Source organism: Aphelocoma coerulescens, chromosome 10 (assembly GCF_041296385.1).
Source record: "Aphelocoma coerulescens isolate FSJ_1873_10779 chromosome 10, UR_Acoe_1.0, whole genome shotgun sequence".
NCBI lineage: Eukaryota > Metazoa > Chordata > Aves > Passeriformes > Corvidae > Aphelocoma > Aphelocoma coerulescens.
The window spans coordinates 4,974,100-5,045,677 of NC_091024.1; the positions used below are offsets into that span (position 1 = coordinate 4,974,100).

The 71,578-nt window shown below is 43.2% G+C and overlaps 2 protein-coding genes and 1 long non-coding RNA gene across 3 annotated transcripts; all 3 read left to right on the forward strand.

Moving 5' to 3' along the window:
* Positions 1–19,620: 19,620 nt before the first annotated feature.
* On the forward strand, positions 19,621–22,400 carry BCL2A1 (BCL2 related protein A1). Its single transcript, XM_069025836.1, has 2 exons — positions 19,621–20,072; positions 21,547–22,400. Exons 1-2 carry the CDS (start codon positions 19,653–19,655, stop codon positions 21,649–21,651), a joined length of 525 nt encoding a protein of 174 aa, XP_068881937.1. The 5' UTR covers positions 19,621–19,652; the 3' UTR covers positions 21,652–22,400.
* A 2,669-nt stretch (positions 22,401–25,069) lies between these two features.
* MTHFS (methenyltetrahydrofolate synthetase) lies at positions 25,070–48,867 on the forward strand. Its single transcript, XM_069025253.1, has 3 exons — positions 25,070–25,244; positions 28,729–28,993; positions 47,610–48,867. Exons 1-3 carry the CDS (start codon positions 25,104–25,106, stop codon positions 47,831–47,833), a joined length of 630 nt encoding a protein of 209 aa, XP_068881354.1. The 5' UTR covers positions 25,070–25,103; the 3' UTR covers positions 47,834–48,867.
* LOC138116233 (uncharacterized) lies at positions 32,354–47,602 on the forward strand. Its single transcript, XR_011154084.1, has 3 exons — positions 32,354–33,785; positions 36,530–36,639; positions 37,813–47,602. It is a non-coding gene; the product is annotated as an uncharacterized lncRNA (long non-coding RNA).
* Positions 48,868–71,578: the final 22,711 nt, after the last annotated feature.

A 71,578-nucleotide genomic window follows, 5' to 3' on the forward strand; every position in this document is an offset into this window, starting at 1 on the left:
GTTATACACAGGAAATGCCCAGTGGACTTCCTGAGCAAAAGTACACACAGAACAAGATTGAGGATTTGGATAATTGACAGGTCTACAGTTGAAAAGCAATAAATCACACCTCTCTCCCAGCTTGCTTCTCCCTGCTTCCTCCTTACTTTTCTACTTCTCCTCTTCTAAACAAAAGGGGACATCTTACAGGCTTGCAAAATCTTCCCTCCTGTGTGAAATTGCTAATTATCAGAGTTGCCACAATAAAGAACAAGTTCTGCAGAAAGAGCAGCATACCACAGTAGAGTGCTGCAGTTTTTTGTTTTTTTCCTTTTTGCTTAGCAAAACTCTGGTATTTCTGAGAGTCACACCTCCTAGCACATAGTGTCCTGCATGTGAAGATACAGTGGGTTTCTGTGCAGTTCAGCCATGAAAACACTGGGGTTTGTAAGTAATGTAAGGTCTTCGTAAATAGTGCCTTGTAAAATCTGCTTTATACTGTGCTTTGTTCTTTTATGTAGCATTCTCTAGAATGTGCTTGGGAATATTTATTTTCCCTAATTTCTTTTCCTTAACTGAGGCAAAATATTTACACACCCCACACGAAGCTCGGTAGCTCTCACAAAGAATAGTGCTTAGTATACTGCTGCTGTTAATTCGCTGGCATACCTAATTATACAGTTGAAAATGTCAACATTAAGTTATGTCTGCATGGCAGGCATTGATGTGGCTGTTATGTAACACAGGTGTGCTCAACCCACCTTAAAGCAAAGCTCAGGCACTGCTACCAGCAGCTGTCACTGAGCCATGTGGACTGCAAAACAAAGCAGAATAATATTTATTGAGTCACTAGCCCATGCCAAACTCTGGCTTTAACAACCTGGATGCTACTGGTAATCAAGCCAGCTCATAAAGACCTTGTCCAGTGTGTAGCTACACAGCAGTGATCACACCCCCGGGTCACAGCTCTCCAGAGGAGCACTGGTGGGCCTGGCCACAGAAGGATTTGGTTCCTCACCACCCTCTGCCTGCATCTTTCCTCTCCGGGAGGTGTTTTCACCTATCTGGTAGGGATTGGAGAAGAGGGTGGTGACCTAGTTTATAATTCAGCTGGCCCAGCTCACAGCTTAACGCAGTGATGGAGATGCATTGGTGCTAAAATGCTGGATTATGAACTGTGGTACAGGCACACAACCCTTTGTGCTATTTTATGCTACAATAGTGTCTGCAGAAAATACCATGAGAAGCACTGATCATATACAAAACTACTGCTAACTGTGCTGGAGCTGGGCTGCCAGAGCCCATACTACCAGAAGAGAGGAATTAGGAGAAACACAAACCATAAACCAGAAAGCTTTCTACTAACAAAATAACCCAAGGTAGTTCAAAATCAATATTAAGTCTTGAGTAAATCAGAGAAAGCAGAGCAATAAGTAAACCAGGGGAAATAACAGATATTAAAGACTTATGTATTAGTCCATATCTAACAAAAAGTTACTTCTCTGGGATGTTCTTCTGAGTGCTGCAACAGATCTTCTGTATGATCTTGATAAAGTGCATATTTTCTCTCTGCCATGATGTTAGATAATACTTCTCTACTTTATAATCCCTCATATTGTGAGTTGCTGAGTGTCAAAGAGTGCTCATTATGTGGGATTATATCAGGTCCTAAAGAAGGGAGAGGACCTGCAAAAGGCAGATAAAAATGAGATGAATTCCGTTATCCTTGAAGACATCAGGAGCTGAGGACATGGCAGATGCTCAGGCGCTCCCAGGCTCAGTCTCTTGCTAAGGAAGCATTTCTCTACCAGCATCCAGGGAGCAGGTCTAGCATAGGTGCCAGTATTTACACTCACAATGCTCAGTGGACAACTTGATTACTTGCCAAAAAATGTTGTTTGATTTCTCATTGACAACACTTGTAGAAAATATTTCAGTAGAGTCAGGAGCGATTCTTCCACGGAAGAATGAGCTCCTGGTAAGGTCTTGAGAAATGTCTGAGTAAATGCCTGGAAGAAGACAAGGGTGAGTATTAGCAGGTGACAGGGCATGTTGCTCCTTACAGTGTTACATATATTAAATTGAGTAAGACACAATAGGAAACACTGTAGAGTGACATTTGGAAAGACACCAGTACTTGAAATTCATCTGATGGATAAATCAAGTGATATTTTTTATGACTGGGTTTTACACCCTTCAAAATGATTTCCACCTGTTAGCAGTGTAATAACTATGGGCAGACCAGAACAAACAGCGTTGACCATTTCTGTGCACAGACCAGAATCTTCTACCTGCAGCTCTGTTCCCATCCCCTGTCTGTTACCTTTATTGCCTTATGTATAGCAGAGAATTAACACTTCAGCTTTGCAGCATTCTTTGTCATGCCCAGGTAATTAAAAGAATGCCACTGCACCTGGTGGAACTATAAAATGTCCTTCTAAAAATCTCAGCAGCATTTAATATATTATTCATTGCTGTGTTGTTGTGTTTTGCCTGTGGTAAAACAACCTCATGGAAGTGAGACACTACCACTGAAGGCTAACAAACATTCTCCCTTCAACATGGTATGTTAGCTCTGTGCCTTTTTTGTCTTTCCATTTTGAATCCTTGTTTTTAACAATCTTTCTGTTTTCAAGCAAGAAAAAAAGCAACCCAACATTTCTATTGCTGGAAGCAGGGAACCAGAACAGGCAGTGTTGAAGTGTTCATTCCTTTTCCTTGTGTGGAAAAGACTGTCTGAAATCTTTATTTCCCAAGGAAATACAGTCCACATTTTCATCCTGTAATGCCTGAATAATTGCCCTGCATATAACAGTATCTGTCCTGTTAGTGACTGAGGAACTAGAAATAAAAATAAAACAAGTTTAACATATACAAAATAACATTGATAGCTTTATTAGAGAAGGTGTAGGAAGCCAAACCACGCAAGCACAGACACAGTTATTGTAGGAAAATTAGAAAGTTGTCGACACAAGCTGTTCAGAAATAATTTCAGGTCTCCCAAAGCCATGTGATTGGCTTGCAGACTTTCAGTCTTCAAAATGCAGGTTCAGTGTGTTCTTTTTTGACTTCACTTTTTGATGCGCTGGGAAATCACATGAAACCAGCTTTATTTTACAAATGTGGAGGCTGAAAACTTTTTGTTTAATAGAGATTCTTGAGTGCTACCATGACTTCAGAATCTAGAGACTTCAGAAAATCATCAGCAAGGCCACATGGCCAGCAGTAGCATGCAACATTAGTCTATTTTTCTAGCAAAAAACCTGATGTTCCACACATGCAGCTCCCTGTGGGCATGCTATGTTTTTCCATTCAGCAACCTCATCTCAGAGAAAAAGGGCACTGTCTAGGATTTGCAGACATCTTGTTGCACAAAGGGAAGCAAAAGCAAGTTGGGACATCATGAAATTGCCATTAGGTTCTGTGTATGTTCTCAGAGTGCCCATAAGTGCATATGCAGTACGTGTGACTCATCCCCAGATCCTGGATGTGAGTATAGGAGACCTGGGTGGAGAGTGTGCCAACAGTGCAATAAGCAACATGACTAACATCTATCATATGTATTTTGTTTTCTCATCTTTTTTTTTCAAGGGAAGGCCTGCATGTCTTGGCAGGTACTGTCAGTGCTCTCTTTGCATCCAAGAACACAAGCTCTAGGAATTGCACCTCGCACAGGAAGCAGAAGGTGGTGATGTTTGTGATGGCCATGAGCCCCTGAGGGAGCTCATTATTGACTTTGGGATGTGGTCTGTCCCCTGCCCAGACAAGCTGCATTGTCATTTTGCAGAGTCCCATTTACCCGAGGGACGCGGCTGCCAGCGAGGTGTTTAATCTGAAGGTCTGGATGATGGGGTGTGAGGATCTTGCTGTAAAAATTTACAATGGCAAAAAGAAAATTAGTCCTCTCTCCTTTTTTTTCCCCCTTCTTTTTCTCATTGTAAATTCAGAATGGTATTCAGTCCAAGGGTATGGAGCTGTGTGAAGGTGAAGAGGTGAAATCAATATGCCAAAGCCAAACCAAAGCAGTGGCACAGTCAGCCATAGGCTGAAAGTGCAGAATCGGGGGACAGTCCACCCCATTGTCACTTTCATCCAACACCAACCCATTGATACAATTTTTAAAAAGCCTCAGCAAAAGCAATCTACACTTTCTCAAGTAGTTTGACATATATAAACACTGAGACAGTGTGCTGAAGGGAAAAGCAAAACCCTCATTCTAGATGGAAAGGAAAAAAATCACACATTTAGTTTCAGTAAGTACATTCAGTGTCAGCACCAGTGCTTCCAATTCTGGCCATTAGGTCTTAATAATATTTCCTGTTTTTCTGAAAACAAGAATTATGTGTAGCTCATGACAAATGAATACCCTGAATTTCTAGCCTTAATGATTGCAAAGCAGGGCTTGAAGACCTGAAATGGGCGTGCCTCATAAACCTTAGAAAACCCAAAGGCAAATTGAAAATATGCATTTTATTGTTTTTGATCAACCTTGTGATTTTAAGTCATGCATGACTTTTCTTGGAGGCCTGACTCACAGCTTTTAAATGTTCATGTGGGGCTGCAGTGCCCCACAAAGAATGAAATGCAGCTACAAGAGCTGTACCCAAGTGACAGGTATGGGGCATCCAAGCAAACAGGAAGCATTTGTATTTCTTAGCAATTTTTGTTCCATGTTGGCAAACGTGAGGAGCCTGACAGTCTAGCGCTTTATGGGAAGAGAGAAAGCTGAGGAAGAGCAAGGTAAGGAGAAGAAGGATTCCTGCCTAACTCAAAAAATAGGTGAAAGTTCATATTGAGAAAAAAAATAAACTAAATCTAACTGCTACCGCTGTTCTAATGAAGGGTTGGGAAGGCAGAGAGGGAAGGCATGTGTTTATATCACAGAGCTGGTAATAAGGGATTCTTCTTCTCGCCCTGGTTCTGCCACTGACTCATCCAGCAGGGTTAGGCCTATGTCAGTTCTCACTTCAGAGCAGATTAGACTTAACTATAGACCCAGCTGCTGTCACATTTACTTGTGTTGAGTAACACTTTCTTCCCTGGTGACAACAGTTGTGATGGGAGAAACCCCATCGTTCACAGGAGGTGAATGATGGAGCCCCATTGTAGTTACAGAAAAGAAGCATCTGCAGCACAGAGCTGCTCTAAGGCTTGATTAGCTCTATGTCTAAAGCATCTCTTAATTAGTTGAGCCATATGTAGATACCAGGATCTGCTCCTCTCCAGGCTTCTCTTTAGAACAAACAATCAGGAGCTAAGGAAGATCTGTGAGCTGAGGTTTGCCCACCCACTCAGCTGAGTAGCTGGCAAGGTGATGAAGGATCACCTCGCCTCTCTTCCATGCTTCACTGAATCAGCAACAGAAAGGCTAAAGATCACAATATATTTATGGAGATGCTTCTAAAAATCATTGTACTTAAGCCTAAAATGCTCTGCTCCAGGACTGAGCTGTTTGGAGCCCAGTACAAGTCTCCTTTGTAGAGCTTCTGCCAGCCTTGAGTGCACACAGCACACGAACACCCAGACTTGTTACCAGTCACTGACAGCACAAGAGCACAGCTCAGGAAACTCTTCCAGGGAGGTTTTTCTCATGTTAAACAAATGTTTGGCTGAAAAATAAAGTTTTAACAAGCAGCCAGTTGCACAGATCCCCAGGCATCATTTGTTCAGGGATTGTTTGGTGAATAGTGATGAGTATTATCAACATTTATATATATATATATATATATAATTCAGAGGTGCCAATGAACATGATATATCTGCTTTTGTCAATGCTGGCACCCTGCCATGCCTCATTCCCCCTTTGTAGAGTGGCTGCAGATTTGTTAATAAGCACTGGATTAGAAATTAAGTGTCATAGAAACTACATTGTTTGTAATTGTATTATTATGGCTATATTGCTTAAATATCAAAGTGAACTTTTCTCTGGATTGCTCCTCAGATTTCAATAAACCACATGTGTAGTGAATTTAGGCCAATGCCTCATCTGTGCTCTTACGTAGGCCTGTACATTTTTACTTTTGATTTGAAGTGTTTCACATCTCCCTTTGCTCTTTTCTCAAAGAAAGCATTGCCTTGCTACAGCTTCCAGCTCTTACATTATCTGCTTCACCTTTATTGTTATTAGTCCAGTACACAAAAATCAGGCTGAACAGCTAAAAACTGTGCAGTATTAAATGCACACTTCAGGACTTACAGCTGCTGTAAACCCCTCACCTCTACGCTTACTGGCTCAAGAACTTCATGTTCCCCTTTTATTACACACCCATAACTTACAGCAATATAAAAACACATCATTGTTTTTCCTGATAATTTTGCCACCTTGCTATTTTATGAGCCAGTCGGTTGGTCTGCGAGTACATGCACCAGGTACTGTATCTTGATGAAGGAACTGGATTATTGCCAAATAAAACAGTCAGACTATTATTATGGCTAATATGCTAGAAGTGTTTGCAATGGGTTTTTAAATAATCCTCTACATTTATATTGCACTATTCATCCTGAAGAGATCCAAGGTGCTGTGGAAGGCTGATAATGGGTCTTTTTGCTCATTGCTAAAACGTGACTGCTGCTAAGCTGGAGAAATAGTGACCATCCTGCACAAACAGCATTAGCAAGCGCAGCAGGTAATGAAGCAAACAATAATATTGCCATTTGGAATTGCAAGGTAATTGCTTGATTTGGAATTTGATGAGGACATAAGAGCTGATATGCTGCTGCTTGTAAAAATATGCTCCAAAGTATTTTGTGGCCGTTTCATCACTTGTGAGTGATGATGGCACTTCCACAAGCATTAGATTCCCTGTGACCATGCTCGGCACAATATTTCCAACTGAGCTCAGGGACAAGGCTGTGACTTGGAAGGTTCATTTCTAGCAGTCCATGAATTTCTCTAAAATATTTCCTAAGCAGTCCAGTGACTTGTGAAGCCCAGCTCCCTTTGGCTCAGGACCTGAGCACACACAGCTTTACTCACTACAGCCCAAACACATGATACATGTGGGAAGGTGGATGACAGGCAGCCTTCAGCCAGGGACGTGTAGGTGCTTTGCTGATGTCTGATTTGTAATGCAGATAATACCACTTTATTTAATAGACAGCAAATCATTCCCAAGGGTAGTAGGAGGATATGTAGCATTTTACTGGACTTAGAGAGATGTGGCATCATCAGTGCATTCCCACAGTCTGCTCTGACTTCTGTTTTGTGGCTGGCTCTGCCACGTATACTTGAAGGATTAGAAAATCAGGGCTGAAAATAGGGAAGGTGAGAAATTCTTCTATTATGTCACTTTTAAAAATTCACTGTGTTGCTATGTGTAGTTATGTGAGGACTTAATTATGACCTGAAATAGCAGATAATTCCTAACAGACCATCCATATCATGCTGCCTGTATAACCTATCATTACATGAGAGGAACTGTACCACAAGGGAGGACAACTGATCAGACCTTCCCTTGAAAAACTATTGCCAAAGGCAGATGGGAAACACCAAACCAGCATACACCAAACATGAAATCCCACATACAGGGAAGATATAGGAAAAATTCACCGTAAAAGTAGTGGTGTATGTCCAAATTGGATCTAACACCAAATTCTTTGCAAATTAAACATTTCCTGGGGCTTACAGTTGAGTGCCATTTTTGAAGCCAGGAGCTTAAATCAAACAGGTGTTGCCCAACTGGACTCTTGAGACTGAGGGTAAGAAAGGTCCATCCCCCACAGCAGGATAAAAGCTGAATCCAAAGCCTGTACCATGAATCCATTGCAGTGTGCACTGATGTCCCAGAATATGTTTATCCTAAAGCCCATCTTCTCCCCTCAGTCCCAGTACTGGGAACTGAGATACTCACACTGCAGTGCTGTTTTCTCTCTGGCTCCCGTGCATCAAGCACTGTAAGTCAAACAGTTTCAGATGGTGCTTGGTTTTTGTGCTTAACTGAAATCATTAGGTAAGTTATGTACCAGGGTGCACAGGGATTTAGCAGTAGGATTCCCATTAATATGGTCAGACATACATGGCTAAACTCTTGGCAGTAAAATTTCCCTGCACAGTATTGCCTTAATAATCTTTTTAACTTCAGTATATTGTTCTGTCTATGCAGAGATGCTACAGGCATACTGAAGGTAAACTTTCCCAGATTTTAATCACTCAAATGTCAATATTCCCTTTCTTCAGGCTCCTCATGCAAGAAGAAACCCTGTGATGACAAAAGGACAATGTGCCAAATTAAAAGCACTGTAATTATTGAAACCAATTGCTATCATTTACTTCTCTGGAGGATGATAGCTCAACTGGTCTCTAGAAATAAATTTCTACAAATTCCTTAGGAGTCAACACTGATGCAGTCACTTATTCATAGTAAAAAGGCTGTGGCTGACTCAGCATTCTTCTTCATCTATTTATGTCAGAAGGTATCAAAATAACCAAACTTTAATAAAGGGGGAGATGGAGGCTGGAGACATCAGTAGTGTTAATGTTCACATAGTGTTAATGATGACAGAAGGTTTTGTCACCATACCCTAACTCAAATAAGTACAGGGACATATAGAAACAGTCATAAAGACACCCCCAGTGAAGGTATTTAGCTTTGATGGTGAAATTCTTATCTACCATTTCGGTTGTTCAACCATTGAACCCTCTGTAAAACTTACCAGTGGCACAGAACAAACTTTGGCTGAACATCAAACAGGTGCCTCAGGGTAGAAAGGAGGTTTACAGCCCTACTGCACCAACACTCAGGTAGCTCCAGGGCCAGCGCAAGAGCCAAGGGGGAATGCTCTGGGAGAGGGAACCACAGCAGTTGTTGCGAGGCATGCTTGAATCAGAACGCTCTGGAGTGTTACATTTCTGCAAAACCATTAAAAGGAATGAAATTATAAAACTGTGAGGGTTCATCTAGCTAGCAGAGCCTGTCAGCTCATTCATGAGCTACACACAGAAGGCAATAACTGAAAATCTCTGCTTTGTGTTATCAAAGAGGGCAGACTGCATGCTCCAATTCCAGCAGGTGTACATTTATCAGAAGGAAGGAACCTATTCTGACCTTTTTCACATCCAGTTGCAACCACCCTGTTGCAAATACAAAGCAGAAGCAAAGCATTACCAAGTCAAGACTACAACACCTACCTGGGGAAACGACTACATGGGCTACAGAGCAACCAACCCAGAGCATTGCCCCTTTATAAGGCTGGCAGCTAAGAAATAAATATTGTACTTTTGCTTGTAAACTGCTTACATTTGGTCCGGATTCAGTGAAAGCAGCTTCCTGCAGCTTGGAAATAACATTTTTACCGAGTCAATTTGCACATCAGAACACAATTTTCAGTGTATTACTGGGGTTGTAAATGTTTGTCTCAGCATTCTTGTCTTGCTAGTATCACCAGGAATTAGGGAGTATGCTTGCTCAAACTGAACCCTATCCAGGACTGTGAACTTCTGGGCCACACTTTATTACCCAGCCCCTCTTCCTCAGAAGTGTTCAGAACCCTTTAGAATTGAGCTAGAAGCTGTCCAGGTTGGATCCTGCAGCTGCATTCTACCTCCCTCCGTGCAGGAAACCTTCACACGTGCCCGCGAGGCTGCAGGACAGGGCTGTAAATCCGCAGAAAGGAAGAAAGAGGACAGGATAGCACGGATGTTTTAGGATGAAAACAATGTCTCAAAGAGAAAAAATAGCTAGAGGTCCACAATGCACCTCCTGATTTCACATGAAGCCATGGCTAATGGAGAGAGCATTGTTTGGCAAGGAATTGCTGCAATGAACCCCCAGACATTTTCTTTGTTGGGTATCCAGCTGGACACCATAAGCAGAAAACCTGACTACATCATGCAAGTGTGTTCTGTTTTTACCTTCCAGGGGAGATTCGTTTCCATTAGATTACAAGTTAATTAACAATAAATGTAGTTTATTGTTATTACAATTGTTTCCAATTTGCCAAACATTACATACTAGCAAAACCATTTCTTTATTTTAAAATGAGATTTTTTTTACCCTTTTATGAAATCTATAATTCTAAACTATTTTGGAGAGCTAGGCAACAAATTAGTTTAGCACACTATAAAGAATCTGACCATGACTGAATAGAAATCCACTCACAAAGTGACTATCCAGAAAAAGTGATTAGCAAATAACAAAGGACAGAATACAAAAGAAATGCTGTTCTACACCAATTTCCAATTTATGCAAAATTAACTTCTATCTAAGTGGTTAAAAAGGAAGAATGTTTTCAGGAGCAAGTACCTTGGATCAAAGATCAATGCACAAGAAAAAAAATTGCCTCAGAGTGTGGTAAGTTTAATGGAATAATTTTACAGCTAGCAAGCCATATTGTGAAATAAAAGTGATTTGAAAAGATGAACTTGATAAAACTGCCTTTCAGGTTGCCTCACTAGCACTCAATCTTAGGTGACTTAACCAAAACACATGTCCAAAGAATTATGAGTTCTACATCTTTGGCATCTCTAAGGCAGATCTAGCTGCTATCTACAATGTCATGTGGGAGAAAAATGGGATTCAAGACATATACACACACATACACATAAATGCCAAAGCCAGCCTCTCACTCCATAACATGCTACATTAGGCTATGTATTAAACCAGCGCCTAGGCCAGGCTGAGATTAAGGTCCCAGCGTGTCAACTGCTGCATAAATAAACAGCTCCAGTGACTTCCGACAAAGGATGGAAAACAAATATTAGGGCTCTGACTCACACACACATGGCAAATGACTGGAGTGATGCACCTGTGAGTCAGCTCTTACCTGCTTCAGCTCCACTGAGCTTGTGGCTGCACAGTTAACATCATCAATAGCCTGAGCTTGGTCCAGCCCAGCTGAGGCACCACATACAGACCCCCCCTGTCCCAACAGACCTCCTTGGGAAGGCTGCTAAATACAGGCAAGGCACAGACCTGAATGTAACTCTCAAATTTCCTCTGTTTTAGAAGTGGGGAACTGGGTCATAGAGAGACCAGTGGTTTTCTCAAGGACATGTAGGCATAACTAGAAAGTTAAATTGCATTGCCAGAGTCAGCAAATCTTTTGGAGAAGCCCATCCAATAGACGAAGAAACCAAAACTCAGCAGGTTAAGAGGTCTGCCACACCATAGGAACAGCAAGTTTTACCCTGGATATAATGATTCCAGATTTCATGTCTTGCCACCTTTTGTAGCAAACACGGGCCCTTGCCGATACATCCCACAAAGAACTGAGTTGTGCTCAAGTGAGACAACAACTCTCAATCCCCTGTAGGCAGCCAGAAAAATTGACTCCCTCTGGAACTGCAGTGGCCATTTATAAGCTCAGGAATATAAAGGAGAGACAAGTAAAGTAAACTAATTACATTTCATGGGGGCTTTTTGGGTCTGGATTCTGAGTTACGGAATAGATTGGGAATGGCTGTTTATTGTCAAGCCTCCAAAAGGAGATTGAGGGCAAAGGAGAAACAAGGATGTTGCTATTATTTATGTTGCTTGAGCACTGGCCATTGGAAATGCGTTTCTCATTGAGTGATTAACAGTTATCCAGCACAAAGAGCAAATAAAAACCTTGTCTAATCCAGTCAGTCCCATTCTCTCTGCCCTTACTGCATTAAATCACGTGCAACTGGCTGATTTATTTACTGGTGCTTTTTAATATCATTACTCTGCTGTGATGCCATGTTTTCAAAATCAGGAATAATTAAGAAAACATAAGAGATTTTTAACTAAAGTTCTTTGCTCTTGAAAATCGATAACTTTAGGCTTCATTTAGCTCCCTGTAAATAGATTCACATCCCTGCACAGATGAAGTTACCAAAATCAATAGAGCTTTGCAGAGGCACAGGGGGTCAGTCTGTGCAGAGCTCCTCTGACTTCATGAGCAAAGCACTCGCTGCTGGGTCCAAGCTTCCATCTGCATTTGGGTTTAAAAAGGTTTCTCAGCTCCAGAATACACTGTGAAAGCCCTTGATTAAGTCATTATGATGCATAATTCCCTGGCATGCCAAGAATCTAGTCCCAAATTGATACAAAGGTAAGTCTGCTGAGGATGAGTGGGTATTCTAGGGTTTTATTGTGAAAACTCAGAATTACATGCACTGAGCTGCTGGTATGGAGTTTGCTTGCTCTTGCTACTGATGGCCATTAAAATGCCTCCCAGATTAAAAGCAATCAGCCTCACTGTTGCCTAATGAAAGATCATCATAGTCCCACTCCTGCTGTTACGTGAGGCCAGTGGGGTTTGTGTTGGCTCAGTGCCTCTCCCCACGCTCAGTGAGCTGGGGCAGGACACTCCTCCTAGCTTGGGCAGGTTAAACTCCCAGCACAGAACATCCCCCACTCCTGGCTGGGGCATTTCGGTGTTGCTTTATTGCCTGTAACAGCTGGCAAAAGTTGAGGTTATTTGGAAGGGTCTAAAAGAGTTCAGCTTTCTTAAAGACGGAGCATTTTAGGGCCTGAGCAGGCCCTGGGATCAGTATCACTGCTAAGATGCTTACAGGCTTAATTCCCTTGATGACCCCAGGCTCTGTACACAGCCATGGCAATGAAGATGGACAAATGCAATTCAAAGCACAGAGCACTGTAAAGATCCATCATTAAAAAATGAGCTCAAAAGCAAATCACTTTTTATTCTGCTTTGGTTAGAGAATGGCAGCAGGTTTGGATAACTAGTCACAGTAGCATCAGCTTCCTTCACACTTATTTAGCAGGACATCATTTCACTTAAAAAGATCAAGGGGACAGTGTTACATGCTCAGACAGCACAGCGATGGTATAAATACCTGGGGAGACAGATTAGTTTGCTATTTCTGCTCACAGCCTTCTCCTAGGAGCACAGAAATGCCATCTCAGCATGCTTTTTGGAGGATTAGAAAATCGTAATAAACACAAGGATAAAAATATGCCATGGGAGTTACAGCTAATTTCTTGCTATAATTTGCAGCAATTTACACATAATCGTTTGAAAATACTGCACAGTGCCAACAGCCAAGTGTCTGCTGCAATGGTGCAAATCAGGAAAATGAGAAATGCAGTTAGGGCTAAAGAACGCTCCAGAAGGGTCTTTGGGGATATTAAGTTCACAAATTCTTCCTTGCAGTTGAGTAATGCAGGCGATTTTATTCTACCACATGGAGCCCAGTTTCTTAGGCTATAGATGGATGCAGTGACCTTCACACCAACTGATTTTAGACTTCAGAAAAGTCCTACCAAACAGCAATGTAGTCTATGTCTTTCTCTTTCTTTTACATGAAGGGTTTTTTAAAAATTTTTATTTTAAAAAGCAGTCTGCAAGCAGTAGGCACTAGCACCACAACATTTTCATGCAAATACACATTTGAAAAGGTAACAAAACCGTAGTAAAATTACTGAATTAGGGTTCAGATACGTGTTGTAATACCAATATTTATTTTGAACATATGAAAATTACTGAAATCCCATTACACATTCATTTCCTAATCATAATTTCCATCCAAAGATCTGGATTGCTTACGAAAGAGGAAAATATCTATACACTGTACATTTGTATTTTTCTCTATTTTATAACTTGAAATATTTCAAAACAATTTGAAAGGGGAATAAAAACAAATGTGCCCCTAAACTGGAGCCCTGCATGTAAAACAAACCAAAGACGAGTTATGAACCTCCATGAAGAGGAATTTATAGTAGAAATACCAGTGTTGCTGCAACCCTCTTTTATAGGACCATCAACAGAGGGGATATGGAAAAAGGGGGGAGAAATGATTTATTAAGAGAATACATTATCTTCTAAAGGAAAGATATTTAATCTATGGATCACTAACACTTGACCCAGGGCAAAGGTTACCAGTAGTACCAGGAGCAGATGCAGCCTTGATTTAAATAATGGAGAAGTGCAGGAGCAGATGCAGGGCTGATTTAAAAGATGGAGAAGCATGGAAGCAAGCACACTCCTGGGAGGGCTGATGCAGAGGACTGCAAAGCTCCAAGGCACCCAGGTAACTTGTAACTGGTAAAGTGAGCTTGAATTTTAAAGTGATTTATTTTAAAAATATGAGGCACATAAGCTTCTCTTGGAAAATCAAACAGCAAAGAATTTAAAAGCATGCCTAGCTTTAAACTGTTAGTAGCTTTAATGAATAGCTGCTTTTTTTTTTTCTCCAGAGACACCTAAAGGAACTGGGCACCTGTATCTATCCTATCCATGCTCAGTGGAAACTCTTGACCTAAATCTTGTTCATATTTTGGAATTGGGATCCAGTGGGACTCTCTGTATGCTAAGCAAGGCTCAGATAATGTCACTGAAATGCTGTCTCACCACATTTTGAGTATCAGCAGTGTCTAAAATAGGTTTAGGTGTTGAATGCCTGTCTCTCCTGGCAGAATTATGTGGCTGAAAGACACAGATCTGAACTAAAGCTGCTGATCAATCACAAATGACTGTGCACATGTTCACCTGCCACAGGAGAATGAACCAAAACTCAAGACCACCTTTGACTCATGGGTGCAAGGGACACACAAAGTTTGGATCACCATTTTGAGGCATGAGCTCTTGGCTTCTTATTTCATGAATACTCACAAGCAGATTTTTTTTTTTCCCCTTCTGGGAGCAAGTATTTTCAGCCATGAAGCTGACTTCAGTGTTTCTGCTGGCATCTGCAAGAACTCGCTAAGCTTCTTCCACGACTTGTTCATGCTCCATTGTCTGGGAAGCTTAGGGACCTTTACATTTCTGTGGCTCACTGCTGGCAACTATGACTATGTGTTCAAATTCTCCTAATCCGAGATAAACATTTGGAAAGGCTTATGAGAATGTAGAGCATGTGTCTGCACACATGCACATGATGACCCATGACACATGCACAGTGGAGAAGTATGTTTGGCTGCTCCTTGACTCATGGTGATGACAGAACCTGGGGTTCAGAAGAAAACAGGCTCTGACTTGAGATGAGTTACCAGGGGAAGTGGCGAGGCAGCAGCTGAATCCTGAGTAACACAGCCAAAGCTGGCCATTCCTACAGTTCCCTCGGGTCTCTGGAGTGCTACAGAGGAGTCACACAGGAGTTGAATGACCACCTTCTCATGTCTGATCAATGGCGCATCTCCATTTGATCCCCCCCTAGCCTTTGCTGTGTGGTATTTTGGGAGCAGGAGAGAGCTGATGCCATATTGCTCAGCCCTCAGTCATTCTAGATGGCACCACAGCTCAACAGGAAGCTGGAGTAGTTACCTGCTTTAGTTTATGCCAGGGACCACTTTGGCTTTCCAATTATCCCAGAACGCCTCAGTTGCCCCAGAGGATGCAAAACCAGCTGCATCCTCCCATCCTTCCTGGAACTTGCCTTCAGTGCATGTCTGACCCACAGAATGCAAGCTGGGTCAAAGTCTCAATTGCCACAGAAATTGAGATCCAGGCTCCTGCTATTTTGTCTCCATCCAAGAAACATTAGGAGATGGTCTTAAGTGTTTTGAAGTTAACTGCTCCCAAAATTTATGGAGATGACCTTTCCATGCTTTGGACAGGAGGCTTTGATGTTTCCTGGCTGGCAGAATTCATAGAATCAGAGAAAATCTGAATGGTCTGGGTTGGAAAGGACCTTAAAGATCACCTAGTCCCAGCCCCCCTGCTGTTGGCAGGGGTACCTTCCACTAGACCAGGCTGCTCAAAGCCCCATCCAACCTGGCCTTGAACTCTTCCAGGGATGAAGCAGCAACAACTTCTCTGGGCAGCTTGTTCCAGTGTCACAGTAAAGATTTTTTTACTAATATCTAATCTACATCTACCATCTTTCAGTTGGAAGCCATTCCCCCTTGTCCTGTCACTCCATGCCCCTGTAAATGGTGTCTCTCCATCTGTAGGCACCCCTCAGGCTCTGGAAGGCTGGAACGAGGTCACCCCTAAGCCTTCTCTTCCAGGCTGAACAATCCCAATTTCCTCATAGGAGAGATGGTCGATCCATTTAATCAACTTAGTGGCCTCCTCCGGACCTGATCCAACAGGTCCACGTCCTTCGTGCCCCGGGGACCCCAGAGATGGACACAGCACCGCAGCAGCGTCCCACCAGCGCCGAGAGGGAGAATCCCTCCCTCGATCTGCTGCCCGCGCTGCTTTGGCTGCAGCCCGGGGCACGGCCGGCTTTCTTCGGGAAGCACAGTATCGCTTCTTCGCTTAGCTGCGTCCCCATCCCGTGGGACTTTAGGTCTTTGCTGCACGGAGAACCCAAAACCGCGGGTGTGCGGCACCGCTCCCCCGGCGCTGCTGCAGCGCGGCCGGCTGCGACTAGATGTCAGCACGCCACTGGGCAAGCGGCCCCAGCGCGGCGCATCCGCTCCGGCCCGGCCGGCCACCAAAGCCACCAAAGCCTCCCCGAGTCTCGTACCAGGGCAGGGCAGGACAGCTGCAAAGTTACAAGTGAACCGAGCCGTTCTTTCGCAATGAGATCCAATGCCACGCAAAAAAAAAAAAAAAAAAAAAAAAAAAAAAAAAAAAAAAAAGAAAAAAAAAATCATGCCGGTGTGGACATCAAAAAGGGAAGAAAAGCAGGGGAAAAAAAAAAAAATCTTTGATTTAAGGCCTCGGACTGTTCTTCCAGACAAAAAAAATCACAAAAAAAATCACCGTTCCCACAATAACCTGGAACTGGAACAACTCCGGCAAGGCAGATGCAGCAGGGATAGCTCAGCAAAGCTTTTGTTATTTGGCTTGGTTTTGTCTCGAACACGATGAGATAACATCGTCTCTCACAAGTCAATTTTATGAGGATCTGTCGACTCAGTCCCCATCTGTTCTGGAAAAATAAGCCTTTTCAGGTTAGGGTAGGATGTGGATTGAAATCCACAGGGCACAGATTTAAATCTAAGTATCTGAAGCCACTTCAATTGCCAAGTAGAGAGGGGAGGGTTTGCATTTGAGATTCCCTGTCAAGCTGGTTTCTGTTTCAAGCCTTTTATTAACAATTAACACCTAAGGTATATTCAGCAAAGAGGAAAACAAGGAGGAATCAGTGCAGTGTATGAGAATGCAGTCTATGCAGCACGGGGGAGACAAAGTAGAGTTTCATTATGTTAGAGGTATTCACTTACAACTGCAAAAAGATAATAAAGTCTGCTAGAAGAAAGCAAGACACTAATGTAGAAAATGAGACTCAAAGCATTCGAGTGGCATGATGCAAGAGATGCCAAAGCTGATTTCTTAGAGTGTTCAGAGTTTACCACTATCACTTGTGTGTATAGATACGTAAACTGTCACTGCTGCTGAACATCCAACACTTGGAACCTCACCCTGCCCTGCACGCTATTGAAAACATTGAAGGAGAGAGACCTGGGGCATTTTTAACAGCTCCATCCTGAGCTCTGGTCACCAGTGTCACAGCTGGCTGTTAGAGCTGCCTGCTCAGAGCTGCCACCCCATTCTGGGAGCTGAGCCCTCAGCTTCACCTCATAGCCCTTTAAGAAATCAAGGGACTGTAAGTAGCAGCATTTGCACTGAAATTGCCAAGGTATTAACACTGATTTCTTTCAATAATGGTGGCATATTCATAGTCTTATTTCATCATTCCCCTCAGAATCTTACATGCTCCACTAATGAAGAAATATCTGCATCTGTCAGTGATGAAGAAAACAAAACTGGTCTTCTTAAGTATTGTTCACTGTTCTCATATTCAACTATTACTTATATTCTCAAAGAATACAAAAAGCTTTTCATTAATCAATTACTAAGAAACTCAGGAGTGATCTATAATTTCACAGACTGTGCTATATAGGAAGAGGATTCTTGTGATGTCTGCTCTAGTACCTCTCTCAGCCCTGTTTACAGCAAGCATCTGACAGGAGGGGGTCTGGCTGGGTGAGCAATGACTTCCCTCTGTACCAGACATTCCTGTCCAGTTGGAAAGAGCTAGAGACTGTTACAGCCTTTATTTCTTTTCCATTTTCATTCCTCATAAAATGTTAGCATTTTGCTGAAATCACCGAACATAACAAAGGCAAAGTCAGCCTGACAGCTCTGCCAAAGCAACAGCTGCAGGTATTGGATAGGGAACACCTCTGAACTCTCAAAATGAGCTTTGCTAAGAACATGAGTGTATGAAAGAGGGGAGATCCAGCTTTCTATGCTGTGCTGGTTCTAGCTTGAGGTTTCAAGCCCTGCTATGATGGAAGATCACTGTTACTCTCGGCCAGACTCACCACATACAGAAAAAAACTGAGCAGGAAATGGAAAACTACCCTGGTCTACTCAATGAGTTTCTGCAAAAACTGTGATGTCAGAGCAGCAGCACACGCATTTTGCAGGGCTGGCTGAGGTTAGCAGTGGGCTGACACCAGAGCAGTATCACAGTCCAGACAGGCTTTCCCCAGTGTAATTAGGTGCCAGTGCTATCCTGACATCTGAGACTGCAGCCCTGTGCTGGCCACCAGGCACGCAGCTCTGCTCCTCTTAGGTCTGAGCATCAGGGAGCACCCAGGACTGGAAACAGGCTCACAGCCACTCCTGGGACAAAGAAAAGCTGTTGGTGGGGGATGCTGGGAGTGCCTTTTGTTTTCAGAGAAGGAAGAGCAGTGAAAGAGAGGCAGGTAAGAAGTAGAGGGATAAAGAAAGGGTGATGGAGAAAGAGAGGAGTCTCCAGACATCAAACTGCTTGCTGTTTTTGGAAGCCTTTGCAATGGGGTGATGTTGCCTACAGACATATCCTGGCCCTTTAGCAAGATCAGATTGCCTCAGAAGATGTTTGTAAGCAAAAAGCTGGCTAGATGCCCCTGCCTCTTCTCCCAAAAATAACAGCTTGACAGAAAATTTGAATCTAAGAGAAGTTGTAGGGATCATGATACTTCTTTGTTACCTGTCCTAAAAGATTCAGGTGGTATCACACATCACTGGCCCCATATTTTCCATCCCATGTTCTGACATGCTGCCTGCATTAGCATTGTCTTTTATACTTAAAATGTCTTTTACAGCAGAACTCCCCATGGGGGAAAGAAATCTTTGAAGCTTCCCATTCAAATCTTCAAAGAAGGACCTTGAAGAGCACTCTGGAACAGGGATAATGCTATAAAGCTGACTTTCTCCTTTGTCCATCCATAATTGTACCACTGTTGTGCTTCCACTTTTTGTACTTCAGTAAAACTCCCTGAGTGCTGAAGAAAGTTTATCCATTCTTCCATCCTGTTGGGAATGTCTACCAGTTTCTTCACAAAGTTGTGACCAGAAATAACCCATAAACCTGCAATACAGATTGCAGCCTTAACCCCAGCAGCGAGAAGATTGGACTGGGGGTGCTGGCAGGGCTGCACCTCCAACAGCATGTACTTATTTGGCATGTTTTTTCAAGCCAAATGCCTAACCTTTGCTAGCATACACCATTCTTGGAATTTTGTAAGCCAAATGCCAAACCTCTGCTAGTGGTGTGTAGCAAAAGTCCCTAGGAAATACCAATTTATGCTGCTAAAGAATGTGGTAAAATCTGGTCAATTTTAGAATCACACTACTTGGAGAAATAAATCACTCAAGACATAAAAGGAGACACTTTTTCTTTCGTTTCCTCTGTGACATATTCCCCAACGCACACCATTAAGTCACTACCTTTTACAGGAAATTCTGTGGTGAAAGCAGAAAGATTCCATCAAAACCAGACGAAACAAAACCGGCTGCATGTCCTGTGGCTGCTCACTGCCGACCCTGATTAAGAGAGGTGAACTGCTCTCTGCATTTCATATTGAATGGAAACTGCTGAGTTCTATTACGTTTATTACTTAGCTCAGGATTATCTGCAATATGTGCTCCAGGAATCACATCTCGGGCCAGCCCAGACCAGGGTTGCTCATGTCTTGAGAAGCATTGCATCTTCCCTGCAAGACCAAACCGAGGAAGCTCTCAGGCCACTCCTGGACAGGATTGACATCACCTCTGTAGCTGTTGCCAAGAGAATTTTCAATGGAGTCATGGAGGAAAAGTTTGCTGATGGAAATACTAACTGGGGACGAATTATGACCATATTTACGTTTGGAGGTCTTCTCACCAAGAAGCTTCAAGAGCATGGGGTTCAGCTGACTGCAGAAGAGAAGGAGGAGATCTCTTATTTCATCACAGAGTACATCATAAACAACAAAGCCGAATGGATTGATGCAAACGGTGGCTGGGTGAGTTTCACATTTTCCACCAAAGTCTAGATTAGAAGATTTCATTTTATTATTGGTATAGACACTGTCAAAACAATTTTATTCAGGGTTTCATTTGCTGGTTTAATATTTGGTGCCTGGAATTCTCATTGAGACTCACAGTGAGAGCTTTTCTTCTGCTTTAAACAGAACAGTGAGAAAAGACAACTTTCTTTTTAAAAGGCATTTCCCAATTTTGAATCACAAGATCATATCATAATTCAGGTTGAAAAGGACCTCAGAAAATCATTTGGTCCAGCCTCCTGCTCCAAACAGGTTAAACTAGGCGTACCCTGAAATTTCCATTATTAAATCTAAAATTAAGTGCCATCCTAAGGTCAGTGCAGCAATTCTGCTTTCATAAAGGAGTTGGTCCAAAAATACTTAAGTTCAAGGTAAGGGAAGAATACACAGGTGCGATCCTCACAAATCAGGTCAGCACTTCTGCTGTGGATTTCAACAAAGCCATTATGTAATCCTCTAAATCAGTTTTACTTACAGCAAATGCACAGGTAAGTACAACTGCTGTTAAATCTTTTCTGTTTGGACTGAGATAATCCTAGAACTTCCATCTATGAGTGGTCAATGCTGAGAAAAAATCTTGTCAATAAGTGGACTATTTTGCCAAGGTGCTGAAATTCCAATTCTGCCAGGAAGGGAAAGTCCCTTTTTCTTTGCAAAGTTTCATCATGCCAATACTTTTTTTTTTTTTTTTTTTTTTTTTTTTTTTTTTTTTTCAGTTAGGGGAATCTGAGAATCAATGACACCAGTGTCAGTTATTTCCTTGGTACTTTTTCCCTTTACTTATATGTAAATGTTACTTTATCTTTCCACCCCCTCTCATCTCACTTCTCTCATATTTCCTATTACTTTCTTTCCCCCCTGATTTATTTTTTCGTGTCTTGCTTTTTGGTTTTTTTTTTTTTCTTTCTGCTTGTTTAAATCCTTCTCTGTGTGTAGCAGCAAAAAAAGGTGATAGTGACTCACAGCCCCTTGATGCATTGGATTTATTATAAAGGCTTCTCTTTCCATCTCTTTCAAATAGAGTCAATTTTATTTAAGAGAAGTATCAACTCCTGGCAACATTCTGTCATAACAGGTGGCTCATCACAGCAGAATAGGGAAGCTTAAAGGAAGATATTTCTGAGTGTATTACCACACCAGAAACATAGTACTTGTACCTTCCTGGAAGATGTAGGCTCAGATGATAGAGTTCATGTTTGTTTTCTATTTACACAGTGAGAGCACAGTCTTGACTTGGAGATAAAACAAACATTCAGCAAGGTGCAGCTATTTTCAGCTACTGTTTTTAAAGCCCTATTCATCTTTTGGAGGTGGGGCTCTGAGAAGCTGTCCCTCAACAGCACTGTGTTAATCTGACACTAGCAGAGAGTGGTGTGGTTTCCCTACATGTTGTTCTTAAGCTGTCCCTGACTGTGCCTGTTCTTTTCCACAGGAAAATGGCTTCCTAACAAAGTTTGAAAGAAGACCACTACTGTCTTTCTCCAAAATCACAGCCCTGCTCATAGTTGTTGTTTCCTTGTTCAGAGAGTACTACTGAAGTAAAAGGATCTGCCATTCATGTGTAATCTAGATATTGCCACAAGCTTCACTTCTCGGCCTTCCTCCAAGCAATATCAACAAGAGAATAATTTCCTCCCCTGATCTGTTTTTAATTTATTTGTATTTATTTTGACTAAATGCAATGTTTAACATGCTATCCTAATTACCAAATCTGAAGATGAGATCCTTCCAAAGGGGAATCTGCACAACATCGTGCAGAATTCAAGTCCACCTTTCCAGGCAGGATTGCTTTGAGATCATTTTCCACATGCAGACAGCTCTTGGAATCTCTTTTGCATCTCCATGAAAGGACATTGTTTTAGTGAAATACAATCCAATGGGTTAAGAAACAAGTTTTTAATGTCATTTGTTTTGTAAATGAAATACTACTGTAATGCATTTTATTGCAACCTCTGTACAAGAAAAAGGGGGGGGGGTGGTTTGTGAAGGAAAAAAAAAGGGAACTCCAATATTGAAGTGGGTAGTAGAAGTTACTGACACAGACTAAGCAAATTCTATGGGAAGGACTGTTTGTGGGAGCTAGCAACTTAAAAACGTGCACTCACTTACTGTTAATGCAATGGTATGTGTTTCTGTGCTGTATTTTTTTAATTGCTCACATCTACAATGAATGTTCTTTCATATTTGTGTGATGTAGTCATCTGGCTGACTTTTTTTAAACTAGACATTTTAAAACAGGCAAGGACAGGACATTTTTTAAATGAGAAATTTGTGTAAATACACTAATATTTTAAGAAAATACATTAAAATATGTATTTTAAAGCCTTAGGATTGGTCTCATTTTTTCCATAAAAAACTGGAGCATGGGAAAAGATCTGCCTCAGTAAGATAATCTTAGAAAAGTTATCACAACGCTACTGGAAAATCCAAGTAGTTTATGGGTTTGACCTGATGTCCATGGATGTCAAGACATTCATTTTCTGTAGTACTTTTTAGGTACTATCTGGTAGCTTGTATAAGGAACAGGTATCTCGTGGCAAAATGGATTAGCTGGATCAGCTCTGATGACAGTAATTAGTGTTTTGGGATATATCATAAAACTCAGCAAATTCAGAGAGTGACATAAGAGACTTCCAGGTTTTTCCAGTCTGGGGCAATTAATGTTTTTACTCAAATTCCATTTGCTTTCAAATGCTAAACAGTAGTTCTTCAAGAATTCATTCCAGAACGGTTTTCTCAGCTGTAGTGACTTTCCATTAGGGAACTAAGGCCAGGTCTAAACACTCTTCTTCTTTTTTTAGACATGTTGGGAGGTGAACCAAACTGAGCCAGCAGCTGCCTGTGGCACACCAACGGCATTGTTCTCTGAGACAAATCCTGTAGAAAATCCAGGCTTTATGACACTGAGAGAACAAATCAGCCTCTTCTGGTAATGGGCTCTCCATCTTTCATTTCAATATAAGACTTTTTTTTTGCAGTAAGAACAATTGTTTACTAGAACAACCTGTCCAGGGATGTGGTAGAGTCCCCCTTCCTTGGCAGTTTTCAGGATACAACTGAGACGACACTAGATAGTTTCATCTAGGCTCCCTTTTCCAGGAAAGGTTGGGCCACATGAGCTTTCAAGGTCCCTTCCAGCCTGAGTTGTTCTGTGATTCCATGGTCTAACGTGCTGGGTTTAACCAGGGAACACAAAAAGATGTTAATGTTTGTTAGAACATGGATTTCTCCCTCCCCAGCGAAAACAAAAAATATTATCTAGCATGGAGGCAGGATTTGTGAAGTAAACTTTGTTGCTGTTGAAGGAAAGATGGCAGCATTCAGAGGGCAAGGGACAGCTAAAGGAAAATGCCCAGCTCCAGAACACCTATGGAAGCACCTGTCAGAAATGACATTTTAAAACACGTTATGACATACGTGTCTGTATTAGCAGTCTAAGTCTTCGTGGTAAGAACAGTAATTCATACTCAGTTCCTTTTTGAGCACTATTGCAAGCATGTTAGCTAACACCAATCTATTAATACCTCATCCACTTCCTTTTACACTGATCTAGTAACCTATTTTATACCCAGAAGTACAATCTTTTAGTTAACTATAAAGGGTAACTGTGTCTTTTCAAAATGTAGGTGATACAATAATTTGAGAACTTGCCTTCATGCTAAGGGCAGGGCTTAAACAAAAGAAGCCTGGATCATTAATGGGCCAGTGGGCTCCAGGTTAACTTCATCAGGACAAAACCTCCTTTTGCTCTACACTGAAGGGCAAGAAAAGCAGTGATGAGATGTACCATCCCAATTCTAAGCACAGTAAAATGTCTGAAAACAGCAGGGCTTTTAGCTAAGTTTTATAAAATAACACAAATGTAACTGTCATGTAGTTATCCATACGTGACACTGAGTAGTGCCCAGGTCCTGGGGCACCGCTGTTCAAGGGATCCTTGGATCTGCCAGGCTATTCATGGGAGAACAAAGTGCTGCTTCTAGAGCAAAAGGTGAGGTCAAAGAGCTGCACAATGGCACAGCTCATGACTTCATCGATGCACCCAGTAGCTAAACTGAGATGTCATCAAATGCCACATAGAAGAGATTTATGAAAACACCTGTTCTCCTATAGAAATGTCTCTTTCTGTGCTTAAAGTTACAGAATCAGTTAGGTTGGTAAAAACTTCTGAAGTCATTGAGTCCAACCTCTGACTGGTCACCACACTGTCAACTGGAGCATGGCACTAAGCGCCACATCCAGGTCATTTCTTGAACACTTCCAGGGATGGTGACTCCACCACCGCCCTGGGCAGTTAAAGGTGTGTCGGGCCTCTCTTGGGACACAGCGACGTGGCCAGCACACCTTCCCTGTGGGCACAGCACCTGGGCTGGCCACCGATGACCACCGGAGCCACAGGGACAGGGCTGTCCTTCACAGCCTTCCCCAGAGCCTGTGGCCACCGATGACCACCGGAGCCACAGGGACAGGGCTGTCCTTCACAGCCTTCCCCAGAGCCTGTGGCCACCGATGACCATCGGAGCCACAGGGACAGGGCTGTCCTTCACAGCCTTCCCCAGAGCCTGTGGCCACCGATGACCATCGGAGCCACAGGGACAGGGCTGTCCTTCACAGCCTTCCCCAGAGCCTGTGGCCACCGATGACCACCGGAGCCACAGGCCCAGGGCTGTCCTTCACAGCCTTCCCCAGAGCCTGTGGCCACCGCCGAATGCCACAGGGATATGAAACCGCTTGGTAGACGGTGCTAAAACATCCCGCCGAAATGTACTTTCCCTTCCTACAGCAAAATTAGAGAAGGGGAAATTCTTTGCTATCTGCGCCAGGGGGAAAAAAAAAAAAAAAAAAAAAAAAAAAAAGCTGGTGTTGGCAAGGGCTCTCCAGTACGGTGGGGCCGGTGCCACCCGGGCTCGCAGCGGTGACCGGGCGGGCCCGGGCCGCCCCCGCGGCCCTGCCCGGCTCCGCCGCGGGCCCGCCCGCCGCACTCGGCGCATGGAGCCGGCCGGGAACGGCGGCGCGATGGCGGCGGCGCTGAGGGCGGCCAAGCGGCAGCTCCGGGGGGAGCTGCGGCAGCGGCTGCGGGCGCTCGGCGCGGCCGAGAAGCAGCGCCAGTCCTGCCTGCTCGGGCGCAAGGTGGGTGCGGGCAGCCGGGCACGGCCCAGAGCCGGGCCCGGCTCGCCGGGAAGCACGGCCGGGACTTTCCAGGCCGCGCCGGTGACCGAAACCGTGACTCAGGGGCCCTTCCGCCGAGCGGGGGGGGAGCTCCGCCTCGGAGCCTTCCCTGTGCCTCCTCGGCAGGGCCGCGGAGCGGGGCTGGCGGCGGCGGCGGGGCAGGAACTGCCGGCGGCACCGGCTAAAGCGGGGAGTGCTGGGGACGCTTCTCTCTGCAGCGGTGCTCACACATCACCCGTGCAGTGGTGGTCACATTTCACCCCTGGGCTGCTGGGGACGCTTCACCTGTGGGGCGGTGGTCACACTTCACCCCTGGGTGGTCACACTTCACCCGTGGATTTTGGGGACAATGGGGGCAAACTGCCACACACACCCCAAGTAGGGATGGATGCTCGGGGGTGGTGGCTGGTGTTTGTCTCAGACATTTCACACCAGCCTGGCTCTGGCCATACGTACAAAACTCAGCTGCTGCCTGATTTGGCCTCTTGTTTTATATGCTGTCATCTCCCTTCTGTATCTTCCAGCGGTGTTTCTTCCACACAATTTTATTTGTAATATAATTTTTACACTCTTAAAGATATCAGGCAGGCTTTGCCTAACTGGTATCCTAGCACAGAGTGATATGGGTATGTACTTTTGAAATGTCCTGTTTGTGTTTGGATTACACAGTTTTTATATAGATGTATTTCATCATTTTAATAAACATAATAAAATTTTATTTTGCAGTCACTGTATGTAATAGAGCACAGTCCTCATTTTTTTTGCAGCACCAGCGGGTACTTCTAGATGATCTACATTTATATGGTTATTTTCCTGCCAGAGGATCTCAAATCATTTTATAGACTTCATTTACTACTAATGTGTAGCCACTTCACGGGTGGGATGTGGCAGCACAGAAACTTTAGGTTGTAGGAAATTTAACTGGAACTTACATAACGTTTTTTTTTTTCCATTGGGAGTGCTTTTTAAAAACATCTATCTATATGTAGTGTCCTACTGTCATGATAATGCATTTTAGTAATTATACGTTCTAGACTTAAATTTCTCGATTTTTAGTAAATACATGCATGCATCCTCTTCAAAAACTCAGAATCCTCAGCCAACTTTTAAGCACCTAGCCCATGTTGTACTGAAGTTTTAGGAGCCCTCAGCCTTTGTCTAGCTGCTTGCTGATAAACTCAGCAACAGAGCACTCATTTGTTCTAGTGAGAGCACACTAAAAGATACAGCCTTTGTTTTGCTTAAAAGAAGGTATCAGGAAATATGACATAAATGGATGTTATCTTGCCATTTTAATAATCTGACACAAATTGAAAATCCTGAGACAGAGTGGCTCTGTGCAAGTGGCAGAAAGTAGTCAGCTTCCTCACGGGGGGTGGGTAATACAGCAGGCACAGAGAAATTTTTGAAAAGGCTGAGAAAATATTTGGAATTATATAAGGCCAAAAATGTAGCTATGTAACATACATCAGTGCTTGCAGCTAATAAAAGTGAGCAGGTTATTTTATAACACCTGAGTAACATTTTTAGTAGAAAAATCTCATTTCAAAATAATCTTTAAATTCAAAATGAAATAGCTTCACAGGCCAACCTAGCCACCGGTATTTAATTAGCTTCTGGATGATTATTCTTTTTTAATGCTTATGTTTATGATGAAAGTCATGCTATTTGCATGCTCTGATTCTGCAAAAATTGCCATCAGCTGGTGAACAAAGGACAGATAATACTTGTTAAGTGTGGAAATTTTTTCAGTCTTCTCAGAAATTGCTCCGAGTCATAGCAGGAGCATCTACACAATTCTGAGAACATCTGAAATTGTGTCTTCCTGCTCACATGTGGGTTTACATCTTCAACCTCTTTTTTTTTCCTCTACAGCCTGATTAATGTGTTACTGGATACATCAGAGCAGATGAGACCTGGGTGGTGCCCAAAGCACCCAGCCCCTCTCTGAAAGAGTTCAGTATCTCAGTTTCTCTCTTCACCAAACCCATGAGAAGTTTTGGCTCTGGAGGCCCTCAACAACATGAGCCAGAGCCATTTTCTGGAGTCTGCAGCTTGAGTAAATAGTATGCTTTTTGCAGTAAAAGCTACCATGGAAATTCTGTTCTTTTAAGAGCTTAATCCCTTGGAAAAATCCATGTGTAGGGTTAGACAGAAAAGGAAACAAAATATGGATTTGAATTGTTAGGATGTTTCTGTGGCCGAGCAACACATCCATCATCATTTAGTCTGGAGTGTTTCTTTTTTTTTTTCCCCTTACAAAAAATTATATCCATCTTCTGAATAGTTCACCTGGGTTTTTAACTGTTGTGATGGAAAGAAAATAAAAAATACATTGGGAACCATATCTTGACTCAGATACAGGCATTTGTATTTCAAAACAAGGCCAGGGCAAAGGCTAAAGCTCAGGAGAGCAAGTTACCCTGCACTTAGACAAACACTGAGCAGGGGTCTGGTGATCTCTGTTCTGTAGACAGTAGAGAGTTTCTCAATTATCTGATATTTTTGACAGATTTTTGTAAGTGTGTATAATAAGTGTAAATCACATTTAAATGAGTGGGGACACATTTAGATTTGTTTTGTCCAGATGTAACAAAATATATAAGGTGCTAGACTATGAGAAGACAAGCTTCTAAAAGCCTCCTTTCAAATGTTAATGTGGAATTCAGCCTGGAATGGGCAGAGACAAGTGAGGTATGACTCTGCTAACACTTTTTTACCATAGAAGCATTATTTTCCCTCCTATATTCAGCCTTTTATAAGCCCAGCACAGAGTCTCATGAAAAGCAAAAAATGGCAAGGTCATCTTTCCTTCAAGCTCTGAAAAATGTGTGGTAATAAGATCACCTGTTAGAAGCAGGTGATGTTTGAAGTCATATATCTCAGCTTGCTGGAGGGAAGACATTCAGGTTAGCAAAAGAAAGAAGGACCTGGTCTTGGAAGACTTTGTGCTCTGCAGTCATCTGCTCTGGTGCTAATTTTCCTTTGAGTTATTATCATTGAGGTGCTTCTCGTTCTGCCCAGGCCCGGATGAGAGATGCAGCCTGTAAAGAGGATGGAAGGAGAGGAATGCTAAACCCTCATGGCTTGCATGAGCTGGCAGCTCTGGCCTGCTCTATCTTTCTGCAGTGATGTTGGGCATTTGAGGATGCCTGCACTGTATGGCACAGGTATTTAGGGGATTGGAAGATTGTCTGCAAAGTTGTGTTTTGCCAGCCCAAACCTGTCTAGTGTTTTGTTCACTAGATGCAAAAATTTGCCTATTTTGATTTTGCTGGTGGTAGAAATGTTGGAGCAGGAAACAAAGTCAGTTTCTTCTGTTTATGATGCGTCAAAGTTTGTATCTCTACCCTTTTCAATGAATATTTTGCTCCAGTTTAGTGTTAAATTAAAGTTTATCTTTCCAAAACTTTTCATAAACTGATTGTGTCGATTCCCCGTGTAGGTGATTGACCATCCCAAGTACCAAGAATCCAAAAGAATTGCAATCTTTCTGAGCATGCCAGATGAAGTCCAGACAGAAGAAATCATTAAGGACATTTTTAAGCAAGGCAAAGAGTGTTTCATCCCCCGTTACAAGCCTCAGAGCAATCACATGGACATGCTGAAGTTATCATCAGCTGAAGACATTTCTTCACTTGCTTTGACATCCTGGAATATTCTTCAGCCCAGTGATGATGACAGTGCAAGAGAGGAAGCTCTTGCTGGTGGTGAGTATTTTCTTCCTGCATCATGGGATTGTTGAGCAGGAGTAGCCTGGAGGCCAATAGAAAATACTCTGATAGCAAGGACGAAATGAGATGTTACACTTCAGTTTTATGTAATGTAGAGAGATGCTCCTTCCTCTTGCTTGTTTTTCTCTACCCTGTGCCACCTCTGTGACATGCCAGCAGGGCAGGAACAAGACTGCACTGATCCAGCTGAAAGAAAACTCAACCCTCCAGATAAATCATCTTCCTGGTCTGATTCATGAGCATCCTCAGCGCAGTCTCAACCAGCGTAACGTAGAGGCTCGTAAAGGGGAAAGAAGGGCTTGCTAACACTTTTAGCTTAGGCTGCCACTGAAAGTCACAGGGATTCTCAGGTTTAGGATGTACTCTGAGAAGTTTAGTTTGTGTTGCCTGAAAGGTTGGGAGCTTCTTGGGTGATTGTAGGCTGAGAATTTTTTGAAATCTTCGATCCTGCGAATTGTGTTGGATAGATGAATCACAGTGCCGATGTGGAGCATGCCCTTGTAGAACAGCTCTCTGGACTGAGACCTTAGACTGAAAATAAAAGGACTTTCTGGTTGGCCTGCATGAATATTACAGTCTTTTCCAGCATTATTCTCTCACATTTTTATTTTGATCTTATAATGCTGTCTCAGACACTGGATTCTTCATAGGGTTGAAAAGATACAAGTTCATTAAGATCAAACTTGTGTATATGTGTTTTGATCCCCAAATAACCTCTCTCTTAACCTAAAATTCCCCAACTCCTACTTGTAAACAAGCTTACTTTTTGTGTCTTTGCATTCATTATTTGCATTCTTTTGGTAAACACTTTAATATCTTCCTGAAACATCTGCAGAAATGTTTAATCTTATTAATGGAAAACTCATGTTGAACTTGTGCTTGAAACCTCAGTCTGGGAAGATTTTCTCCAGGTTAAGATTCATCATGCAGACAGCTTCCAAACCTCACACACTTGCCAGCTTTTTAGTGCTTGATAAAGGAACATAACATTTCTATGACTCTGATTGAACTTGGGCTCGTATTTGCTTTGGGATGCCAATGTACTTTCCCAGAACGCTTCACTGTGTGTGTGTCTCTTATTTTCAGTCATTTCCTCTTTCCTAATTCAGAATCTTTTCTGTGTCTACATTTTAGCTAGCAAGGGATTTCACTGCTTCATACAATCATCTTCTTTACATTTAATATTTAGCACTGTTTGTCGTTCTTCTAATGTTTGTCAAAAAATCATGTATATTGGTGGGATTTAGGGACTTTTGAAGGTAACCTAAAAATACATCCAGAGTTCTGTTGACTGAGCTTAGTTCAGGCACTCTGGACAAGCTTTTGTACTACTGATGAGCTGCTGTTAATTGAATTTAACAAGTCTGTTGCAGAGATCACAGAGTAAACACACAATTTCAGGTATGATGGGAGCAAGGACTTCCAGGTATAGAGTGCACTGAGGTGTACCTGGGTGCCAGACAGGGAAGATGGGGAAGGCAGGAACACACTTTGGTACCTGGCTAGTTCTGGAGCTGCTGCTTCCTTCTCTGCAGCAGGCTATGGGCAGAAGGCAGTGCCAGAAGAGGCCCTGTGCTCTACAAAGAGGTGCCAAGAGACCAGTTGTAAGAACTGATGTTTGTGCATGTCAGACTTGTTCTGCTTGAAACTCAGTATGTTTGTACTGTTTGTACAGTAATTTTGGAGTAATGCCTTTTGGATTGGAAGTCAGACCATGGTCTTTATCCTAGAACAGTTTTTGTAAATTAGACAATAAGTTTAGTTGTTTTCCAGTGTTGCAGCATCAGAGACACATTCCTAATCTGTCCCCACAGAAGCACACACTTCATCTCAGTATGTCTTTATATTCCTTTTGCTATATTTTTTGTCACCTGTTGTATTTTTTGAACTTTGGTACATTTGCAGGAATGCAAATTGCCTTGCTGCTACATCCATCGTCCATTGTTCGAATTTCGCATGGATGGCACATTTATCTCAGAGATGTTATCAAATACTTTGATCTGAGGCATTTACATTGTTATAAGGAGATAACATGGTGTTACATTAGTAATGTTCCCATGGCTGGCATAAATTACTATGTAATTTCCAAGAAACAGCCTGCAGGTACATAAATAAGCCATGTCATTTTTGAGTGTATTCATTTTGCATGACAAAAATCTTAAATTCACACTGTCCTTAAAACTTCAGGCAGGGTTACTGTTAAGAATAGCTCAAGTATAAGACTGGGTATAATTTTTGCATTCCCCAGTCTTTGGTAGCACTCATGGGCAGTGTGAAATAGACACGAGCTCCTCCTTTTGGAGATGATCCTTTTTTCTGTTGGACCAGGGTTTACTTCTTTTCATCTTGGCAGTGCTCACACCACACCATGTTGGCATAAACAAAGATCACTGCTTTTGTGGTAGGAGAAAGTCTGTCATCTTCTCTACCATGTGGGGGTGACTCATTGGCATATGAAAAGTTGCTTTCTTTAGGCTAAATGGACACAATAACAGAAAGAACAAAGGTGGTAGAAGTTCAGATATTTTGGAGTAGGGGTGTGTGTGGGTGCATGACTTGGTTCGTTTCCAGCTATACCTATTGAAAAGACTTAGACAACTTCTGGGGCAAGCCAGTGGTACATCTACTCAATAGGTACCAATTCCCATTTGTATCCTTGCCCATCAGAAGTATAAATGTGCTTTGATATTGGGTTTTTGCCCAAGGTAATACTGCTGGTGAAAGTCCAGGCAGGTTGCAGTATTTGTTTACTGAAGTGTAGATACCTTGCACAACTTTGGAAGGGGTAAATCAGATAAAACTGTACTCCCTGTTTGCTTTTTATCACTACTCCTACAGAAGTTTAAAGAACACTTCGCCAGCAACTTCATTTTCAATGTGGTTTAGAGAGGCGTTGTGATTCACCAAGCTGGACATGGGTTTACTCATTTGTAATGTTATTTATTATTACTTAGACCTGCTCTGAGAACTATGAGGGAAAAGCTAAGTTATCCCTCTGAAAAGAGATTATTCTTAATGGGACACAAAAAAAAAAAAAAAGAGGAAAAAAGACTGAGTTGAATATTTCCATATGGTAAAATTCTTGGAGGCATCTTTGAAGGGAAGCACGTGGCCAGGGATCTCAGCTGGAAGGCTTGGACCTGGAGCAAATATGCTTAACTGTTTATAACTGAACTACTGACTGGTAGTTGAAGGTGTGCAATAAATTATAAACAGCTTTTCTAACAATTCACCTACGTGATGGGGAGGGAGTTTGGCATAAATATTTTTCTTGGCCAAAAAATGAAGTTTTGTTAGAAATTACGGCTCTGAATTTGCCTACTCTAATAGATTGGGACATGCTTTTCTAAGAAATGCAAGAAATGGGATTATATGTACAGACTTAACTCAGCCTCTTAATCTCTGTCAATTCTGCCTTGGTGTCAAGGTATGTTATCACACAGTCCTTGTCCCTCAGATGTGGACTCCCTCAAAGATGAACCCAGACAAAATGGTCTGGGCTCTTCCAAAGAGGCAGAAGATGAACACTGCTCGCTGTTAACGATTGCCTTGCCACTAACGAGTATCGTCTCAGTCGTTTGCTTTCTCCCTGCTCAGGTTAGAGCTGCAGGCTTCTTTGCTGTGCATTGTTCAAACCTTGGGATGGAGATGGAGATCTGCATTTCTGGATGGGCTGTTCATCACTACGCCATTCAGTGACTTAAAGATATTACGTGGTGTTTGCTGATGGAGAAGCAGCAGAGGCTTGGGATCCTGTTGCAGCCTGAGTTGTGCTGAGGAGCTGCCCCCAGTGAATACAGACTCTTTTGCTTGTTTTTCCAACATAAGATTTTCTTCTCTGTTCCCTCCAAAACAGTAATTTCCCAGATTTGTCTCAGCCTTGGGCTAGACCTCCTTTTCCAAGCTTTAATTTCTCTACCACCATAATGTCCCTTTCCATCTTTCTGCTCTGTGCCCAGCCTCTCTGAAACTCCCTCCTCAAGTGTCCTTCTCTGGCCTTTGTCACCATATTCCCCACTTCCTCCTGCTCTCAGTCCCAGCCTGTGATTTCAGGGGCAGCTGGGCCAGCACAAATAGCTTCTCCCTGCCAAAAGGGAGGAGATCATGTGCTTTGTCTTCTTTCACTTTTCTGTTTCCAGACATACAAGATTCCCCATCCCAGTTTACTCATTTCCTTCCCCACTGTGCTGGCTTCTTTCTCTTTTTCCTTGGCTTAGAAAAACTTCAGTCTCATAGTAGTTTTTGTACTTTTGTACAGTACAAAAGACATAGTTTTGTGGTATTTTCTTTTGGGCAGTGCCTGATTAAATAAGCTGCTGCCCTTTCTCCTCCTCTTGGTCCCCACCCCTCCTCTGTGGCAGCACAGATGGCCCTGCAGCCACATTGGGACCTATACTGGGAAACCAGTCTTGGTTAGGAGCAACTGAGCATCAGCAGAAGTCTCTTCTCAGACAGAGCCACCACACAGATCTGGACTGATGCAACTGAAGGGCTGGTAGGAAGCTGATGATGAGGGGTTGTGAAAATGGCTGTCATGCCAAAAATGTCTCAGTGAAACTTCAGTCATCATTTCCTTCCATGTTTCAGTTCCCAATCTTGCCGCAGTCAGCGGAATAGGAGCAGCCAGTGACATGAAAGTCTTTCGGAGTCCTCGCAGCTGAGACGGGTCTGGCAAGAGGAGCTGAGCCTGCAGCTCCATGTGCTCTGTCTGTGCACCAATAAGGAGTTTTCCCTCCTCATGTTTTCAGCCTATTCCAGCTTCTCTCTGGTGAGCTGAATCAACTTGCTGCTCTGGGTGAAGAGTATTTTCCTCCTTTCCCCTCCCCTGTTTTTGTTGGGATGTTTTGAACCCAGGTGAGTGGATCCAGTATGCCATGAGGCCAGATCAGTGCCATGTGTGTGGGGAGGAGGGAAGGAGTAGTCAGGATGGAGGGAACATCTCCTGTGGCACAGGCTCCTAGGGAGAGTCATGGGGCCACCCTTGCAGATGTGACTCCAGTAGTGGTACAGGGAAGGGGCATCTTGAGAGAGCCCCAGAACTCCCCCTGACACGTCTCTCCTAAGCCTGTGCCAATGGCAGCTTTTCAGACATTTGCAGCATTGCATAAACCCAGTTCTGATGGATTTGAACAGGGCTAAAGGCACATCACCAGTGAGGGTACTACAAGCAACATTTCAAGTTCTTGCTGCAAGGCATGGAGCAACACAGCTTCTCCCTTTTTTGGTCCTTTTTTTTTTTGTGGCTAGCTTTGTTCTTGGAAACCAGTGAACCATTCTGCAGGAACAAAACAAACATAAACCCCCCACCCCCACCTCAGTTTGGCATAAGTACCTAAGCTGAAAAAATGTCAGCATTTGACAATATAGCATCTTACATGCAATGGGGAATGCTGAATAATCTTCTACTACTCAACTACAGCATAATACATTTTTTGCTTCAAGAAATGAATGTATTAAGAACTTGAGTTGTATTTTGTAATTTCGTTTGGAGACTTCTGGCATTTTCAGCACTGAAAACTTCAGTGGCCTACTGATCACAGCATTTGTGTTGTAACTTCAAGATAATTAGTGAAATATTAACTAGATAATCCATGCTTTCAATAATGGTAAAAAATTTATTATGAAGACAAAGGAAAGATCTGAATTTGAAGCAAAGTGAGGAAATACTAACATATGTCTAGCAGCAACTTCTTGCACCTTTGTTTTCACATAACCTTTTGAATGTTGGCTTTTAAGGTTAAGGTAGTTTTATCTTTCTGCCCTTTTAATTTCCAGAACACTCTGAGACTTGCTGTAGCATAAATTACAACAGCCTGCTGGTAGCAGAACCAGACAGAGACAGCTTTCCTGTGGGGTTCTCTTTGGTTTATAAGGGCTGTTTATGCCAGGGAATGTGATCCTTTTGCAAGGAAAATGCTGGCTACCTCTAGGCTGCAGTTCCAAACCTCAGGTAGTTTGAAATTATTCCTGAGTGACCATTAACCCTATTTGAAACTTCACCATCAGGATTTGCCCTGCAGAAGCATTTTTGCCTGCAGAAACTCTTTTTCACCTGTCTTTAAATTCCTGCTATTTATTCATGCATTCAAAGATTCTGCATTTGCTGCCGGCACTGATGGCCTTGTGAGGCCATCAGTATTCTTAGTTATTCCAAATTTTAGCACAGTTCTTCAGAAGTGTGACTGAATTGATGGCAGCACAGTCTTAAGAGGAATAGGTTTGACTTAGAAATACAAAATAAAATGGGATTTTAAAAAAGGAATCATGGGTTCCTCCCCCACCCCCCCAAAAAAATGCACCAGAAGTGAGAGGGTTTTGAAAGATGAGGTACATTAGAGTTTAGAAATAAGAAACACTGTGAGGAGGAAAGGCTATGGCTTGAAGCATAGGAAAGGTCTAATATCCTACTTCAGCTGCATTTAGATGTTGTACAGCTGTCCATGAAGGCATAATGGGACCATACAGAATGATGCTAATCATTCTGGAAAAAGATGTGTAGTAAATAATGCTCAGAGGTAACTGGGAATATTTAAATGAGCTATATGCAGATAGGAATGTATCTGGAATAAATGAAATATGAGTACTTGAAAAGCAGAGATGTTAAATGTTTCTGCTCAGGAAAAAAATACAACCAAAAAAAACCCACCCCAAACAAGATTGTAAAGTGATTGAAGGTACTATTAGATTTTCTTTTCCTCTCTGGGAGACTTGATTAAAACTTGTAGTACAAAATATGTCAAGGGATAGATTATAATTTAAAATCTTTTTACATTGGTCATAAAAAGAAAACCTGAGAGCATGGCACAATACAAAATTGAAAATCGAGGCTTAGCTGCTAATGTAATTTATTTTTTAATGAAATGATTTAAGGTTTGGAATGAACTTCTGTGTGGAGACAATGATCCATAGTATTTTTGATATGCAAAAGGAGAACAAAATTCAGTGCAAGTGAGGCATTAACATTCTGCTCATGAATCTTCCTGTGGAGAGAAAATCCTTCCCCTCCCAGTGCAGGATCTGGACATGCAATACAGCATCACATGTTTTACAAGAGTCAGGAAATCTCACAACTTGTAGCTGTGTAGCAATAACTGAAGTATCTTCCTACCTCTGCAGCTGCATTCCCCTGCTTATCCCCTTACAAACAGCTTCTGGTTTCTCTTTCCAGCAGGCATTTGGAGCATTCCTCTAAGCATCTAATTTTATTTGTATTAAGCCCTTGGCTCTGCTGCCTTCCGACAGCTGTGAGTTGTACTGGTTAGTTAGTTGTAATGTGAAATATTATGTTCCTTATTATGTTAATATTATATTATGTTCCTGCGATTGTGAAATATTATGTTCCTTGTATTCATTCTAAATTTGCTGCTTTCAGTTCAAGGGATACTTCATTTTTCCATGATGAGAAGTGACTAAGGATGTTTGATTTACATTCTTTTTATTATTCATTGTTTACACCTGTACTATATCTATTGTATTCTTTTCTATCAAACTTTGACTGTTTTTTTCTTGTAGAGAAGCTTTTCTAGCCCTGTAGGAGTTCCAGCCATTGCTGTTTCAACCTTTACAATCTCTCTGATGTTATTTTGGAAAAAAAGATGCCTGGGAGAAAATTTTATGCCCAGGTAAAGAAATACTGTGAAATACATGTAGTGGCACTGGAGATGTTAATTCTTTCTGTACATACCATAACACTGCTTTTCAAATCAGCTCACTGAACAGATCTCTTACTGGTTTCCACACAGGTATCCCACAATGACACACCATTACTAAAGGGCTTGTTCCAGTAGTAAAGATCCATAAAATAGTTTTGTATTATTCCATCTAGCTTGTTCCTTAGCAGGTGGAGCTAGGAAAATGCTTGCTTGGAGAGAAAAACATTTCAGGTGATAGCATGTTCCCTCAGGGTTTTTCTGTATCCCAACCTTCAGCTGAAAGATGTGTGACTCCATCCCAGTACTGGGGTTACTCTTCCCTGGAGCTGGTCTCAGCCCTTCCCCCTGAGGTCTGCACCAGCTTCCAGAACTCTCTGAAACATCTTAATAACCAACACTCCATTTGCTAAGTGAAGGCAGACACTTTTAGCTGAGTTCCTCCCAGTGCTTCTGTTCAGAAACAGGTATGACACAATTACAGAGACTTTTTCTTTTGAAAGGTTTTTGAAAAAATGCTCTGAAATGCAAAAGTTCATGTGTTTATGTGGTGTTGCTTTGTAATGCCCTTTGGTGTCCTTATGTCCTGAATTTCCCTCGTGCAGACTAAACCATGAGCACCATGTGGTTTAATTTTAATACCACCCATGCCCAGGTGTCCAGCAGTGAACCTGAAAGGCTGAGAGCTCTGGAACACTACAGCTTTTTGCTTTCATGAAGTTCATTAAGGCTTTAAAAGAGTGGTTTTCCTTGTAATCATCTTAAGTGTCACATCCACGTTTGCCTCCTTGCAGAAAACTCATCAAAACAACTGAAAAGATTACTTCTGCTGTAATCAAATAAAGTTTGAAGAGAAGTGAAAGCAACATGGGCAAGGGCCTTGAAGTCACTGCAAGTGACTCTCGAGGGTTTTGTTTCAAAGAGGGCTAATTTTGCTCCAGTGAGTGTGAACAGTAACATTGTCCTTTTTTTTCGTACTGTTTCCTAGAGACAGGAGTCTTTGAAAGGCAGATAAGAGGTGAGATTCATTTCTGGAGTGTGGCAGGAGTCCGTACAACAACTCATGCAGTGGAAATGCCAATGTGCAAGTATTTCTGGCTGTGGTAATTAATCCAAACAGACATCTTTGTCTCCTTTTATTTTCAGTTTTTGGAAAGGAAGACCCAGCACCAAGCTCATCTCCGTGCCTTTCTGCACACGGTTTGGGGAACAGGAGCGGAAGCTTTTTCCTGCTGCCCACTTGTGTAGGGAATGTTGAAGATGTGGTTTGGTGAGACAGCTGAGCCCTCCTTGCAGCTGGCTGGTGCCAGAGGGGACAGTCCTGCTGCCTTTTGCTTGTGCCCAGCTCTGTGCTCCCCTCATCCCCTCGTCCCAGGTACCATCTCTGGTACTTGCTGCTGAGCAGATCCAGCTCATGAATCTGGCAGAAATTTGGGACTTTTTTTTTCCTCCTTTTTCCTAGGATTGGTGTTCTGCCAGCTTAGTGGGCTATTAAATCAGCTCAGCGCTTTTCCAGCTACGAAAGATTTGTTTTTCTGGCACAGTTAATCCCTGCTAGTTTTGCTGAGGTTCAAAATATATGGTCATTCCCCTGGATGGTGGGAAACTCCTTGGACTGGCCCAGAGCCACTGGTTTTCAGGGAGCAGGAGACTCATGCTGCTGTTTCATGGTGTAAGGATAGCTCTGGATCTTCACGTTTGGTGTCTTGCTTAACTCAGTCTCTTCTTGGGCTGGCTGTTGTGCATATGAGATGGAAATGAGTTTTTGGGGTGTAGACGAGGGCAAATTCCTGTCCATGAATGACATTAAGCCTTTTGCCGGCAGGTGTCAGCGTTCCATACATTTACCATGGAGCATTGGTGTCATTTCGGCTGTTTTCTTATAATTAAAATCTTATCCAGGCATTGTACTCACGCACAGGAGAACAAATGCTCCTGCCTAATTTCCCATAAAAATCAGGGATTGAAGTGGGGGAGGTATAAGATTCCAGGGAAAACCAGATTTTTTAAACTCTGCAAGCTTAAAAAGATAAAATCTTGTGATGGAAGAAGCAGGATTTCTCAGCTGTTGTGGTGTTAACACGTTTGACAGCAGCTGTGAAGGTGCCATCGCCTCCCAGCCAGCTGACTCTGCATGTTCAATAAACCCTGCCTGTAAGCAGCCTGATACTCTCATCAAGTGGGGTCACTCCTCACAGGAGCCAGGTTTATGCTCTGACTTGGAAGCTGTTGTCCTACCTGTTTATATTTCACAAGCAATTCTGTGTATTTTATGATAGGCCACCTGCTGAGTGAGTCAAAGGGTATTGGAAATACTGATAGTGATGCATAATACAGTATTGAAAAAACCCCAGATGATTCACCTCTGTCTTATTTTTGACTTAAAAATACCCAGACAGAAGTATGCAAAAGAGGACCAAGAGTGAAGAAATGAAGCAGTGCACATGCACGTGTATCCAGTGGGAGTATTTAAATGAGTGCTCAGGCAAACACTATGGAACTGTAGCTGATAAGACCATAAATTCCCATAAAACCACGTGAAGATACACAAAAATCCTTGTATTTTAGGCTGCAGCAGTATCCCCACATAAGCAGTTCAAGTATCAATGCCTTGTGAGTTTCTCTAAAGGAGCAGATTTGCAGTCAGCATTTGCTGATTTAACAAGATATGTTGATGTGCTGTAAAGTGGCTCTGATGCCATTTCTTCTCTGTTTGGAATTGCTCCTTGGTACATCTGGTTTCAGAGCATTTTGGTGGTTTAAAATCACAGGAGAATCCAGGTGCAAGCCTTGGAACCAAACATTTTTGATTGCCCATGTTTTCCCAATCAGACTGAGCTCACATATATGAATATCAGAAACAGATTAAGTCATTTTTCACAGACTGATAACTGAGAAGTCCTAAGCTACTTTTTCCTTTGCTCTGAATTTGCAAAACCAGACATTTTGTGGGTGGCATTGAGTGATCATGTTTTATTTACAGGGTTTACGCAGGTTCGATGAATAATAGTGAAATAGAAAAATACTTTTCAAATTTTCTTTTAGGTAGAACTCTGAAAATGAGACTCCAGTCCTCATCTTACTGTAAGTTAAACCTCAGGGGAAATGAGTGTGATGGTTATAGCCTCAGACAGCCTTTCCACATTGCGAAACCAGCTAGAAACACAAGTCTTAGCCTTGTACAGTAGCTTCTCTGGTGACACATGAAAGGATATTAATCTGTGGAGCAGGATAGGTTTGTTTGAGCAGGGCTGACAAACTACAGCTGATGCTGTGCAGTGCACTTAGCTTTTCAGATGCACTAAACCTGCAAGATTTTGGTTTAAACCGATTCAAAATCAGAGGTATTTACTTGAGCACAGCTCAGTAGCACAGGAGCTGATCAAGCAGCTTTATCATGTGTTTTTGAGGTTTAATAACGGGCGAGTGACTGGCACTCAGTTGTTTTAAACCTTTATGACTGATGGCTATCATGTAGCTTCTCAGGGAGGCGGATAAATATTTTATTATGCTGTAGTTCAGCAGGGCAAGTGTGAGCTGTGAAGACCAATGTTTCATGCTGCCACAAAGCACTGACATGGATGAGCAGACAGATAAACGCTGAGTTGCTCAGTGCTTATTTGTAGATTCTGCTGATGGTTCTATTTTCTGCAAAATATTTTATTGAAGTAATAACAGAAGCAGTCTCTGTCATGCCAGCAGCTGGGACGCCAGGATTGCAGAGGAGATAGTCTGCTTGGCATCTCTATGGCTGTAAAAGGTGGGTTATGGGTGTGCAAAATGTTCTTTCGAAGACAAAAGGAGACAAAACCTTCCCAGTGCCTGCAATTCCATACACAAGAATGAAAATAAAGCAATTACCCCTGGTGTTAAGAGCATTTCTCCCAGGAGGAGGTGAGGCCTTGAGGCCCTCATGGTGTGTCCTGTAGCAGGAGGCTGTGGAAGGAGCCTGTGAGATTTAGGTGTGATACTTTGACTTTTGATTCCTTTGCTGGATAAAAATGAGTATCTCTGGCTCCTTCTGAAGCAACACCCTGAGATGAGCTCAGTTGGTCCAAGCATGGTGCCTATGATGCCAAGGTTGTGGGTTCAATCCCTTTGTGGGCTGCTCACTTAAGAGCTGGACTCAATAATTTTTGTGGGTCCCTTCCAACTCAGAGTATTCTGTGACAACAGATGTGTGTGAATAGGTAGAAAACAGTATGTCCTGCTGAGGTGATGTGGTAGTGCACATTTAAAGGTCTTCTTGTAGGGGAAACACCTGGAGGAAGAGCTACTGACTGCAGTTTAAAAGGAGCTGATTTTTTACTAATATGAAACACAACTTTTCGTCCTGCTAGGTATCTGTTTGGGATCTTTAGGAGGCTACAGAGTGAGCACTCGAGGAGAGCTTTTTATGAACAACTAACACCACATATCTGCAAGAGAAAAGAATTCATGCTTCTCAAACTCATGTCAGTAATATGGGGTATTTTTCCTGTAGTCCCAAAGGTGGGTGCAGAGAGGAGTCAATGGGGCAATGTCAATTTAGAGCAACTGAGGATCTGATCTGTCTTGTTGTAACTTGGGTTTCCAAGGAGATGCAAATTCACACTGAGCTTCTGACAGTGTGTCATGTAAGCAAATAAGAATTATCAGTCTGAAGTTTCCTTTCTTTTTAAGGGATTGCATTTGCATTTTAGCAGACTGGCTGGGGTCAAGGCAAGCAGTGTTGCTGTTTATGTCTGCAATCCTCTTTGTTACTGGATGTGCACCTCATTGGGTTTGGATGGGTGCCTTTTTTTCAAATGTTTATGAGTTGCAGCAAAGGGTAATGTTTTTGTCTCCTTGGGCATATGACAGTATCTGTCTCCTCCCGGGCTCTGTGGGGAAAAGAACTTGTTTCGTCTGGGAGCAGTCCCAGCCCTTTGGGAACCAGGCACCTTGGTAGGGTCTGGATCAGGTCTGTAGTGAACAGATCTGGCATTTCCCTTTTTGATCTTATACCAAGAGACATGTAAGAGCAGAGATGCTGTGCTTGAAACCCAGGGCAGGTTTTTTCCAAAGGGCAGAAACCTTTTTATCTGGAAGGAAACAGTAAGTGTTTGTAACCTCAGGAGCGATGCAGGGGCACCCAGAGTGTTCTAGGAGAAGCTATAAAGGGGAAGGGATTTGTTTTGCTGCAGCATAAGTGAATTACTTTTGTGGAGCTGTTTTCCCCGAGATCTGGTGATTAACTCAGACCACAGTGTTAGGTGCTGTGTAAATACAGAGCTAGATGGTGATTTGTGCCCTATGGAGTACATGTTGAAAGCGAACACCTACCCAAAAGGCCTAACTATGCTAATGCTGACAGTAATTAAAGTTGCAGTAATGACTCTGTCATTAATTAGAAGTTTCTGAGTCATTCCAATTCATTGGCTCATAACCCTGCACGTCACCAAGAGTGATATTTAGATATTAGGATCAAGTGATTGAGTTACTTTTTTTTCCTCTGTGCCAGGGTAGCAGATACAGAGGCAGCAGATGGTTACTGCACCCTTTTCATTCTGAAAAGTAAGGTTTTCCTGCAACAGGGTTTACCTTTTAATCCATTGTGGTCTTTGGTAGGTCAGAAAAGGACCAAAATAAGTTCTCATTCCTTGTAATCACCAGCTTTCAATTACTTGTCAGCTCAGCAGAGATTTTGCACAGATCTGACATTGTTGGTATGCACAGCAACCTGAACACTCCTTTCCTCTAAACAGACAGCTGTTCTTGGCCTGGTTCTTCTGCTCCTGCACCTTATGTAATCATTTACATCTGAGCAAAGCACGAGCGAGGTGTGTGTGGAACAAAACCAACCACTGGAAAGCTCATTCTTGCCTGTGGTATCAGAATGTGAGGATCCAGCCGTCCTTGTGGTGATGGAGTAAACAATGCACAAACATCTGTGCTTCGGGGGAAGCTCGAACTGCACAGCTGCTGCTGTGAGGAGCAGCAGCACTGACACGGAGCTGATCACTGTTGACCTCTTGTAGGCTCAGACGACGTCTGTGCTGTGAGCATGGTTCGTGTGAGCACGTTGCCATTCTTTACAGCCACACAGGAGTTGCAGCAGCTCGGCCTCTGCCCCATCCTCTGTCAGTGCTTTTGAGGAGAGGATCAAAAGAGTCCTAGCTCCCACTTTGATGGGTCCCAAGCGCTTTGCCGTGCCCACAAAGTAAGAGGCAGCAAGGGATGAGAAGTCGGGATGACAGAGTATTTCAGTTTCCGCTTCCATTAGGACTGTCAAGCTGTGCAGGGGGAGATGAGTGACCCCACACAGCGGGTGACAGTGGGCTGGTGGAGCCCATTTGAACCTGGGAGGAGAGAGGCCATGCTGGCTGCTCCTTCTGAGGGCAGAACAAGTCCCTGGCAGTCTTTACATGACCTGTATCTGTGCAGTTTGATGGACCCTTCTATAATTAACTATTGTCAAGAACACTTCTGAAAATGCCGGCTGGCATTTCAAATAGGAACATCAGATTAAGGAGAAGAGAGGTAATGAGGTGCAAGGAGAAAATCCTTCCCTGGGGAACAAATCAAACCTGATATCATCATGAAGGGTAATGAGAAATGCACTGCCAAACTGAGGTTCACTGTGGCTGCCTAGAGGAAATGAAACTGTGTATTCTTATTTAAAACACTGAGAGGCGATGCTAATGTTTTGGTCTGCTGGCTTAAGTCAGGGCATGTGCAGCTTGCACATCTGCCTCTTGCATGTAGTTTTGCCACACGTTTCCTGAGTCCTTAGGCCAGTCATTTCACTTCTCTGTGACATAAGGAATGTCTGCATCGATGTAAGGGAGTCAGCGCAAACAGAGTGTGCCTGTACACCCACAGGACATGTTCAGAAGCTGTGACTGCATCCACACTGCCAAACACAGGGATAAGTGGCACAGATGAGTCCTGTCCACACTGCACAGAACTTGGCCTCTCTGTTTTTGTCTGGAGGAGCCAGACCTGTGCACTTCTGTCTTTACTGCACATGGCAGTCTTGTCCCCCGGAGCAGTCATGGGTGTCACCTGGGCTGGCAGTGCCAGACACTGTGCTGACAATTAAGGTATTGACCACCTGTGATCCTGTAAATCAGTTTGTTTTCTGGCTGTGCTGCATTTAGCAGTATAAATGAAGCCTGTGTGGCCGTGTCAGCATGGCTGTATGCCCACACTGATAGATAAGTCAGGGTGTATTATTTCACGCATGGCGCTACACAGTTGAAGGAGCTGTAGCCACGAGAGCTTATGCCATAGGTACATTATTAGGTGACTGTCATCATAATTAAAAACCTTACTGGTATACCCAGTAGCCTAAAGTGTGCAAGAGCCACAGATATTCTCCACATAAAAGCTGGAGCAAAATGTTGTTACTTGAGACAGTGTTTTCAGCCTTCAGCAATTTGCAGACCACATGCAGGTTTTCCAGGAGAAGCATGCCTTACCTGTAACAAAACTCTCGACTGTGGGTGTGCTTTCCTGGGCTCCTGGTATGTGGTCACAGGACCCTTGGGGATCCAAGAACCACCAGTTAATGTCTGCAGACACATTACAAGGAGAGGGGCAGAAGTAGATGTTGAATGTGAGGCTTCTTAACATCTTTTGTGAGACGCTAAAACCCGACTCTTGTTTGATACCCAAGTACCTGCTCTGTCTTCTCAGGGACAAGGATGCAATTTCACACAGTGGTCTGTAAGAGCAAGGGCAGTAGGATGTGAGGACAGAGCAAGCCACAGTCCTGAGGGGCAGACAATAGTCCTGCAGTGCTGGAAGAGCTGGGGAGCATGAGGACCCCATGCCATGAGGAGCAAGAAATTCTTATCCTCAGCTGCCATCCTGTTGATGTACCCTCATTGCTGATAGCAATCTTACGTGTCTGCAATCTTGGTCTCATCTGTGTGTCACCTCTCTTCCTGTGACAGCTCTTCCCCCACACTGCCACAGATACCACAAGAGGTTTTGTTGCTCCCCAGGTTACATGTCAGGGAAACATTTACTCCATGCAGCTTTCTGCCATCCATTCTAGATCCTGATATAGGATTTGGGCCTAATGCTGCTTGAGCTGCCCTTGGGCTCCTTGCAGGGTTAGTTGTGTCATTTTTCTACCAAAAGTCTTGAATGACATTTTACTTAAATCTTGTGCAGCGTGAGTTGCATGGATATCAGATACTGCTGTGACTCAGGGCAAGGCAGTCGGTATTACAGTGCTCCACGGAAGAAAAATATAAAGGGTAACTATTACAGCATTTACAGCATAATAATATTGAGATTTGCATAAGCTTGTTTGAGTTCTTCAGCATAAAACCCCCATGATTATAGAGGAGCCAACTTGTTAAAAGAGTCCCTGTTTCTCCAGAGAACCCAGAAGAAAACACAGTGCTTTAATACATCTAAATTCACTTGAGGTGCCTGGTGCTATCAGTTAAGTTCCACAGAAAATTTATTTCTTCTCTTCACTGTTTTTGCCATTTCCCTCTTTCCCTAGTGTTTCCCCTGACTGGTCTTCTTCCTGTCTCTAACACAAATGTAAGGAGAAATGGCACCGTTTTGCTCTGCAGATTTGCCCCCTGTGTGCATTCTTCCTGCCAGCAGCAGACTGCAAATGTTTCCTGCTTTTTGTCTTGAGAGGCACCCGGAGTGAAAACGGCTGAAACAGACTGTGAGGCAGAGTGGGTTTAGTTCTGTGCATCATTACTGATGGTACTTACTGGTTTCTGGGCCACCTGAATACCTACACAAGGCTGATGTGAGGCAGGTTATGGGGAGGATAAGCAGGAGTAACTTGGGGAGGATTTGACCTGCAGAATCTATTCCTGACCGTGCTAATGGGGGCTGGTTTCTAGGTCCTAGTCCATAGGCCTGACAGTTGACAAGAGAAAGATGTGACGTGGTATGTCCAGCATGATGTACATGGTGGTACCATGAAAATGGCATCTGTTTTCAGGGAGACCATACTTCTGCCTTCAGGCCTCTTTCCCCCTTTGTTTGCCATTTGCTATTTCACTCATTTCACTGTCCTGCGAGTCAAAAGTTGACTGCAGTGTGGTAAAACGCCCTGACTCTTTTTTATTTCAACCAGTATTATTCTGTGGTCTGTCCTTTGGCTAATTCTCTCCCCTTACTCCCCTGACCTCCTGATAAAAGCTGTGCTTCTTGACTGTACGATGCTGGATTTGCAAGATTGATGTTCTCTAAGCATTTCACACTGCGTTGCCTTGCATATTTTATATCAGTGTTCTAATTAAGACATCAGATCATGATGGATGAGTATTCATGTCAGTGACTCTTCTCTAAACAATGAAGAGTAGAAGGAAATCTCCAGGAGCCTGGGAAGTGTGTGCAAATGAGTTGGTCTTTTGTGAACTGTAACATGCCCTTCCAGGCAGAGTTTGGAGTTGATACATGGTCCCAGATGGGATTCCCTCTAAACTGAAAACCTCTGCTTTGCTCTGGCTTTTCCAGTACATGCTCCCACACATCTCCTTCAATGGTGGGCATCATCCCTCAGATAGATGTAGTAAAAGCAGCTCAGCCCAAAATGGCAGGAAAGAGTAGGTGTGAACATGGAAAAGGCAGAAAAATACCTGAGCAGGTCCAAGGTGCTGAAGGAGCAGAGGCTGGTCACAGAAAAGCTGCTCAAAGCTAAGCACTGTTCCTGTAAGAAGGCAGAAGCAGTGGACTGAGACTCTGTATTTGCTTTCTTTCCAGACTCGTGTCAGCTGTCTCTTAGTCTGTGCTGCCTTTCCACTCCCTGCCCTTCTGTCCTTAAGTGTCTGTCTGCTACAGCAGCAAGAAATAAAGACTTTATTTGCATTTTGAAAGGAGTAAGTGGGATGTTCCTGGGTTCAGCAGTCAGCACCAGGCCAGCCCAGCTCTTTTGTTAAGAGGCTGTCTGTGCAAGACTTCTCACAGGGAACATACCAGCTTTGCATACATGACAGGGATGTGCATCAGCCTCCGTGCCTGGTGGTCACTCCTCATGGCAGATGGTTTCAGTGATGTGAATCAGCTCCTGAAACAAGTGTGCAGCCAAGTGTGAACTGGAGCTGGCTCCCTGGCATGGTGCCAGTCCCCATCCCCTCACAGAGCGTGAGCAAAGCAAGAAATCTTGCTTTTTTCCCTGGAGCCGGTTGGTGGGGTCTTCTGTTAGAGTTTCACCAAGGTGATTAGCAGCTTATGCAGCTTCTTTCAATTTTTTAACTGATTTTGAGTTCCAATCAAGTGCAATCTCACAAAAATCCTGGAAGGAGGGACGTTTAGGGCAGGGATGCAGAATGCCTGTGTGTGCTGCTTTAACAACAGTGAGAATTGCTGGAGGCCAAGGAAGAAAATCCTTTGGGAAAAAAGGAACCTGACATCACGAAGGGACAAGCCTTCAAATCTTCATCTTGATATAACAGGGCAAATACCCACTTTCAGAATATATTGTATTCAAGGCTTTTTGGTTTTGGAAGGTCAAGAGAAGGTTCATGGCATCTTACAGCAGTGTCAAGATGTCTCCCCTCTTTCTTACACAACTTCTTTCCATTCTTCTTTCCTTTTCTATTTTTGTCTCTGATGTTGAAGTTCATTTAATTTTCTGATTTCCTCCTGCATTTCATTTCCCTGTGTTCAGTCTCTGCCTGGATTTAGTCATAATCATTAGTATTTGGAAGTGTGGGGTTAAAATGATAAAATAAATTTGTTAAAATGTAGGGGTTTTTTTTTTTCCATCCAGCTTTTCAAGATCTAATTATTTTTCAGCTGATCTAGTATGCAATTGATAAGATGAAAATGTAAATTTACATGTTTAGTATTCAAAGTATTTTTCATCTGATCAAAGAAAGGGAAGCATTTTACAAGACACAAAGATTGCATTCTTGCAAATGTCTGAAGTTATGTGGTTGTAGTGAAGCCATCAGGAAATCCACAGGGCATCCACTAATGCTTATTTCATTTTTCTACAGGAGGTCTTGACCTTATCTTCATGCCAGGCCTTGGGTTTGACAAAAAAGGCAACAGATTGGGAAGAGGGAAAGGATATTATGATACCTATCTTGAAAGATGTATGAAACATCCCCGTGGAAAGCCTTACACGATTGCTTTGGCTTTTAGAGAACAGATTTGTGAATCAGTGCCTGTGACAGAAAATGATGTTCCAATAGATGAAATCCTTTATGAAGACTGCTGAAAGTGTTTTGATACCAACCCACCTTCAGAGCAACCAATCAAAGGTGTCAGCTCCATCAATCATGTTTTTTTCTAATTGTCACATATGACTTTGGGACCAATAAAATACAATATTTGTGTTTGGGGGAAAAAGAACTCAAAACCCACTGTAACTGTGGTAATAGTGGTGAGGGTTGTGTTGATTTGCTTCTAATTAGCAAATGTCTGGTGTGAATTCTTACTCTAGAATCAATACAAGCAAGAATGAGTGACTGGTTATTACAGTAAGGACCATTTCTTCTCATGATATTTTTGAGGTACAAGCTTCTTGATAGTAACAGTTTTATTATTATGGTTTAAAAGTGAACTGTGTAGTAATGACAGTTCTTGATTCATTCTGGAATTAGATACTTGCAATGGCAAAAGTTCTTGGTACTTAAATATTATGTGCATCCATGAGCAAAACAAGAAATTGATGGAGACATCTTAGAGTAACCTGGGGAAAAATGGTGATGGGAAAAAAGCCTTAATTAATTTTAATGACTGCTTACTTGGCTCTTTGCAGTTGTCTTAAAATAAAGGGAGTACCTGTTAATAAAAAAAGGTTGCTGTCCCTAACTTCGATATGTTCTTTCCTTTATCTGAATACAAGATTTTAATGTAGTCTCCATCTGGAGAGAGCTCTTTTTTGGTAAAATAATATTCAAAATTACTTTAAGTTCTCTAATTTTGTACATAAGCCATTCATAATGTCCCAAAATACTGTGTGAAATATGGGAGCTAAGTGATAAAGAGATGCTGAGAACTGCAGCGAGCAGGTTTTATGGATTGAATAATTTTTTGGATGGAAGATTGATTCTTCTCTGGTTCTCCAGACAATCCAGAAGAAGATGGTGAGTTTCATCTGCACACTGTCCTCATAGTAATAAGACACAATATTTCCAATCAGGATCAATCAAACTGTCAGAATTTTGTGTTCCTTCTTCAGTGCAACTTCACCTTTTCTATGCATATTTAACTCTTCCCTCAATCAATAAATCAGTGTGTTTATTTTCACCAAGCTACTCTGTGCCATCATTAAAAAATCCATAAATTCTCAAGGACCAGCTGCAGAGTGGAATGACCTTAAGGCTTCCTCAACAACAACTGGTTTTGTGGACAAAACCATGTCTGTAGTACATGGGAACCTTTTCATCTCCAAGTGCTTGTACTCGGTGCTATTTCCGTTTTGCTAATGCAGGAACTAATTAAACCCTCTGGCTCTGGGGTGGACATAAGCTTAGCAACTGAGGCCTCTGTGACCTGTGCTCCCTGGTGCTTCTCTGTCCTGTGTTAACCAAGGTCCATCTGGCCAGGCTGAAGATCCCTTTGGATGCTGGGCATCCCACCCATGTGTGCAGGACAGCTGCAGCCCTGGCAGTATGGGCTGCTTAGTGAAACAGGGGTGATCAGACTTGGCCTTCCATCCCTTCCTTATCACACTGATGCACCCCACCACATGAAAGGTGTGTCCATGGGTGCACAAAGCATTGTGCAAGCAGAAATTGAGGCGCTGGTGCAGCCATTGGAGGGTCCTCCAGGTCCTCTCAGCTGTGAGCACTGCCAGCTGTACTGCCTCACATGAGGGAGACAGAGTCCTACCATTCCAGACTTTTGGGGGATAAAAGTGATAAGAAAATCAGACTCTTTTTTTACCATCTCTGCCACGTCAATATTTTAATCCCTTCTTCATTTCTGGATTTCTGTTGGCACATGGAGAGCAACAAAACAAAACAATGGGGCAGGTTTTGCCTGTGGCAGGCCTGTTTCTGGTTTTGTCTGCAAAGCTGCTTGAGTTCCCCTACCACATTAGGCTCAGCACTGTGCCATATGGCACAGCCTGCCACCAACATCAACAAAGCCATGCTGAAGCCAGTGCTTGTCAGAGCAGAAACCTGGAACCTGCACCCGATACATCTTTTAAATGCTTATGTTAGGTCCAACACGTTGCAGCCCTTTGGATTAGTTTTTGATCTTGCTGTCTGAACTTGGATTTATTCACTAGAATAAGGGCTGCTTGGCTTGTAGGTATTTCACTACGGATGATACCAGGTGAACAACTGTGTACAGAAAGGCCAGCATGGGGAAGAGGCTTCAGAGCCAGCCCTAACAGCTGTACAGAAACGAAGGGCTGAGAGACAAGGACTCGGGTTTGTTGTGTGAGAGTTCAAAATAGGAGGGGGGGAAATGAAAGACAAGATTTTGGATGCAAAATACAGGCTCTCATCCAGCACAGCCACAGATAGGCACCAAGCTTTGTCCTTGTGGGCTCACTGGAGTTGCTGGAACTAATTGGTGTAGAAAAAGCAAGCTGAGCTTTGAAGGTTTTCAGGACTTGAGGCAATGAATGTCCCCAAACCTCTTATGTCTCAGATCACTTTTCAGTACCTCGTGCAGCCATTCTCTCCCACTTTCCCTCCAAACTGCCCTTTTGGCTACAGCTGCAGTGTGAAAGGATGAGGAGACTATTTAATGTACTGTATCATTGGGAACAAGAGGAGCTGGTGCTTTGTTCCTTGCCAGCCTCTCCTGAGTCAGGAGTTGATCATTACAGGCTCATCAGCCAGGCTGGGGGAGCTGCAGGACCCTGGCTGATGCAGATAGCTCTTAACATTTAGCTGGTGGGGATAGTAAAACGATATTTATGTATATTGTCTTGAGAACCACGGAGCTAAATAAATGTGACAGTTTTCATTTGACATCCCCAGCCTTGCTGCTGTCGCTCAGGGCTTTTCTTTTTTGCCACGGAACATGAAATCACTGTCAGTTTGATGGTATATAGCAGTGTTCCTGAAGCACAAAGGTTAGGGGTGTGGGGGGCGCGTCAGGATTATTTACGTTTGCTATGCATGAAGTGGCACTCGGGGAGCGAGGCAGGCTGCCAAGACAGGGAGGAATCGAGGCTGTCTGGTTGCTCTCTTGTATCTCTCCATGGTGGATTGTCAGGGTAGGATTTATAAAAATTGCTTCAAAACAGTATCATCTTTCCTCAAATGGACGTGCCCCCGTCTGGCGCAGCGATTGCCGTTATTGCTGTTCTCATGACAAAGCGTCTATCAATCTCCACTTTGTTTATAAACAAATCTGCCTGCCCTGCATAAGAAATAGATGGACGAAGGAAAAATACCATTACCGAAGGAATAAGTTAATTATATTTCAGGATCTCAGCGGGGAATGCTATCTCAAGCTATTCAGTAAGATCTGACCAGTGGAGTTATAATTAAAAAATGTCCCCAGGGAGGAACTTGTAAATTATTTACTGTAAGGGGCTTTTCCAGGCTCTTTTAGTTTAATTACACACTCTGGAAGAGAAAGACCTCAGAACCAAATTAACTAAGATGTTGAAATGGCTTTGTTAAAATCATGTTTACAGCTAAGCAAGTGGGTGACTGTGAGCAAGGTTCAAATATAGGACAAATCTCTGAAAACTGACATTACTCATGGTTTAAAAATCATACGGAAAGCACCAAAAAGTCTGTGCATAGAAAATGCAATCACTGGTTTTGTCCAGTATGCCCATTGGCCTCAGAAGGCTTAGTCCAGATCTGACAGTGCCTCATGGCCATTTCCTTTGTGGGAAGGGAAGTGACTTCTGTGGGATTTTCCATAGGGTACAGAGGAAACTGGTTGGACTTGATGATCTTACAGGTCTTTTCCAACCTGAACAATTCTATGAGTCCATGATTCTAAGCCCTAACGGAGGGAGATGAGAGATTAGAGGTGATGGAGAGGCAGAATAAGAGCATTCTGGGACGGTGTGAATTTTCCATCACTCTCTCACCATCTAAGACATTTTAACTCAAAACAGCCTGGTTAACCCTTAGTGGGAGGTGGGCTGAGTGTGTCCCTTGGTGCTGAGAGAAAGGCAGATGGTGTCACCTTTTCAAACATACAGGTGAAGGCAGCTGGCACGATCTCTGGTCAGATGTGGAGAATGGAAGTGAAGAAAGGTCCCCCTTCATCTCAACCACTGACTCATTGCTTGGCCAAGAAGGAGGCATTATCTAATATCTGTTTGCTAAGGCATAAGGCAGCCAGGAATACTCTATCTGCCTGCTTGTTGATGCCAAATTCTATGTATGTAATGGCCTTTCAGCTGCAGTTGCCCTTGAATTTGTTTCTTTCTTAAAAGCCCCACGTCTGCTGTGGCACCTTCACCAAAGAGCCAAGGGCTGCAGAGAGCAGCCAGGCAGGCACAGCTGCTGGGGCCCATATACATATATGGGCACTTCTCTTTACCCTGGGTCTCCTTTTTCTGTCAAATTTATTGCACTTACATGTCTTGCTTAGATGGAAACTGCCCCAGAGGTACAAATCTCTACCCCCTGCTTGTGTACAGTCTTCAGCAGATGCCACGTGATTGTAGCCTGAGGGTGCCTTATCACATCCTAAGCAATAAGTTCTCCACCTTCAGGCAAACTATCTGCAAATCTGGAGATGAAAGCAGCTTTAGTCGTTCATCAGGCAGATGAGATCTCTGCTTTTATTTTGTTATACTGTAAATCTGTTACTTAGTTTTCTAGTCTCTCTGAAAACTACTGAATCATAAAAATGCTTGTAGCAAATGCCAGCTTGTCTGTCACCAGTATAATGCGTTTTAAATGGCTTATCAGCTCCAAGATACAATACTTTGGGGATGATTTGGATATATAGTTTGGAAACAAAATACGTTGTCAGCTTTCAAATTGTCTTGATCAGGAGATTTTATGTTGTATTTTACTATAGTGCATCCAGTAGTACTTTGGGAGGAAAGAGAAGATATCCCTAAATTTCTGCAAATGTAGCCTTTTGATGGGGAAAACCACAGAAGAAGAGTGGAGTAGGACAAAATGTAAAACAAAGGATTCTTCTTGAAAGGGCAGGGCTATAAGGTTTGAATATTCTCAGCAGAACTACTGCCATTTAATTATTAGGAGTGGTGAGTCCATATTAACCTTCATGGAAAAGTACTGTAGGCTATAATAAAGCTGAATACCTTTCTATAGCCTTTTGTTATCACCTTGTCAGATTTAATAAAATATTACCAACAAAAAAAGTTCTATTAGGATGGCTAAAAAATGACTGGAAAGGATCATTTCACATTCAACAGTTTAGATTCACCACGTCCCCCCACAGAATATGGGTGTCCAAGTGATAGAGCAGGTCACTGATCATTTCCCCTTGAATTATGGGGACTTCATTCTGCTCCTTATCCCTGTTCTCCAGATCAGGGGCCTGGGTACCTTCTGAACAACTGGTCTCACCTATTGAGGCAGAGAAGCCATTAAGTACCTCAGCCTTTTCCTCATCCTCTGTCACTAAGTTTCTCCTCACATCTGATAAAGAATGGACACTCTCCTCGGCCCTCCTTTCATTGCTAATGTATTTAGAGAAACATTTTATAGCACTTTCCACAGCAATAGCCAGGTTAAACTCTAGTTGGGCTTTGGCCCCTCTGAATTTTCTCCCTGTAGAACCTCACAACATCCCTGTAGTTCAGCCAGGCCAGTCTTCCCCGCTGGCTCATCTTTTGGCACATGGAGGTGGCCTGTTCTGCACCTTTGGGGTTTTTTTCTTGAAGAATATCCAGCCTTCCTGGACTCCTCTGCCCTTCAGGAACTGCCTCCCAAGGGACTCTGTCAACCAGGCTCCTAAAAACAGGCCCAGGTCCAAGGCAGCCAATCTGCTGACCCCACCATCCTTCTCCAAGAATTAGGAAACTATTGATAGTTTTCTGATTGCTGTGCCCAAGGAAGCCTTGAACCATTTCTGTAATTCCATCACCATTTCTGTAATTCCTGGTGTGGGAAAAGCCCGTGGTACCCTGGGAATAACACTTTTGGAACATACCAGCCCTTTAATACAGTCAAAAGTGAAAAACGTAGCAAAAAAACCCAGATAAATTTAACAGGAAGCCAGAGCTGAGGTTGGAATTTGGGGAGGTTTAGATACAATCAAGTCATGCTGAAAAAAGGGAAAAAGAGATTAACCTCTGAGAACTGGACTGCATGACTTGGTGGGAGATGAAAGGCCTTAGCTCAGACTTCAGCAGTTTTGCAGGCACCCTCCTGGGGACACCTTGCAGGAGTCAGTGGCCAGATGCAAACTGCCCCTTTACAGCCCTGATAAATGCTCTGCAAAGGCTAAAAAAAAAACAACTTCCACTTTACAAAGGCTGAAAAAGCAACTTTGCAGCTCGTTAGCTGGGAGGCACTTGCTTCCCAGAGACTTCTCCTGCCTGGACTGGTAGGACTCTGATAGACTCCTGTGCTGCAACGCTGCCGGCCACGCTGCCGTGGCCCTAACACGGGACGCTCACGTATGAACACCGTTGCTGTAATAAATCAAGAGCACTGGGAAAGGCCCTGGAAGTTGGCCATAAATCTGGTGGCAAGCGCTGGCGAGCAGCAGGGGCTCGTCTGTACATCATTAATAAAGATGTTGAAGAGGCACAGGCGCTGTGTTGCTGGGGATGTTGTTGCTCAGGGCTCCACCGCAGCACAGCTGAGGTTTGGTGCGCACAGGGCAATCAGTCAAAGACTCTTTGCTGGCTTAAAAACGATCCAGGTTAGTGTTGGTAGAAGCTGTTCTTGGTGATGAGGTCCTTGTTTTATTTAAAGAGAAGAAGTGTATTCCCATTTTTCAACACAGCACAAGTTCCTGGCGAAATTCCCCAAGCTTATTGAACAGGGCTGTGAACACTTAGTTTTGCGTAATTTGCACCAAAATTAAAGTGAGGTTTAAAGCTCTGTGTGATGCTGGTCTTGGCTTTGTAAGCACAATCTCCAGCACAACAGGCCTCTGGCTGGGATTAGTCCCAGCACAATGCAGATTATCCAAGAGCAAGAATAAAGAGGTAAAAGGAGGGGATTACAGTGCAATAGGCTTAAATCTGGGTTTGCGTAGGGGCTGTGGAGAAGCAGCAGGACCAGCCAGGCTGTTTTCTCACCACTTGAATACTTCAAATCCAGCCTGGACGTATAATTTTCTGGCTTTGGCTCTGTTTTCCCTGACAGGTATATGAAGTTTCGGAATAAGAGTCCTCCTTCAACATTTATAGGGCACTCTATGGTGCATGGACAGAAGCCATAAGGGGCACAGCAGCTGTCTTGCTTATTGTGGCACCCAGAAATGAAATGTTTTTCTCTGAGGACAGCAGGGGGAGGGCTGCAGCTGTCTGGGCATCATGGAGGAGCAGGAAAGAGGAGCAGAAGGGGTGAATGGCCAAGGAGGAGGGAGGGGACCAACTCTTCACTGGGGGCTGTCAGAGACTCACCTCCTGTCATTCGGGAAATGTTTTATACAGAGCCATGGGAACACAAGTATTTGTGGATTTTTTTTGAAGACAGAATGTAAATTGGATTTAAAGCAAGCATTTGTCTAAAATTAGAAGCCATGGGCCTGATATGCTGTAGAGTGTGACAGGAGAAGGGGCTAATTGCAAGCAAGCTTCTACCCCACTTGATTATTGTTGTGACACATGGATCATTAACATGATGGTCTAAACATGAAACAAGTTGTTTAAATATTAAACTGTCAAATACTTTTCTGATCTCCAAGTCACAACCTAAAGTGGGTGGGATGCGTGTGTGTTAAAAAAGAGGTTTGGGCTCTGCCCCCGTGTGATGCTGTGTTGCTCCCTGTCAACATGGTGGCTGCTGCCAGGAGGCTGCAAAATGGCATTTTCAGTCTTCTGCTTTGTTTGTGGGTGTGTTTAATAGCTGATCCCACATGTTCTTCTGCAAGTTCTCATGTGGGCATGGAAGCTGCTGCCTATGCACCTCCCTCACCCTCTGGTTTCCAGCACAACTGGCCCTGCCTGGAGATTTAGGGCATTTGAATCAAGGGAGATGGGGAAGGAAGGAGGCCATTTGCCAGATGAGCCTCTCCACGGGTTTGGGAAGATGCCCAAGTGCCAGGTTATGCACTTTCAAACTGCTGTCTTCAGGCAGAGGAGGAGGAAGAGGAGGTGGCCACCATGGACAGCCTCCTGATGCAGGAGGAGAGTTGGAAAGGTGAGCAAGTTCTACACTATTTTCCCATTTTCTTAGCCCATGGAACAGCACAAACATCCCTTTGGTGCTTAAAACACAGTAAAACACTCCCCAGAGAGCAAGAATTTGCCTGCAGCTGAGCACCCTGCTTCTTTCCAAGGTATCCACAGTGCTGTTGTTCCATGAAGTGACCTCTGTTGTCACCTGAAAGATGGGTCAAGAGCAGTGTAAGCACACGAAAATCCCATCATTTACCCTTCTGCCCTGCTGAATTTTATTTCTCAAATAGCTGCTGTGCCGTGCAAAAGGAGGTGTAAATAGAAGACCCAGTACAGGAGCTGTTTTGCAAGAAAATAATGCTGTTGGGAGACAAATACGAGCATAGTAATGATATGCAGCCAGAAAAAAAAAAAAAAAAACACCAACCAACTGCTATTCAAAAGCTTCTGACTCATTCCAAGTCTGGTTTTGGGATGATCTGTGTGAGACTCCTCACTCCATTATTCTACTTATTACTGTGACAGCAGCTAGTGTTCGAGGCAAAACTGAAAAAAGGCAATGAGCCCAGAGTACTTATTTAGGAAACTATTTCTTCAAGGAGGAGACTCTTAACAGTTCTGGCTTCGTGGCTTCCTTCCTGTGTAACACTTTGGAGCACAGGAAGGCAGCTCTTGACTTCAGGGGTTATAGCTCTGTCTGCTGAAGAGCTTGAGAAGGATCAATGTAAAATGAATCCTAGCACAGCCTATCCCCAAGAGCACAGCAAAATTAATCCACCACTAGTTTCTCTCTGTCTGGAGCTGGAAAATACGAACAGAAAGTGAAATTTGTGCTGATAATTACTTTGGCAGCTGTCACATGTGCATGGTGTAAAGGATCAGCACAGGCACAGCTTCCAACATGAGGATAGCCTGTGGTAATGGCTATGATTAAGAGGAAGCTAATTAGAATATTTTACACATTCAGTCCCCACAGTTCACTGCTCTTTAAGTAAATTTGCATTTGGGAAGAGAGCCTTATTTTTTATGTACATGGATAGTGTTCCCTGCAGACTTCCACTGATTTACACCGTAGTCATTTGAACCAGAGCATTTTCTTTGGTAGCTCACCAAAAATTGCAGCTTTCTTCAAGGCAGCAACAAAACTCAGAGAAAGGTTTGTCCTAGTTCTCCTTACAAACAAGCAGCTACAAATACATGAAGAAATACGTAGAAAGAACAGATATTTTTAAGGTTACCTGAGGAATTGAGTCCAGTGCTTCTTTTTCAGTGTTGCCTCAAACACTATTGTCAGAATAATATGTGAGGAATAATGAAGTGAGGATAACTAGATCTGTTTCTCACACACATGTCCCAAAACCAGATCCAGAATGAGTTAGAAGCTTTTGAATAGTACTTTGATTTCTAAGTCACGTAAATATTTGCAGTTTTATCCAGGATGGAGTTGCACATGTGAACAGACTGGTTTCAAGCAGCATGAGCATACTCAAATGCTTTTGTGTTGGAGGTATTAATCCACATATGGGTATTCAATTACTATCAGAACAAACTGTGCAACTGCACTAGAATCAGATAAAAATATGCAAAGCAGGTAGCTTGAGGCTCATTTGTACTAAAATTCCTCTAGCTGTTTGAAGAGACTTTGTAATGTCAGCATACTCCCACCTGAGCATATTCTTTATTGTGAGCATTGTAAAGTAGCCTTCCTGGATGCAAAAGTGGGACCTGAATACATTTACTTCGAGGATGAAAGCTTTTTTTTTTCCCCTCTCAATTAAAAAATGACCAAAGAGTCAAACTAACCTAGTTTCTTTCTCTCTTTCTCTCTCTCTTTCTCTATTACTTTCTCTTTCTTTTTCTCTTTCTCTCTTTCTTTCTCTCTTACTTTCTCTTTCTTTTTCTCTTTCTCTCTTTCTCTCTTTCTCTTTGTCTGTTTCTCTCTTGAAATTACAGAATTATAGCGTGAAAATTGGGAAAAATATATAAAAATCTGGATTATCCCCCTCCTATTTCTCCTGCTCATCTTTTATCCTTTATTGTCCTTGTCAGTGCTCCTCTCTCTCCCCCTCCTAGTTATCATCCTTGCTATCCTTATCATCATTATTAGTTTTGTTGGCATCCAATCCAGAAGCCCTCCATCCCATCACAGGTTTATATTTTCAGATGCAGGAGAAGGGCTTTGGATAGAATTCCACCATTTGGCGTTTCTTGGAGATGCATGGGGGAGAAAAGGTAGGTATGAACAGCAAGTCTATAAATCTCCACATCTATAAATCTTAAAATGGATTACTGATGACAGTGACTCTTTAATGGAAAGAGTGACAGTCCATGTAGACGAAAGGCAGTGTAATTCATGGAGGCTATTAAATTTGAGAGGCCTTTTCATTCTCATTTGTCTTTCAGTGTTATGTGTTGATCGCAGGGAGATTATTCTCTGGGGAGAGATGTGCCCTACTCACCAGGACTGAGAAGTGCCTGTGTTTGTCTGTCTGGCATTTGCTGTGGTGGGTAATATATTTGCTCCTCCTGCACCAGGGAAGAAAACCCACAGTGCTGGTAGGGGATGGAGAAGAGAAAACCCAACTGGCTGCCCTGCTTGGGATATTTGAGAGCCGCCTGGTTGCAGACACTGTGTTTTTAGGGTTAGAAGTATCCAGAAACCCAACACAGGGCAGTATAGGGCTCATGGTCAAATTCTCCCCATCTGTTGATCAGCTGGGGTGTGGCTGTGCCCAAGCAACCCCTTCACAGCATGGCAAGACTGCCACAGGACAGGGGTCACCTTCACTGGAGGGGATGTGATGTGATGGGGTTGTTTCCTGGGAACGAGAATGTCTTGCCTGAGAGGTCAAGCCATGATGGAAAAAGCAAAAGCACCCAGCAAAAGCAGCTTGTGGTTTATAAATACTGATGCATCTGAATAAGAGCTCATAACAGTGAGCAGGCACCAGGGGAATTTACATCTAAAAGCACTCACTTTGCTAAGGTAGCATTCCTTCATTTTGGTCAGGGACTGAAAAATTACCGTGCAGCCCGTGGGAAACTAAAGCCCAGCTGAGTTTCATCGAGAAATGAGTCACTTCTTTGACTTGGGAGAGGTCAGGAGCAGGATGGTTTCACTCCAGGGCGCAGATGGATTTACTGTAACACAGTCATTTCCTGCAGGTGATGGACTGTCACTGCTACCTGCGACAGCCTGGGATGTGTTCCCTTTGCGTCCTTGCTGTTGGTACAATTGTTCATTCCGGGACCGCGGCGCTCGCGGCGCATCCAGTCCCTCCCTGTGCGAGCGGATGCGATCCCCATCAGAATCAATTGACTGAAGTCAGGCCCTGCATCTTCAGTTGCTAAGGAAAGAAAAATCAGCGTTGCTCATGAGAGGAGCGCTGGAGCAGAAAGTCACTTAGCACCAGCAGCTGCTTTATGGCAGCAGAGATTCAGAGATGCCGGCAGAGGCTGCAGCAGGATCCTGTGTTACGCTGGAGTCCTGGGGACAGGCATGGGAAGAAACCTTGAGCAGAGAGTTGCTCCTTGTCTGTGTGTGGAAAATTCCCATTCGTTTCTGCAGGAAAGCACGTGTGTGTAGTTTATTTATGTACTTATTTACACGGCTAAAAAGATCAAGGGCATTGCTGTCAAACTACAGAGATCTGGTTCCATACTCTCCCGCTGCAGCCAGGGACCTGACAGGGGCTTCAGTGCTCTAAAATACTTATTGGCTAATTCGCCATTTTCTATTAATGATTAGCTTATTAATATTAGCTAATTAGCCATTGCAGCAGTCCTGTCTCACCCATGCACATGCAGAGATGACAATCCTCTCACTCCCAGGTCCCTGCCCAGTCCAGGTCAGGTGTGGCCTCCTAAAGTTGCTGCCCTTTCCTACAGGGATTGGGTGGGTTGGTCTCAGCCCAAGCGCGGGTGTGTGGTACCTTTGTCACAAGACCCCGCTGGCGTTTTGGCAGCCTTGCTGTTGTGCTGGGGATGAGTCAGAGGAGCTGCGCTCTCTGGTCGGGGCCAGGAGAGGCTCAGGTTCAGTGCTGAGTCACTGGCAGAGCAGTGCGGGCAGCCTGGGGCTGTGTTTTGTATCCTCCTGCTTTATAAAGGACTTTTGCTTATTTTCACCCATCTAAAGGTCACGCATCCCTAGGCATCCCTCTGTGGATGTTCCTCCAGCACACCTAGCTAAGGATGGGTTTGCTTGTTCGTGGTCCTCGCTGTTTAACATGTGGGATTCACCACAGTGCATAACTCTCATTCTCATTGTCTGCCTCCAACCCAGCTCTGACACCAAGACAGATTCCACTTCTTCCAAATATTGTTTTGGTTATGTATTATTTATACCATGGAAAAATATTGAGGAGACAAAGTGGAAAAAATCAGCTCATTCTTTCTAAAATCTGCAAGCAGATGAAAGACAAAGAATATAGAATTGAAAAAAACCCAAACCCTCAGCTAATTTTGGAGCATGTTTCATCTTCACAAGAGCCACTCATTTTCTAGCTAATTCTTTGCAAACCTTTTTTCCTTTCATTGCAAGTTTGGTATAATTTTACATTACGCCAAGTTCAATGGAAGAAAAAAATAAAAGAGTGATGGTTTGAATTATTCCCCATCCTCCCATCCCACAAGAAAAACCCAGGTTTGAACTTCACTTTTTAATATGCAAGGACCCAGCCAAGGACACCCTTGCTAATCTTTCAAAAGGCAGCATTGTGCTCCTTCAAAGTCTTAAAAGCTGCTTGGATTTTGACTGAATGTGTAACTCTGTATCAAACTTCTAATGGCTAATGAGACAGAACTTGGTTTTGAGGACTAAAATATAGAAAATATAAATCAGTAGCCTAGAATGAGTACTCATCCTCTTTTACTTTCATTAAATCCATTTTAAGCTAACTTTACCATATATCTTTCATGAGATTTTCATTACTTTCCCGTCCGTTGAGGACAAGATGGAACAATCAGTTTTATTGTTCATTTGTCTAATCTTTTCTTCACTGTGGGTTATTCAGGCATTTGAGTGTGATATTTCACTGCCAGCCCAAGCTGGTGTTTTAGTCTGTGCTGTCCCTTCTCCTCCTCCTGTTCTCTGCCTTTCTTCCAGTTGGAAGGACAAAATGTGCAACTTCAAAAAAAAAAAGAAAAAAAATTACAAATCTCTTGCAGTGGTGTTCTAAGCTGGAACAAATCACAGAAATGCTAAAATTGGCTTTTGTCAGCTCTGTTTTCCTCTAGACATTTACATTCCCTAGTCCATACAGATTTCTCCTAGCATGGGGTGATCTCCTAGGTCACCTATCCAGCAGAACTGCTGCTCTGGATGTCCCTTGGGTTCCCATTTTTGCACAGTCTGTAAGAGAGCTGAAGCTGTGTCTGTCCAGTGGTGTTTCACTAGCTAAATCCTTCTTACTGTGGGCAAAAAATGTGGCAGGAGTTTCCTGGGCTTCATCTCACATGAATGAAGTAGCAAGGTCTGATTTGGTAATGTCAATGAAGTTTCTGACTTTGGCCTAACTCCGAATCTTTAATTTTGTTAATGCATACCTATGAAATCCCTCACAACAGCGGCTCCTGTTATCTAGAAAACATTTGAAGAACAAGAGCAGGGTTTTATCTAAGCCAAGTGTACAGTTATTTGTGGGGACTGCACTGTAACTCTGCTGGAAATAATGGCAATTCTGCAGTTATTCGTGTCAGCGGAGTTATGATATTCCCTGATTGCTCTCCAATTAACTTGTGCCACTGCAGCAGCCCAGGAATGGAGCAGGCAGGACACATTGTTAAGTAAACCAGGCATTTTGAAGGGGTTCCCTTATGGCCACCAGCCCCCAAACAGTCATTCTCTTTAAGCAAGGGCTGGCTAAGCATTAGCAGTGAGGATCCATGGCTATTTTTTTGGAGCTGCTCTCAGCTCACGTTATTGATGGGGTCGTGTGTGAGGGAGGCTTACACGAGGGGAAGAGTAATGGCATAAAGAGAGAATGGCAAATTGGCTGGCTGAGAAATGACCTGTGTTCAGCCCTGCTGTGAGGAGTGGAGTGCTGGCAGCTCGGGGCTGTCTGGAAGGGCAAAGGCACAGCAACGCAGCCGTTCGGTGAAAATACGGGAAAAGCCATTTTCAGTGAAAATAGAAATACTGATAGGAGTTAAAAAGGACAGGTCAAGGGATGTAGGCTGTTCCCTCTGAGGTGGGGTTGGATGGAGGGTAGTGATTTGTTATTTGCATCTTTAAGGGGTTTTATTAATTACTGGGGAACAGATGCCTGTGATTGAAGCATTAAGGGGAAAAACCAACCAGGCACATGGGCCTTGGGAGCCACTCTTCATCTGGGGGAATTTACAAGTGATTGATCCCTTCACAGGGCACAGGTTTGTTTAAGGCAGAGCATGGCAGGAAGGCCAGATTTGCTGTGGATGTTATTACCAGCAATAATTCCCTCACCTCCACTGCTGTCACCTCCCTCGGCAACAACCAGCTGCTGGAGCAGAGAGGAGAAGATGCCGAGCAGTGACATGTGGCAGGGACAGCAGGTCGAGTCTCAGGCCTGGGGGACAGAAATAAGGACAGACAGCTCTCAGCAGGAGCCTTGGTGGCCTTCTAAAGCCATTTCTGGGCTCTGGAGTAGACAGAAATAGGGTCAGAAGCATGCAAGGAAAGCAGATGATGCTGTTTCTTAGAGAACAGATGTGCATTCCCAATGTGTGCTCTTGTCTCTGTCTCAACAGCTGGATCTCATCCTCATTCCTATTGCTCACTATTGCTGCTCTGAGCTATTGCACACTTAATATGAGGATTTTGAGTCATTTTATGGCAAGCCTCACCCATCTGCATATGTTGGTGTTGGGCTGGCTGTACAGAGCTCTGGTGCTAAATGGGGGTGGAGAAACCCAGGATGAAAGGCTCAGTCCCCTCAGGGACACCTCAGGGATAACAGGGTGGGGGCTCTTCAGTCCAATGAACAAGGAATAATTCACTGCATTTGCAAGACTGGCAGCTTATTTCTTATAATTCCTTGAGAGGTGGTAATTAAATGTCATTGCATTAGAACCAATATGTCCCAAGTAGAGAACAAACTCATACTCATAATTATGTAGCCATCACATTAAACAAACAAGCTGCTCATTAAAAATAGATGCAAAAGATTCAATTAGATCTAATGCTGTATTAAGGATTTGATGACATGCTGGCTTTATCTCCATTGGTTATAGGCAATAATGAAGCAGAATGACCCAAGAGGAATATGTTTCTTTTTTAAATACCCATTTTCTTTCTTAATCTTAAAACTACTATTAAGCACCTTTTCCTCTAAGTAAAGAGGGAAGAAAAAAAAAAAGGGAAAAGGAGCTTTATTGTTTTCTAGCATTCCATCTGGGTTTAGGGGCATAAAAGAATGAGGGAGCCCAATCTTTATTCTGTGTGCGACCTCTAATACGATTCAGAATAATGTAATAGGAAATCAAATCTCTGTAAGGGAGATTATTAAGTGTGCAGAAAAGGATGATTATTGAGTATACAAAATCTCCTCTAAGCATTATCTGCCTCTCCTATATGTGCACCTCTCCTGTATGTCTTAGCACCAGAAGAGCTGTGTGATGGTCACTTTGATCCATTCCTCCCGATGAATCCATTGCCTTCGGTCCATCCTCCCCACCCGGCTGGGCAGTGGCTGCAGCTTCCACTGAGCCACAGATCTTCCTCTCTCAAGCTGGTTTTATTGAAACCCCTGTCTGTGGCCCTGTCCCTTGTGTTTTGGAAGCACGTTACATTTTGCCAAGCGATCCAGATTGCGCTGTTCCGTCGCTGCTTTCTTTCCTCTGAAAAGGCTGCCCAGGGGACAGAGCTGTAAATTGTATCCCAGCTCCATCTTAATCCATCACTTGCACCAAGCAGCAGAATCCCTGCAAAGACTGAAAAAAAATCAACTTTGCTTTTTCCTTGAATCTCTCGCCTAGCTTGCAATGCAGACACTGTCAACTTTTACTTATGTGTGGGCAGATTATCCAGTTGCAGATGAACCCTGTTACACCAAAAATAAAACACTTTTATTCCCCTCGTTGACCTTTTCTACGTCGTTGCTCCAGTTTTTGCTAAGATTAATATAGAAAATAAAACATTCCTTTCCACGATCTGATTTACATCAGTTTTGTTCAACTGTGCTTCACTTTATTTGGGTTAGTTCAGCCCCTTCCCCGAGTCTGGATGATCACAAGTTGACTGACTGTAGTGAGGAAAAACATATTAAAATTTATAGTTATCAAATAGCCTGATGCAGTGTCTGCTGTAGATGGCAAAATAGATTGGATTGATTGGGCATTTGTCTCTGAAACAGAGGGTGGTTTTGATGTATGTGCATAATTTGTAAGAGAATTTGCTTCTCCACAGCAGTGCTGTGGTTGATGCAGCATAATTAAGAATTTCATCACCAATGTGAAAAGTGCCCCTTGGTTTTGAATGTGGTTTGATTTCACAGAGAAATCACCTTCTGGGCATGCTGTATTTGGAGCCCCAAGAATCCCAGTACCTCTAGGATAATTGCTATGATGGGAATTTAAGAGATGTGTGCTTGTGAGGGATATTGTTATAACAACCAATTTCTTGACTCCACCTTGTAAATCAGTATATTCCAGCAAAGGGCACAAGCCTGAAAAGTTGTAGATTGACATGTCCATGTTAATCTACCTGAAATGAGAATAAGGGCATTTATTAGGTAGGTTTTCAGTTCAACTTCATCTCTTGCTACTGTGTCCAGTCTAAAGATAGCTGTGAAATCTCTCTTGCATTCCAAGGTGAGGCATAATGTGGGAAAGAACTCTGCAGTGCTGCCAGTGCAGAACAGGAGATGGTGGGGAGGTGGGATGGCTTTGCCAGCCTGGTGCTTGCTACGTTTTCATATTCTCAGGGAGACACAGGCTCCTTCAGAGTGTAACATTTGCTGATTTGGTCTGTAAAACATATAAACTTGTGTTTTCGGGTAGAAAACTGCAAACTGGAAAAAACCAGACTGTCGGTCTCTGCTGAAACATGAAGAACATGGTTTTTTCCACTTTTGCTCACATATTTTTCCCAAGTCAGCTCCTTTTCCTTTAAAAATATTTTCCTCTCCTTTTTTTCTTTTTTCTTTTTTTTGCCTTTTTCTTTCCAAATGAGTATCATACCTTGAGTGCCATTTCACTGTCCTCTCCAGGAAGGAGTTGCCATGAAAGGAGTAGAAGTCTATGGGAGCATTTCCCCTGAAAAGGGAAAAATTGTGACCATCCTTAGCTGGGCCACTGTTGGCATTTCCCTTCACACCACTCTCCTAAAGCTCTTGACCAGAGGAAAAGGATGTGCAAAAGGTGAGGTCTTCTTTACACTTAGAGAGCCTTTCATCCCCCAATGACTGAATTCATTCCATCCATAAAACAAGAGCCTCGAAGGATCCCACCCTCTTGTGCACGGGGTGGGTTGATTTGTATTCTGCTGCTGGTTCTGTAAGATAACAAATACAGGAATAGAACATCAATCCTGATTTCTTTTCTTTCTTTATCTCCCCTCCTGTTCTCTGTTGTGCCACGACTGCTAATAATATGCTGGTTTAGTGGTGGCTGTAATAAGATATGGATGCTGGGTATTGTTTTGTTATACCTGTTGCACATATATACATGTGGATGTATACAATGTGGATGGCAGACTTCCCTCTCCTCTCCTGCTTCTCTCTGAATTGAATTCATTTACCTCAAAATTACAGAGCTGTAGTCACAAATCCATCAAGTCAGAGAGATACTTAGAGGAAAGATGTAGTCCACTCACCCCTCCTAATGTGCCCTTACATTGTTATCAATCCCTCAACACTCTCTTCTCCTTTTTTCTGAAAAAGAGGGACAAATACTCCATTTTTTCACTTAAATTTCAGATCATTTGCTAAAGTCGTTTTGTGTAACCAACTTTAATAATTGATAAAGGTGAGACTTTCTGTACTTGTAATAAATTTCTATATTCATAAGAAGCCAGGGATTCAAAACACCCAGATCTAAATTATTTATCAGTCAGAAGGACGGCTGGATCCACAGTACAGGACATTTCTAAGGACCTCAGCTGACCAGAGGGGTCATCTGCTTCGGGTAGGACCTTGCTCTTTCTGCTCCCTAGAGATTTCCTAACAAAGGAAAGTGGTGGGCGTTATTCAAGCATGGATAAGACTTTGAAATTTATACATTTACTGGGAAAAATGCCTGGAGACATGATGTGAAAGTTGGCAACTGGATGTCTGTCCCTCATCCATCAAATGCAAAGAGTGAAGGTGATCATCAGAGCCCCTCAGGGCAGGTGGTGAAGGGCAGCACCTTCTGCTGCTGCTGCTCACACTTTGCCCAAACCCCCAGACTTTGCTGGCTCTGAGCCACCTGAGCTCAGATGATGTCACCTGTCCATGCTTCTGGCATGGTGTGGCTGGGTGGGGGTCAAAAGGCCACCCAGGGGTGCTGGATTTGGGCTTCAAAATGTGGGTTTGGAGAGGCAGTGGGTGCAAATTCACCCCTACAGGCACCAAACTGGTGTCCCCAGTGGGCCAGTCTCCACCCCCAGTCTCACACAGGCAGAGCCCTGATAACACTTCATCACCCCACATGTTTTTCACCCATCTCGTGCACTGCCCCAGAGCTCATCTGCCTTCACAGCAGTGACATAACCTGGAGCCTTTGCCCATGCAGAACCTGTTTTTTTCATTCTATTGATGAAATTAAAAAAAAAAAAAAAAAAAGAAAGAAAGAAAAAAAAAAAGAACCCAAAAGATTTTCCACCTGTGCCCAGGAAAGCAGAACTGCAAAAAAAATAGAAAGATAAAAAGGAGACAGAAGAAGAAAAAATTCCACTTACCAAAGCTGTTAGCAGAACCTCATCACACATTCATAACTCTGCCTTCCACCACCTTCAGGAAAAACATCTCCACAGTAGACAGCAGCACAGGTGATCTAGTGCAGAGAATGAGGGGCAGGAAATTTCCCTAAGATTTTTCTTTTTATAAGTAACTGAGATTTTCCAGTTTATTTTTACAATGAAGGAAGAGAGTAGAAAAAGAAATCCCAGCTCCTTCCATCATGAAATACATATTGTGGCAGAATGCTGCATGCCTTGTGTCAAAGGATCCATAGTATTGATTTCTTGAAATGAAAAATAAGTTTAAGGTGGAGTGGTTGGGAAAAAAAAAATCAATAAAATTTCAAGTGACTGAATAGAACTATCAATTGTAATGACAGCAATCAAAAAGCCTTATCCAGTTCCATAACATTTTGGTGTCTGGACCTTTACTTTCATTAAATTTGTCATTGACAGAATGCTGACCTTACCTTACCAACCTGTCTGAAATTAGATTAAAATCAGTGTGGCTGAAAATGCCTGATTTCATTCCACACAATGTGTGCAAGCAGGAACTGGAAAACATGGAGCAGAAGTGTAAATGCCTACAATGCAAATTGGGATGCAACAACCCAGTCAACTCGGAAAAATATTTGAAAATATCTCCTGAGGTTTAAGAAAGAGCCTCAGCCTCCAGCAGCTCTCACTGAAACCCTCTCCCTGGCTGTTGTTAGCAGGAGGGCCTGTGTCTCTTCCAAAACCCCTCATTTTTTTGGTGACTTTTCCCTTTTATTCCCACGACACTCAGTGAATAATCAGCCCATGTGGGACCAAGGGCTGCAACTCCCTGGGGAGGTTTCTCCCTGTTGTCAGACTCAGGATGTGGAACTTGCATCTGAGCCGTGCCCATCATCACCATCACCACCATCATCACCATCATCACCATCATCACCATCATCACCACCACCATCATCACCATGATCATGGGGCTCCCAGACAGCTGTCCAGGACTCAAGGCTGTGCCGTCCCTGGGCTCTCTGCTCTAAGGGCTCTCATGTTTGTGCCCGGTTAACATGTGTAGGAATTCATTATTCATTATTATTAATCACCTTATCTGGCTATAAATCATGTGAACAGCACCATCCTTTTCCACAGGGGATATTCCCCACACAATGCATCTCTGTAACCCTTGTCTGACTGAGGCTTTTCTGGTGCCTGGGGAAGAGACAAGGCCAGACAGGGACCAGTGGATCTTCTCCCTGCTCGCTGCTTCAGAGCCTTGCTCCCTCCATCATGCTTCCCCCTACTTGGCTGCTTTCCCTGCTTCTCCCCCTTTGTTCAGTGAAACCCTCGAGGCTGCAGCTCAGCAGCTCCTGGGGGACACATGTGGCAGGTCCCCAACACCACAACAGTGACCACAGCTCACTCTTCACCATGCTTGGCTGCCATATGCTCATCCCCTGTCCTCTTCTCGCTGCCCCACCAGAGAGAAGAGCAGGGACAGAGGCAGCCTGTGCTGCTTTATCCTCATAATCTTCACCCTCTCTATTTTCTCTCTTCTTTCTTCAGATTTCCTACTCTCTTTTTTTCTCCCTGTGATTTTGGAGCTTTTGCTGTTAAAGCTTCCCAAAGCATTCCTGGAGCCTCCTAATCCTCTACAGCCTCAGAGCATCAGGCTCACAGGTGCTGCTGACCCTCGTGCTGGGAATGACTCTCCCAGTGGATGTAAGATGCTCAGACCTCCCAGGAAGGCTTCCTCTCCAAGTTAGGGCTAGAAAAAGCATCCTCAGGAAGAGACAAGAGAACCTGTCCTTTCATTTCTTGGCCAAGAGCTGTTCTTCGTGTCTCTCTGAAGTCCAGGGTGTGCATCTTGCAGCTGCTGGGCAGCAGAAGGTGCTTCTGTACAAACCCTTCAGGATAAAGCATCTTGGCCACCCTGAGCCACTGCCTGGTACCACAGGATCCATGTCTATGGCTTAGGACCATGTCAGGGATAGAAAATGGAAAAAAGGGGGAAAAACCTACATTTTCCAAGCTTCTTTTTTTATTTGTGGCACCAGGCTGGATTCTGGTTTGACTGCACAAATGATTTCAATGCAAAGTACTTGCTTTTTTATTGTATTATTTCAAGAGCATTCTTAAAAGGCACAACCACAAGGAGCTGCCTCTCAATGTGTGTGGCAGGGCCTCTGATATGGAACACATCAGATGCTCTTCTCTTGGTTGTCATCAAAGGCCTATCATGTCCCCTGGCACCTAGAGGTTAAATTTTCCTCTCTGATGGAGAATTTTGGCCTCCTTTTGTCCAAATGATGACACTGAATTTGTATCATCTTCCTGGAAATATTTCTTTGTACTTGAAGAAAAATAAAATCAAGACTACAGAAGAAGCTGGTTGGCAAGTGATTCTATCTTTCCTAAAGTCTTTTGAACTTTTCAAACCTCAAAGTGTTTGATTTACTTTGCAGTTTGGGTGTCATCTCAGGCTGATTATTTTTGAGACTTGTCTTGTGCCAGGTCATTGAGTTTTGCACTTGATCTTCAAGAGCACCTTGGCTTCACCTATTCCCTTGGGAATATACAGGCTTGCACTTACCTGCAGGGAGAGCAACCTGCACTAAAGTACTGGAGTTGATTTACAGGAAAAAGGCCAATTTTTTCCTTTATCACTTCTAGTGTTGCAGAGAGATGAATTCTCCATGGCATAATAGCAGAACAAAAATAGATTGCTTCTGTAATAATCTATACAACAGCCTGGAATATATCAACCTTTTTCCTCAACAGTTCTTTGACAAATGAAACTTTATCTAACCATGCTCACCATGTCATTCTCCTTCTCTTTTTTGCTTCATTTCTTCGGACTCCTGCAAGTGCCAAAATGGTGATTGTGCAGTGACATGACTGCTGTGATGCTGCTGCCAGAGATAGGCAGAGGGACTCAGTGACATTGTGAGCACTGAATTTCATGCTGCATGGACAGAGGTTTCCATTTATGATAGTGCCAATGAAGACTGGCAATGCTTGGGCTCTGGGTCAGGTACTGGCCAGGTTTCCCTTTATTTTGGGCTGTGTTTGTTGTCTTGGATAGCCCTCAGCAATTTTTGCAGCAAGTTTCCCGTTCTGTTCAGTCTTGATGCAGGAAAAGTATCAGGGAAATGTCCTTGTCTCTAGAAAACCTTCTAATTAAAACAACTGCTTGGCTCTGCGCTATTGAAAGCAAACAACTCTGAGGGGAGCATTTGTTTTATCTGTACGTGGAGAAAAGGCAATAAACGCTCACAATCTGGCTAAAAATAGATGTCAAAGTGAATTCCCTATTTTCAGGTTTAAAAAACCTAAAGACCTTTTTATAAAATTATGCTATTTGTCAAACACATTCAGGCTCTGGGGAATAGCCATTCTTTTTAATTTGGGTGAAATATTCCATTCAAATTGAGGACTTTATGGTTTCATCCTCCCCCAGCACCTCAGCCCAGTGTTTTTGCAGAACAGGATATTAAATGAGATTAGCAGGAAGCCAGTTCCTCCATATATTAGGATTTTGTATCAAATATGTGTGCTTTGGCCACTTTTCCTTTAATTTGACTTATTCCAATGCCCATTACTTTCTCAAGTCTGTATGGATGTTTTCAGGGCTGCGTGCTGAAGGCTGCAAACCCAGCCAGCCCTAGCAGAAAATGCATCTGCTCCTGTCCCACCTCCTTTCTGCTACTGTCCAGAGACTTTTGCTATCATATTCAAAGGAATCACCCATAATTGCACCATTATGTAAGTGCATTTGGAGAGCCTGGGTTTAGGGACTGTGACAGGCACTGCACCCCCAGCACTCCCAGCACTGCCTGGGGCCAGCACAGACCCAAGCAATGCAAACAAAATGTTCTAGCAAGAAAATGGGTGTTTTCTGGTGGGTGAGGCTGACAGTTGGGTAGTACCTCGAATCTCAGCAGATTTCAAGAGATTTCCCATGGAAAGAACAGGCAAAACTTCTTCAGAGCCATTTCAGGCAAACTTTCTTCGTGGGAGAACAGCTAAGAGGTACTGCAGGGCTGCGTGCCCTGAGCAGTGTTAGGGTATTCCCTGCATCCCTTCTTTGTCATCCCTGGGAGTGCTGAAAACACGTCCTCAGCTATTTCATGAACAAACCAAAACACCCCATCTGCATTCCCAGAGAGCACTGACAGCCCAACGCTGCTCTGTGCCGTGCCAAGGTCCCCAGGACCATCCTCATGGTGGCATAACGGGGTTTGTCCAGCTGGGGACAGGTGTGCAAAGGTGCTTGTGGGAAACTGCTGCTTACATCCAAGACTGACAAGCTCAAGGTAAAGCAAATGGGGGTGTTTGGCATCATTGTAGTGATGCCATGAAGATTTCTTGCCTTTTCTTTTATACCCCTGTTATACCTTTTTACAACTCCTGTATTCCTAGTGCTTTTTGCCTACATTCTTGGACTTTTTTGTTAAGCTAAGAGACTCAACATTTTAGAAGCTTCGTAGTTAGGGATCAGTGTGCCCCAGAGCTCAAGGTCCTCTCCAGAACACATTCTGTAAACCAAGATAGAACCATCCAGGGGAAGGTTCCTTGGGGAGGGGGGCTCACTTGAGCCTCTCATTGGGGAATCTTTGATAGATCTGCTAATTAGTAAAACCTATAATGTTATACCAGATCTTTGGGGGGATATACTCGGCGGGGTGCATCTCAATGCATATGACCTGGATGTGAGCACCTAAGGATCCTTAAAATAAATACCAAGGTAAAATCCCTTTTCCCCTTCTAACTGTGTATGACTCTTGATTTTAAGACCAGGAAAAGGCATCAGTAGGGTACCCCTACCCCTGCCCATCACCCCGTGCCTCGAGCAGTGGCCTCGCTGGGCGCTTTGGGTGAGGTCTGCCAGATTTCAGGCGAGGGCTGCAGATGGCAGG

What these genes read in the sequence shown, in the direction of transcription:
- BCL2A1 (XM_069025836.1), top strand. Translation starts at nt 19,653, where the DNA reads ATGGAAACTGCTGAGTTCTATTACGTTTATTACTTAGCTCAGGATTAT. An exon ending in TTGATGCAAACGGTGGCTGG is followed by an intron (nt 20,073 to 21,546) that starts GTGAGTTTCACA and finishes TCTTTTCCACAG; the next exon opens with GAAAATGGCTTCCTAACAAA.
- MTHFS (XM_069025253.1), top strand. Translation starts at nt 25,104, where the DNA reads ATGGAGCCGGCCGGGAACGGCGGCGCGATGGCGGCGGCGCTGAGGGCG. An exon ending in CCTGCCTGCTCGGGCGCAAG is followed by an intron (nt 25,245 to 28,728) that starts GTGGGTGCGGGC and finishes TTCCCCGTGTAG; the next exon opens with GTGATTGACCATCCCAAGTA. An exon ending in AGAGGAAGCTCTTGCTGGTG is followed by an intron (nt 28,994 to 47,609) that starts GTGAGTATTTTC and finishes ATTTTTCTACAG; the next exon opens with GAGGTCTTGACCTTATCTTC.